General features: G+C 37.7%; 6 protein-coding genes across 6 annotated transcripts; 5 read left to right on the forward strand and 1 right to left on the reverse strand.

The window, feature by feature from the left end:
• Positions 1–3,279: 3,279 nt before the first annotated feature.
• LOC128363328 (uncharacterized) lies at positions 3,280–5,206 on the forward strand. The gene is made up of 6 exons (XM_053324292.1): positions 3,280–3,322; positions 3,483–3,806; positions 3,949–4,314; positions 4,426–4,548; positions 4,877–4,926; positions 5,025–5,206. The coding sequence occupies exons 1-6, from the start codon at positions 3,280–3,282 to the stop codon at positions 5,028–5,030; spliced, it is 912 nt and encodes a 303-aa protein (XP_053180267.1). The 3' UTR covers positions 5,031–5,206.
• A 3,758-nt stretch (positions 5,207–8,964) lies between these two features.
• Positions 8,965–11,871, reverse strand: LOC128362804 (uncharacterized). The gene is made up of 4 exons (XM_053323655.1): positions 11,844–11,871; positions 10,376–10,741; positions 9,918–10,265; positions 8,965–8,975 (listed from the first exon to the last, which is right to left on the reverse strand). Exons 1-4 carry the CDS (start codon positions 11,869–11,871, stop codon positions 8,965–8,967), a joined length of 753 nt encoding a protein of 250 aa, XP_053179630.1.
• A 4,252-nt stretch (positions 11,872–16,123) lies between these two features.
• Positions 16,124–35,854, forward strand: LOC128362805 (uncharacterized). Its single transcript, XM_053323656.1, has 11 exons — positions 16,124–16,166; positions 16,364–16,684; positions 16,770–17,113; positions 17,213–17,360; positions 17,631–17,680; positions 18,336–18,396; positions 20,529–20,579; positions 34,795–35,136; positions 35,312–35,452; positions 35,553–35,602; positions 35,720–35,854. Exons 1-11 carry the CDS (start codon positions 16,124–16,126, stop codon positions 35,852–35,854), a joined length of 1,686 nt encoding a protein of 561 aa, XP_053179631.1.
• Positions 35,855–41,301: 5,447 nt separating this feature from the next.
• Positions 41,302–45,100, forward strand: LOC128362806 (uncharacterized). Its single transcript, XM_053323657.1, has 5 exons — positions 41,302–41,344; positions 41,526–41,849; positions 42,004–42,369; positions 42,473–42,592; positions 45,024–45,100. The coding sequence occupies exons 1-5, from the start codon at positions 41,302–41,304 to the stop codon at positions 45,098–45,100; spliced, it is 930 nt and encodes a 309-aa protein (XP_053179632.1).
• Positions 45,101–47,810: 2,710 nt separating this feature from the next.
• LOC128363326 (uncharacterized) lies at positions 47,811–49,685 on the forward strand. The gene is made up of 6 exons (XM_053324289.1): positions 47,811–47,853; positions 47,987–48,310; positions 48,453–48,818; positions 48,930–49,046; positions 49,390–49,451; positions 49,566–49,685. The coding sequence occupies exons 1-6, from the start codon at positions 47,811–47,813 to the stop codon at positions 49,683–49,685; spliced, it is 1,032 nt and encodes a 343-aa protein (XP_053180264.1).
• A 3,795-nt stretch (positions 49,686–53,480) lies between these two features.
• Positions 53,481–55,359, forward strand: LOC128362807 (uncharacterized). Its single transcript, XM_053323659.1, has 6 exons — positions 53,481–53,523; positions 53,679–53,999; positions 54,085–54,450; positions 54,562–54,684; positions 55,064–55,125; positions 55,240–55,359. The coding sequence occupies exons 1-6, from the start codon at positions 53,481–53,483 to the stop codon at positions 55,357–55,359; spliced, it is 1,035 nt and encodes a 344-aa protein (XP_053179634.1).
• The last annotated feature ends 5,704 nt before the right edge of the window (positions 55,360–61,063 follow it).

Consider the following 61,063-nt stretch of genomic DNA (forward strand, 5'->3'; position numbering starts at 1 on the left):
TACTCTTTAAAAAGAGATGAAACAGTAGTGAAAGCCCAGCTTCTTGTGTCTATAACAGAGAGGAAGGAAAGCCTGTTTGACTTCACACCTTATATTGAAAGCTTAACCACAATGATACCTGTAACTTTCCACTCGTCATCTGATGGCCAACTGTGAATGTGGCTTTATTTGTGTGTGCCTGTGTGTCGGTTTCTAGCAGTACTGTGCACAAACAGATATAAAGCATGTCACAAAGTACATTAAAATAACTTCAGTAATACAAGAAACACAGTGTTTGTGTGTATTTTGTATATATACCAGAGCCTGTGATGTTGCACTTGACTGCATTATAGTGTCATGTGGTCCTGTCTTGCAATTGTGAATCTGACCACCATTGTTCATTGAGCATAAAGGTGGCATATTTAGTGTTTTACTGCAAGTGAAAAGCTTCCTGTTTTTATTTAAAAAACACTTTTGGGATAATCTCTCATTAACATGCTGCCTCAGAATAAGAAGGTCTTGGATTCATCTCTCGAATTGATTTTTTAAAATTATTTGTGAGGTTATTCTCTTTTCACACATGTCCCCTCCCTCAGATCAAAGCAGAAATTGTAAACTGCCTGCAGCTGAATTAGTTTCTCTGATCACACTGTGACACAGTTATGCTCTGTTCTCCTTTCACCAGCCCCTTGACTATTGTCGTCAGCTCTTCCTGCTGATGTGACTGACAGACACAGTGGGCAGATCATCATTGACTTCACTGGCTCTCACAATATTCAAGATGGCTGTCTTTGTCTGTCAGTGTGGCAAATGGCTATATGCATTTTTAAATTGTACACAAATCAAACAGATAAATAAATCATATTTAACATCAGACCAGAAGACACAGGCCTCTATATTTGCAGATATATTATGTGTAATGTTTATATTCAAACGCTATTTGCATCAGTGCCACCTTTAAAATGAACATTTATCTAGTTAAAGGTTTATTGTAAGTGTCATCTTCTGTTGAGTCATCTGAATTTCACTTGAAGGATTGCAGTGATGCACAGAAAGAAGACAATACACATATTTTGATCATATTCAATCTAACCCCATCTCTGAAGTGTTGCTGTCATGCTTCAGCACAAAACTATTTGACCACCAAAAGACATCACTGTTTTATGTTTTAGTGCTAATTAAAAGACAATATTGTCATTTTATATATGAATCCTATCATTCTAAAATGCACATCTTGAACATGACTGAAATCAACATTCAGTGATAATATTCAGTTTCAATGCAGGAAGTGTGTGCTGTTCAGGAAGTAAAATCTTCACCATTAAACATAATCTTGAGACTGCAGAATTTCTCAACACCGACTGTGGTGTCACCTGTAACTTCAGGCAATATGTTATAACTTTGTGATATTGAGTTGTACTGAGATTTCACAGCTGGTTAGGAATATGATGGTTTGTGACAGGAGTTACAGGTCAATAAGATGCAGAGGGAGAAAATATTGTCGGAAGCAAACAGAGGTGACTGTAGGTCTAGACAGAAGAACCGGCAGATTGAGAGAGGCCTTTAGCTAAATGAACCCCAATGAATTGGAGTTATCCTTGAAATACACAGTATGTTACTGATTTGAAAATTAACCCTAAATGTGTCAAAGGTAATTAATATGTTCATGAGCCGTTCATCTATTCTATCCACGCTAGTGTTGTTTCTCTACAGGATCCAACATTCAGTCAGTCAGTCCACCACTTTGGTCCTGATTGAAATGAAATGATGGTCAGTGGTCTCACCAACTTCTCTCAGCAACTGTCAATAAAAAGCAAACACATCTGTCTGTCACATCTTTATGAACAGCTGTGCAGCTTTCTGAGACTTCAGACTGAGACTGAGGCAGGAAGATCAACCCCTTTTGAATTCACACCTTATTTTAAAAGCCCAACCACTACAATGCTAAACTTTCCATACACCATTTGTCACAGTCAACGTATGCTTGTGTGTGTGTGTGTGTGCGCGCGCAAAGAGGAAGAATGAAGTACAAAGCAGGACACAAAGAACACAAAACTATTTATCACAGGGCGACTGTCCTTCTGTTCACTTTTTCTATGTTTTCACAGTGTATTTGTCTCATTCAGGAAATCCTTAATTTGACTGTACAGCAATTTTTTGAGGTCATTTCTTTGTGTTGTTGTACTGGAACATTGTGTGTCCTTGATTCTGTTCTAATGACGTGTTCACTGGTGGGGTAGCCACTGACTTTATGTTAGGTATTGGGTATTTTTACTGCAAGTGAAAAATGTCCTTTCTTATTAAGTAAAACTGTTTTGCTGTAGTCTCTCTGTGATAACCTTCTGCCTCACAGCAGCAAGGTCTTCAGTTTACATTTCGGGCCTGATTCTTTATTTGTGGCATTTAATTGGGTTTTCTCCCAGGTTCTCCCCCCTCCCATAGATCAAAACATGCAGTGGCGTAACCTTCACTATGTCTTAACCATGCCGTAAAGAACTAGTATTGAACATTTGATATCATCATCATTGAACATAATCTCTAGTTTTTGTTGAAAGACTCAAAATCAAGACAATAAGTTGAGACTATTTATATTTGGAAGCCAGTATAGTTAATAAACTGAATGCAGCACAACCAGAGGTAGTAACTGTCACCAGGAGAGTCAATCTACAGAATTGACATTAAGAGATTTCTCTTTTATTCAGAAGATGACGTTTCAGCCCTCAGGCCTTCAACAACATCAACAATCATAGTAGGAAAAAGACACTGAGTATATATATTTTGTTTCATCCTTACTTGAGGGACAAGTAACTAACTTTCTTTTTTCTGTACCAGTTTGTCTTTACTGTATGGTTTGTAATCAATATCATCAAAATCAAGTTTTTTCTGATACTGATTTTTCACAGTTTGTTCCAGTAAAATCAACTTTTGTCTCCAAACACGTCGGATGTGTGTTCAGCTCACTGCATGCAGAGTGAGGGCAAAATCTGTACATGCCTGCCAAAGATGAAAAGTACTAAAACATGAGAGCAGTAATTGAAGACTTCATTATAAATAATTCTAAACAAACAGTTTTTAGTTTATCGTGAAAGTGACCACATGAACAGTGAACAATAAGAGGTGAAATATGCTTCACAATGATCAGGATGAGACCAATGTGACAGGAAGTGCACTTTGAATATAGATTCTTTGATAACCAATCACATGCATTTCTCAGTGTGACATACAGATTGTGGCCACGTCACATCCCCTCCTTTATTCACTGAAAAACCAACAAGGTTTCTAACAAGAGACAAAGTCAAGATGATCGTGTTGTGGGTAACACTGCTTGTCCTTCATCAAGGATGTAAGTACCATCTAATTCTGTGTATTCTGTGTACAATTAAGAATTTGCATGTCAACAAAATGTTTGGAGTTTCATATGCCATCTCTAAGTACAAACCATTTTCTACATCATACAATAATAATTCACAATGTCATGTGCTTTATATTTTCATTTAATTCAGATGCGCTGATTCCAGTGATCACGGTTCAACTTGGTGAACCTGCAAACTTCACATGCGCTTTGTCTGATGAGCTCAGCAGGAAAAATGTCCACTGGTACAAGCAGAGCGCCGGTGATACTCTGAAATTAATTGTGAAACTGAGTCAGTATGAAGAACCTGAGTATGCACCAGAGTTTTCTCCGTCAAAATTGAAGGCACATAGAGATAAAAATATTAGTAACTTGACCATTTTGAGAACTACCCAAAAAGACGAGGGAATGTACCACTGTGGAGTCACTGACTGGATTAATACTGAATGGAGCGGGACATATTTGTTAGTAAAAGGTAATAATGTGATCTATTTTACTTTTACTTTAAAGTCTCACTGCAATTACCTATTTAATTATAAAATGTAAATTTATAATAGAGATAGTAGATAAATATGTGTGAAGGTATTACATTTCTAACATAGTTTTACATTACACAGAAAACAGTGAAAGGACATCAAACTATACTGTTGTTCAGGGGTCAACAGTATCTGATCCAGTCCATCCAGGAGACTCTGTGACTCTCCAGTGTTCAGTCCTCTCTGACTCTGGGAACAAGACGTGTTCAGGAGGACACAGTGTTTACTGGTTCAGAACCGGATCAGATGGATCTCACCCAGACATCATCTACACTGATGGAAGTAGCCCTGATGAATGCAGAAAGAAATCTGACATGAATTTGTCTCCAAAGAGCTGTGACTATCACTTCTCTAAGAAGGTCAGCTCCTCTGATGCTGGGACTTATTACTGTGCTGTGGCCACATGTGGAAAGATATTATTTGGAAATGGAAATAACCAGGAACTTGGTATGATTTGGTGTTCAATAATGAAAATAATACTCAAATTATGTTGATATTATCATGACTGATAAGTATATTTAAGAAACATTGAAAAGTCTTTCTTGTCTTGTTTTCTAGTACAAACAACACATTCACTATTTATTGGAATAGTGATATTAACAGTCTGCTTGGCCGTTTCTGTTGTTGCAAATGTCGTCCTCATCTGCAACCAGAGTCTTAAAGTATGTGAACAATGTAAAGGTAAGTGTTGTAACTAAAATAATTTTTACATTGAAAACATGTTCTGATGTATGACATATCCATTTAATATGTTTTTTTATGTACAAGTTTGGAAACATTTTTACAGAGTGGGTTATAAGGTAAAATCATATCATCATCATCATCATAGTCATATTTTTATTTAAGTATTTGGCAAAAAATTAAACATAATTAGAATTATATTAGAGTTGTGCTTCAGTCAGATTACTGGACCATTCATTACTGGTTTAGTAAAACCAGTGAAATCTGATCATTATTCATCATTGTTTATTGTCTGTTTTTAATTATAATTATTATTTCTATATTAAAGCTGCTGCTGCTCTGCAAACATATATTGAAACAACCAGTGATGGTCAACAGGTAAGAAATTTAAAGAGAAGATGTTATAGAAATGTTTTCGGCACATTTTGTCTGTTTTCTCCTTCTTATATTGACATTAATGATGTATTTCCTCAGAGATATGAGGACTTGTTGGTTTATTCTGCACCAACCAAGCAAACAACTGACAAAGCAGGGAAAAGGAACGCAAAGGCAGCGGAGGACAATTGTGTCTACACAAATGTCTTCTACTTACTTAAAAAACAGAAATAAATCATCACGATGGAAGAAATCACATTGAATGATAAAACATTTTGGGAGAGTTTATCACAGCTTGATTAATTTTTGTTTCTGTTTTGTGTCTCGATTAAATTCCTCAAAGAAGCTTGTGATGACATCCAAACTGTATTTTAGAAAGATTCATCTGTAAAAATGAGTCATGATTTCCTGATGATTTCCTATTCTTCTCCTTTATCTGATCTGCGTTTTTTAAGATTTGAATGATCCCCTTTACCCACATCTATTATCAATGACATTTCAAAGTATTATAGTAAAATACTTCAGTGTTTGTATATATTTTCTGCTTTTGTTGTATATAATGAATATGCATTATAACATTTATATTTTGTAAATCATTTGAGAAGACTGATGCAAAACTTCCTGCTATCGCTGTCTGTGCACATAATATACTATACACTGTAAAACAAGCAAAGCTACAGACCTCTGTGGAGAGTTGGGGAGCAGTGTGAAGGTCCTGTTCAGCCTATAGAGAGGGGTTTTACTGGCTGTGGTAATCTGACCTAACAACAAAGTACACACACTCAGTGTACTCTCTCATAGAACTTCCTCTTCTCACTTTTCTTGTGGAGAAATCCAGCGCTGCCTCTGTTTCACCATCCTGCAAAAAATGTGTGTTATTAAATAATTTAGAGATTAGGACTGTAATGTTAGTAACTAAACTATAATGTTTGTACTTGATTATTCATCTTCTTAGGTGGCTTTTTTAATCAGTGTCATTAGCCTAAATGTGAAATTTGTATCATGAAAGCAGCAGATGTATCATATTTTTGAACAGAAAATGCATTAAAAAGCAAACCTAACATTGTTTTGTGTCTTTTTTTATGTCATTGTAATTAGAATAGTCCTATGATATTTCTCAGTGATTTGTTTTGTATTCATACATCTTGTTTTTATCCAAATTGAATATATATATATATATATATATATATATATATATATATATATATATATATATATATAATTTAATATAAAGTGACACCATTAAGTTACTCAACAGTGAATTTATTTATTTTACTTTGTACCTTCTGGATCTGACAAAGGAAATGGGGAAAAGTTGGTAAAACATTCATCACACACCTACATCAAGATCACTACAGCTAGTCAACAGGGCAACACATCGCTGTGTATGAACTAGAAGCTTAATTACCAGGTTGTTTGATTGATCCACTGTTGACTTGTCACGTCCAACATTATGAGAAGCTCCTATTAAAAGAAAAAACCTTCAGTGTGTTTAATACTGTCATATCAGTGAGCTTTGTGTCTCATTAAAATACAGAAATAACTCAAGTAAGTCTCTATTCACAGTGATCAGGTCTTGGTCTTAGTTACACACTGCAGTTCACTTCAGTCCTTTATCTGCCACAGACCAAGTCTAGCAGAGAACTGAGCACTCAGAGTTGAAGTCCTTTGCTAATGAGAATATAGTTTGTAATTTCATATAACATCTGAAATGAAATATTCTATATAGAAAAAGGACACAATGAATCAATAAAACAATGAGTGGAAGTTACTGAAACTAATATAATTAAAAAGAAAAAAATACAGTTCAGTGAAATATTCCCAGCCTTATCAATATGATTTTAATGGTTTGTGAATGACACAAGAAGGATCAATTTATGGTTGGTTTCAAGAGTACCTTGCTGCAGTAAAGATGGCCGACAAGAGCACCGCCATATATCCAATCCTTGCCGGAAGTCCCAAGCGGTAGTTAGTCAATCGCCGCTCATATATTGCCAATCCTTGCCGGAAGTGTCAGGCAGAAGTTAATTGCAGCTGCGAGCAACAACAAAAATAAAAGCCTAAAAAACTCCACATACATCGTTTGCACATAATTCTATGAACTTTGTTGCAGTTACATGTTTATCGTATCGGTATAATTGACTCCACAAGTTTATAGGCTACTGTAAGACTCAGAAGTTAGTTAGAAGCCTACACTAATCAAGTTATAATGTTAACGTTTCATGGATTTTACTTTAATATCAACATTATGAATACAAATGTGAATATTATGTTTGTGTGGGGTTTACTCTCACACACACACGAACACACACAATAGGACTGAATAATAACTAAGATTGAATAGAGTTCTCAGATTAAATAAAACGAGGATTAATAAAATTTAAATAACCAAATTAACTGAGCACTTTCAGATTAGGCAGCAGTTGCAACATGCATACATAGTCACAACAAATGTCATACTTACTTACACATGAATATGAATGTAATTTAATACTGTGCGATGTCCATATACTGTGCAATATGATTACTCTCATTGTCCATATCCATTACTCACTGCATTATCACCATTATCACCATCACTGTGCAATATTTAAATAACGTGCTAACCGCTAATTGATATGGACCATGGATGTATTATGTACATGCCAAAAAAGCATTACATTACACGAAGAAGAAACTTCCGCTTGGGACTTCCAGCATGGATTAGATATATGGCGGCGCCCTGGTCAGCCATCTTAACTGCAGTTGGGTCCCTCTCGTTGGTTTGGCTCCGCGCTGACTGAAAAAAATAAATTATAGTGAACTTACCTTTGCAATTCTCACAAACTCTCCTCCCATTGATGTAGAACATGAGGACGGCAATCACAGTCACACAGCAGGCCAACAGTGCTCCAAGTACAACGACAACTGGATCCAACTTAACAGTGTTAACTAACTATACAGTAGCTAAAATCCCAACCAAGTTGCAAATTGGGTTGCATAACAGAATCCGTTCAAAAATGTTGAGTTTTAACTTTGCTGTCTCTTTCTGAAAATTTGCTGCTCACACAAAACATGACAGATGGACTCTTCATATCAATGTACATGTGACAGTTTAACAACAAAGGCAGCAGGATTAAAATCAGAGTTTTTATGACATCTAGAACTGTTGAGTGGATATGGTTAGTTAACGTTAGCATCTTTATTTTCAGCCTGTTTACGGTAATATATATGCTGAAGCTGGTTTAACACAGCTCTGTAAATACAGATTTAATTAGCTTGTGAGTTGTTTTATGTATTTTTCACAGCAACACTGGTGAAGGTGACCATATTTCAAAACCACAAAAACTAGGAGCCGTTTTCATCAGGATGGGAGATTATTTATTTTAACCTTCACACCTCCTGAGTGCACCTTTCAGTACCATGGACAGTGCCTCAGCAAATAAAAAAATATGTTTTCTCTCTCAAAATCCACCAAGGTAGTTGTCAATGTGCACAAGTGCAGGCTGCCAGCTTTTTTTCTTAAACAAAACAAGGTACAAATCTCTTTGTAGCCTTGAAAGAATTTTTTTGTCATAAAACATAACCTAAAAATAACTTCACAACACTATGCCAAGTTTATTATAGTTAAAAGATTGAGAAAGAGCCAGTAAGAAGACTGCTTGGCAGTTTGATTTCTTAGTTTCTTCACTGGAGCTCTTAATATGGTCTTTTATATCAGCATTTCCACCATGTGCAATGGAAAAATACTCTTGCAGTGTGAGCAGAAACACAGAGTTTTTGTTGCTGGGTACTCAACAAAGGAAGCCGTGAGCTTTCCAGACCTTTTTTTTTTTTTGACACTCTCTTTCCATTCACAGCTAACTGTTAGCATACTGATAGATTCAGTCAGAAAGAGTCAAAAATGTCACAGGCTAGCAACAGCTTTGAAAAAGATACAGTGTATATTGATTTATTGACACACATGCAGACAAATCAGTGTTGAATTCAGAAATGTGGTGCCTTGTTTTTGTTTTTATATTGTGTTAGATAATAATGAGTGGGAGAGAACATTACACATGTCTACAGAAGCACTGAAAACAGGGACAATTTGGTGTTTTAGCTAACAATATCAGTGGCACTGCATTAGCAGCAGTCCGGTTGAAGGAGTTGCTAACCATCCTGAGAAAACTTAAAGTGTGCCTGTTTAACTTTTAGCAGTTACATTTTACATATAAAAATGAAGTTCACATGATAATTTTATACATCTTTAATCTCCTAAATACTCTTGTTGGAGCAGTGTCTTCAGCTTACTGCTAACCAAGCTAGCCACTTTCCTAGCTACATGGTGCTAATGACTGCATCCAAAAATCACTGCCTGCTTATTATATAGTGCGCTATATTTAACTTGACCCATTTTATTTTAGTGTCGAAAAGCTGAATGTGTAAATGTATCCTCTGTGTAAGTGACCTTAAAAATTCCCCAATGGGATGGAAAAGGTAGCATCCAGAAACATGTACACTACTTTCAGCAAACAGTCCCACAAATCAATACTCCACATTTTATAGATGTGAAAATTACTGTTGCTGCAAGTTACATCTGATGACAAGTGACAATGATTAGTGAATGTCTCTTATCTTCATTTTCTGTTCACGGTTGAGCAGTGTCTATCATACAGAGAAAAGTGAATATAGGCAGCCCATATTGTTACTGTTAAATTACTGTTGGGATAGCCTAACTGTATTTTACTCTTTTACTTTCTCCATGTATGTTTTCTAGAGTATTCATAATGTTTACAAATGATATTTAGTCGAGTTTGGGTGAAATACTCAACACAGATGTAGTCAGACACATACTGTACATTCTTACATATCTCAATCAATAATAATGTTCGCACAAAGTATTATGAATGAATTGATTCATTTTTCAATCTTTCTGCATGTGAAATGTTGCAATGAAAATCTTACATATTTTAACTGGGTTTAATACCTATGCAAAATCTATTCAGGATTTAGATAAAACTGTAAATACCTACCTATGTCGACTTTAGTTCCTTCTCCAAACAGGATCTGTCCACATGTGACCACAGCACAGTAGTAAGTCCCAGTATCAGAGGAGTCCTGTATAGTTTTGGACAGACTGTAGACACAGCTCCTTTCCTTTCGTTCATCACTCCTGTTCCCGTGAGTGTAAATGACACCTGGATGAAATCCTCCTGATCCAGCTCTGAACCAGTACACACTGCATTCACCTGGACACTGATCTGTGTTTTCTGCTTTGTTCTTGGAGAGCAGTGAACACTGAAAAGTCAATGCGTCTCCCAGCTGGACTGATGCTGTCTCCGGACTTTGTTTCACATAGACTGATTTCTGCTGGTTGTTGTCTGTGTGATTCAGTAATAAGATGACGTAAAAAAAATAATTCACAATCTAAATTATCTGAATATTTTCAAGAAGTAATTGATCGTTGACATAGAGCAAAAATTATACTTACCGTTTACAGTCAATAATCTGCCATAGATGAATGTTTGTGAAAACACTGGTCCATTTAGACAAAAGTATGTTGCTTCATCCTCTTTGCTTACATTTCTGATGGTGACAGAAAAGTGAGCATCCTTTTTTGTGACTGTAAAACGTGATTCATTAAAGTGTCCACTGACTTTTATCTTGCCAAAGATTACAGCAGCGATTGTTTGACCCATTTGTCCAATAGGCTGTTGATACCAGTGGAATAATTTGTCATTCTCAGAGACTGGACAGTGAAAAGTAACATTGTCACCAACTTCAACCATAGTCAAAGAGATCAGATGAGGAACCTCTGCAGCTTGAATCAGAGCTGAAGAAGAACAAAAGAGACTTACTAGGCAACACCACGAAAAACAAGGAAAAATGTGAATTGTTACATGTCATGTCTTATATGTTCGAACAAGCAAAAGTTTTCTTGTACTGTACATGATAAGAATTGTACTTACACACTGCAGTAAGACGAATCAAAGCAGTCAGTTGTTCGATCATTGTGGTGCAGCTCTCTTGTCTTGCACAACTGATGTCTTCCCACCAGATGGAAGGTTTGGTCACAAGTTGTTCAAGGTTTATAAAGTGGAAATCATTGTGATTGGCTGAAATGCAGAACATGAACTTCCCCTTAGACAAACCAGTGATCTATTTTCTCGATAAGAGATGTATATGTATATCATTGTTGTGTTTGTGTCGCCTTCAAAGCATTTTCTTTATTCTGACCACTCTGACCAGTTTTTGTGTTTATCTTAGACTCGCACAAACACAGACGCTTTTATCTAACAAATGTACATGTTTTTGAAGATAGAACTATAAAGTAATCTTTTAGTCCTAGTTTCTATATCTCCACCTATAAATACACACGACAGGCACGAGGATAACCTTTGTAATTTTCTAAAAAATAAAGAATCTTATTTTCAAAGCTTATCAGAACACATTTCATGCTTCCTTGAGACGTACTGTTACTCTTTCCTAATTAAATATTTGACAAAACTTTCACTTAATACTTTCTACCATGCATTGCTTGCAGCCATGTTTGTTAGCTAGCAGTGATCTTCCTGTTGCAATGCTATCTTTGTAGCCACATTACCACAGAGCGTAGAATAGTGTGAAATAGGCAACACAAATATGATTAAGCTAGAAATAGCGAACATATGTGTTATACACACAGATATTTTGGCTGATTAGGCTTTTGCTGAGGTTCACCCAAGTAAAAACTATGGCGTAATGTACATGAGGACACTGGATTACTTGGTCTAATTACAAAGACAAAGGTATAAGAGATATAACAAAGCTAACTAGTCATGTAGACATCAATCAAACAGCCTGTAGATGCCCACACAGATCTGAGAATCAGCCAGAATAAGTGAAATCATCTGTGTGGGTGTACCATGTGCAGAGGTCTTAATGTGACGTTAGTTTAATAATTGGAACTATTTACTTACTAACAAGAACTGGGCCTGATGGATACATGCAACAAAATCCTTCTGTCCTCACATTAAAGATAAAACCCCATGTGGACTGGTAAATCTCTTGATAGCTAATGGGTAACAATACAGACACTGTTGGAGTTGAAGGTGCATTTTTCATCTTTCAGTGTAGACGAGCTCTTTGCTTTCACTCTTTGTATTAAATTAGGCTAATCTCATCCTGAACCTGGAGTTTATGTTGTCTTGTTTGTGTAATCTACACAAAGGTCGATGAATAGCATAATGATGACAGGTAAGTTGAGAATATGTTTACTAAAAATAACCATGTAAAACTGTGAGGAGACAGCTACTCAAATGAATAAACACCTCCATCTTTCTCATCTCTGCATGTCTGTCTTGAGAACAATCGAGCAAAGCCACATGCAACAGCTACACTGACAGAGAAAAGCTGTGGTGGGCCATTTCTCCGCCCCTTTGACCAACCACTGAGGCTGTTGACTCAGAACAGACCTGACTGAGGGCTTCAACAGGATGTGTACTGAGTTTAAAACATGAGAGAAAGATGCAAGAGGTTTCAGCAGGCTAATTTCTATTGAAGAAATTGAAATGGTTGTTTGAAATGTTCATTTTAATAACAAATAATGTCTATAAAGTGTGTATTTGAAGGTGCAACCATATGTGCTTACAGTCACAGCTGCAATCTGAAAATAGTCTTCAAACAAGTTAATGTTTTGTTATAATTTTGTGTAAATGGATTGATTCATTCACCATGAATCAATCCATTTGTAAGTCCATGACGGTGCCGAGTGAAGCTTGTTGGAACATCTTTTAGCAAAGTTGTCAAACCTATTTGCAGATAATCAGGCAAACTTAAGATCATGGTTCAAACCCAAAAGGGCGGGACCAGTGAATGAGCAGCACTCCCCTCTCTAACATCAGTTACCAATGAAAAGCACCAAATCACAGAGAAGTGCAATAAAAAAAAGTCATGACAAAGCGTGACTCTGTAGGTGTTTCTTCAGCCCCTTTTTCACCCTATTACAGTAAGATGGTGTGATGTTGATAATAATCATACAATAATTAAATGTATTCGACTATTCTTTAAAAAGAGATGAAACAGTAGTGAAAGCCCAGTTTCTTGTGGCTATAACAGAGAGGAAGGAAAGCCTGTTTGACTTCACACCTTATATTGAAAGCTTAACCACAATGATACCTGTAACTTTCCACTCGTCATCTGATGGCCAACTGTGAATGTGGTTTTATTTGTGTGTGCCTGTGTGTCGGTTTGCAGCAGTACTGTGCACAAACAGATATAAAGCATGTCACAAAGTACATTAAAATAACTTCAGTAATACAAGAAACACAGTGTTTGTGTGTACTTTTTATATATACCAGAGCCTGTGGTGTTGCACTTGACTGCACTATAGTGTCAGGAATCTGACCACCACTGTTCATTGAGCATAAAGGTGGCATATTTACTGTTTTACTGCAAGTGAAAAGCTTCCTGTTTTTATTAAAAAAACTCTTTTGGGATAATCTCTCATTAACATGCTGCCTCAAAATAACAAGGTCTTGGATTCATCTCTCGTATTGAATTTTTAAAATTATTTGTGAGGTTATTCTCTTTTCACACATGTCCCCTCCCTCAGATCAAAGCATGCAGGTTAGTTGAGTCCGAAATTGTAAACTGCCTGCAGCTGAATTAGTTTCCGTGATCACACTGTGAAACAGTTATGCTCTGCTCTCCTTTCACCAGCCCCTTGACTATTGTCGTCAGCTCTTCCTGCTGATGTGACTGACAGACACAGTGGGCGGATCATCATTGACTTCATTGGCTCTCACAATAGTCAAGATGGCTGTCCTTGTCTGTCAATGTGGCAAATGGCTATATGCATTTTTAAATTGTACACAAATGAAACAGATAAATGAATCATATTTAACATCAGACCAGAAGACACAGGCCTCTATATTTGCAGATGTGTAATGTTTATGTTCAAATGCTAGTTGCATCAGTGCCACCTTTAAAATTAACATGTATCTAGTTAAAGGTTTATTGTAAGTGTTATCTTCTGTTGAGTCATCTGAATTTCACATAAAAGATTGCAGTGATGCACAGAGAGAAGAAATTACACATATTTTGATCATATTCAATCGAACCCTTGCTGTCATGCTTCAGCACAAAACTATTTGACCACCAAAAGACATCACTGTTTTATGTTTTAGTGCTAATTAAAAGACAATATTGCCATTTTATATATGAATCCTATCATTCTAAAATGCACATCTTGAACATGACTGAAATCAGCATTCAGTGCTAATGTTCAGTTTCAATGCAGGAAGTAGTGTGCTGTTCAGGAAGTAAAATCTTCACCATTAAACATAATCTTGAGACTGCAGAATTTCTCAACACCGACTGTGGTGTCACCTGTAACTTCAGGCAATATGTTATAACTTTGTGATATTGAGTTGTACTGAGATTTGATAGCTGGTTAGGAATATGATGGCGTGTGACAGGAGTTACAGGTCAATAAGATGCAGAGGGAGAAAATAGTGTCGGAAGCAAACAGAGGTGACTGTAGGTCTACACAGAAGAACCGGCAGATTGAGAGAGGCCTTTAGCTAAATGAGCCCCAATGATCTGGAATTATCCTTGAAATACACAGTATGTTACTGATTTTAAAATTAACCCTAAATGTGTCAAAGGTAATTAATATCTTCATGAGCCGTTCATCTATTCTATCCACGCTAGTGTTGTTTCTCTACAGGATCCAACATTCAGTCAGTCAGTCCACCACTTTGGTCCTGATTGAAATGAAATAATGGTCAGCGGTCTCACCAACTTCTCTCAGCAACTGCCAATAAAAAGCAAACACATCTGTCTGTCACATCTTTATGAACAGCCATGCAGCTTTCTGAGACTTCAGACTGAGACTGAGGCAGGAAGATCAACCCCTTTTGAATTCACACCTTATTTTAAAAGCCCAACCACTACAATGCTAAACTTTCCATACCCCATTTCATCACAGTCAACGCACACATGTGTGTGTATGTGTGTATGTGTGTATGTGTGTGTGTGTGTGTGTGTGTGTGTGTGTGTGTGTGTGTGTGTGTGTGTGCACGGAAAGAGGAAGAATGAAGTACAAAGCAGGACACAAAGAACACAAAACTATTTATCACAGGGCGCCTGTCCTTAATTTGACTGTACAGCAATTTTTTGAGGTCATTTCTTTGTGTTGTTGGACTGGAGAACATTGCGTGTCCTTGATTCTGTTCTAACGAAGTGTTCACTGGTGGAGTAGCCACTGACTTCATGTTATTCATTGGGTATTTTTACTGCAAGTGAAAAGCTTCCTTTCTTAGCAAGGTCTTCAGTTCACATTTCGGGCCTGATTCCTTATTTGTGGTATTTAATTGGGTTTTCTCCCAGGTTCTCCCCCCTCCCATAGATCAAAACATGCAGTTGCGTAACCTTCACCATGTCTTAACCATGCCGTAAAGAACTAGCATTGAACATTTGATATCATCATCATTGAACATAATCTCTAGTTTTTGTTGAAAGACTCAAAATCAAGACAATAAGTTGAGACTATTTATATTTGGAAGCCAGTATAGTTAAAAAACTGAATGCAGCACAACCAGAGGTAGTTACTGTCACCAGGAGAGTCCATCTACAGAATTGACATTAAGACATTTCTCTTTTATTCAGAAGATAGTGTTTCAGCCCTCAGGCCTTCAACAAGATCAACAATCATAATAGGAAAAAGACACTGAGTATGTATATTTTGTTTCATCCTTACTTGAGGGACATGTAACTAACTTTCTGTTTTCTGTACCAGTTTGTCTTTACTGTATGGTTTGTAATCAATATCATCAAAATCAATTGTTTTTCTGATACTGATTTTTCACAGTTTGTTCCAGTAAAATCAACTTTTGTCTCCAAACACGTCGTGTGTGTTCAGCTCGCTGCATGCAGAGTGAGGGGCAGAGTCTGCACGTGCCTGCCAAAGATGAAAAGTACTAAAACATGAGAGCAGTAATGGAAGAGTTCATTAAAATTCATTAAAAACAAAGATTATTGTGAAAGTGACCACACGAATGGTGAACAATAAGAGGTGAAATATGCTTCACAAAGATCAGGATGAGACCAATGTGACAGGAAGTGCACTTTGAGTCTAGATTCTTTGATAACCAATCACATGCATTTCTCAGTGTGACATACAGATCGTGGCCACGTTACATCACCTCCTTTATTCACTTAAAAACCAACAAGGTTTCTAACAAGAGACAAAGTCAAGATGATCATGTTGTGGGTAACACTGCTTGTCCTTCATCAAGCATGTAAGTACCATCTAATTCTGTGTATTCTGTATACAGTTAAGAATTTTTATGCCAACAACATGTTTGGAGGTTGATATGTCATCTATCTGCATTATACATTTTCTACATCATCTAATTCTGTATATTCTCTATACAATTAATGTTACAATAATTGTTATTTACAATGTCATGTGTTTTATATTTTTCATATAATTCAGATACGCTGATCCCAGTGATCACGGTTCAACTTGGTGAAGGTGCAACCTTCACATGTGCTTTCTCTGATGATGACTTCAGCAGGAAGAATTTCTACTGGTACAAGCAGAGTGCCGGTGATACTCTGAAATTAATTGTGAAACTGACTACAACTCCTGAGTATGGACCAGGGTTTTCTCCCTCAAGATTGGAGGCACATAAAGATAAGAATTTTATTAACTTGACCATTTTGAGGACAGTCCAAGAAGATGAGGGAATGTACCACTGTGAGGTCATGGACTGGATTAAAACCAAATGGAACGGGACATATTTGTCAGTAAAAGGTAATAATGTGATCTATTTTAATTTAACTTTAAACTAATTTTCAAAATGTGTGTCAAATTTTTAACATAGTTTTACATTACACAGGAAACAGTGAAAGGACATCAAACTATACTGTTGTTCAGGGGTCAACAGTCCATCCAGGAGACTCTGTGACTCTCCAGTGTTCAGTCCTCTCTGACTCTGGGAACAAGACGTGTCCAGGAGGACACAGTGTTTACTGGTTCAGAACCGGATCAGATGCATCTCACCCAGACTTCATCTACACTGATGGAAGTAGCCCTGATGAATGTAGAAAGAAATCTGACATGAATTTGTCTCCAAAGAGCTGTGACTATCACTTCTCTAAGAAGGTCAGCTCCTCTGATGCTGGGACTTATTACTGTGCTGTGGCCACATGTGGAAAGATATTATTTGGAAATGGAATTAAAGTGGAACTTGGTATGATTTGGTGTTAAATAATGAAAATAATACTCAAATTATGTTGATAAAATCATGACTGATAAATCTATTTGAGAAACATTGACAAGTCTTTCTTTTTTCTTAATTTTCTAGTGCAAACAACACATTCACTATTTATTGGAATAGTGATATTAACAATCTGCTTGGCCGTTTCTGTTGTTGCAAATATCGTCTTCATCTGCAACCAGAGTCTTAAAGTATGTCAACAATGTAAAGGTAAGTGTTATAACTAACTTGATTTTTGTGATAAAAACATGCTCTGATGTATGACATATCCATTTAATATACTTTTCATAAAATCATATCATCATCATCATAGTCATCATCATATCATTATTTAAGCATTTGGCAAAAAATTTAAACATAATTAAAATTATATTAGAGTTGTGCTTCAGTCAGATTACCAGTAAAACCAGTAAAATCTGATCGTTATTCATCATTGCTTATTGTCTGTTTTTAATTATAATTATTATTTTTATATTAAAGCTGCTGCTGCTCTGCAAACATATATTGAAACAAGCAGTGATGGTCAACAGGTAAGACATTTAAAGAGAAGATGTTATAGAAATGTTTTTGGCACATTTTGTCTGTTTTCTCCTTCTTATATTGACATTAATGATGTATTTCCTCAGAGATATGAGGACTTGTTGGTTTATTCTGCACCAACCAAGCAAACAACTGACAAAGCAGGGAAAAGGAACGCAAAGGCAGCGGAGGACAATTGTGTCTACACAAATGTCTTCTACTTACTTAAAAAACAGAAATAAATCATCACGATGGAAGAAATCACACTGAATGATAAAACATTTTGGCACAGTTTATCACAGCTTGTTTCATTTTTGTTTATGTTTTGTGTCTTGATTAAATTCCTCAAAGAAGCTTGTGATGACATCCAAACCGTATTTTAGAAAGATTCATCTGTAAAAATGAGTCATGATTTCCTGATGATTTCCTATTCTTCTCCTTTATCTGATCTGCGTTTTTTAAGGTTTGAATGATCCCCCTTTACCCACATCTATTATCAATGACATTTCAAGGTATTATAGTAAAATACTTCAGTGTTTGTATATATTTTCTGCTTTTGTTGTATATAATTGTTGTATATAATGAATATGCAATAATTGTGAGAAGACTGATGCAAAACTTCCTCCTATCGCTGTCTGTGCACATCTGTGCACATCACCTCTGTAGAGAGTTGGGGAGCAGTGTGAAGGTCCTGCTCAGCCTATAGAGAGGGGTTTTACTGGCTGTGGTAATCTGACCTAACAACAAAGTACACACACTCAGTGTACTCTCTCATAGAACTTCCTCTTCTCACTTGCGGAGAAATCCAGCGCTGCGTAGTGAACTGCCTCTGTTTCACCATCCTGCAAAAAATGTGTGTTATTAAATAATTCAGAGATTAGGACTGTAATGTTAGTAACTAAACTATAATGTTTGTACTTGATTATTCATCTTCTTAGGTGGCTTCTTTAATCAGTGTCATTAGTCTAAATGTGAAATGTGTACTTGATTATTCATCTTTCTATCATGAAAGCAGCAGATGTATCATATTTTTGAACAGAACTGCATTAAAAAGCAAACCTAACATTGTTTTGTGTCTTTTTTTATGTCATTGTAATTAGAATAGTCCTATGATATTTCTCAGTGATTTGTTTTGTATTCATACATCTTGTTTTTATCCAAATTGAATATATATATATTATTTAACATAAAGTAACAACAATTATATAATTCAACAGTGAATTTATTTTGTTTTACTTTGTACCTTCTGGATCTGACAAAGGAAATGGGGAAAAGTTGGTAAAACATTCATCACACACCTACATCAAGATCACTACAGCTAGCTAACAGGGCAACACAGTGCTGTATATTAACTAGACTCATAATTACCAGGTTGTTTGATTGATCCACTGTTGACTTGTCACGTCCAACATTATGAGAAGCTCCTGTTGCTCCTATTAACAAAAGAACACAACACAACCTTCAGTGTGTTTAATACTGTCATATCAGTGAGCTTTGTGTCTCATTAACAGACAGAAATAAATCAAGTAAGTCTCTATTCACAGTGATCAGGTCTTGGTCTTAGTTGCACACTGCAGTTCACTTCAGTCCTATTTCTGCTTCAGACCAAGTCTAGCAGAGAACTGAGCAGTCAGGGGTGAAGTGCTTTGCTAATGAGAATATAGTTTGTAATTTCATATAACAGCTGAAATGAAATATTCTGTAGAGAAAAAGGACACAATCCTCATGTGATAAAAGAATGAGTGGAAGTTACTGAAATTAATATAATTAAAAAGAAAAAATACAGTTCAGTGAAAAAAAAGGTTAACTCATTAAACGTTTACAATATTTTATCACAAAAAAATGTGCCCAACCTCTGTGAGTGTGCTGTGTAAGACTTATCAATATGATTTTAATGGTTTGTAGATAACTTTGGAGGTCTACGCCACAGGAGGATAAGATGTATTACACTTTGATTACAAACAAGAAGGATCAATTTATGGTTAGTTTGGCTCCACACTGACTGAAAAAAAATAATGATGAACTTACCTTTGCAATTCTCACAAACTCTCCTCCCATTAATGTAGAACATGAGGCAATCACAGTCACACAGCAGGCCAACAGTGCTCCAAGTACAACGACAACTGGATCCAACTTTAATCCTGGAACCAGAAAAAAATAAATGCTAATTATTAAATGATATACTGTCAGGAGTCAATGTTAGCATCATTATTTTCAGCCTGTCTACAGTAATATATCTGCTGAAGCTGGTTTAACACAGCTCTATAAATACAGATTTAATTAGCTTGTGAGTTGTTTTATGTATTTTTCACAGCAACACTGGTGAAGGTGACCATATTTCAAAACCACAAAAACTAAGAGCCGTGTTCATCAGGATGGGGGATTATTTATTTTAACCTTCACATCTCCGGAGTGCACCTTTCAGCACCATGGACAGCGCCTCAGCAAATAAAAAATTATTCAAGTTACAGATTGACAAAGAGTCTTTAAGAAGACTGCTGGTGCTCTTAATATCCACTATGCGCAATGGAAAATGTAATCTTGCAGTGTGAGCAGAAACTGAGTTTATGTTGCTGAAATGTGCCTTGTTTTTGTTTTCATATTGTGTTAGTTAATAATGAGTGGGACAGAACATTATAAATGTCTACAGAAGCACTGAAAACTGAGACACTGGAACCATAACATTGGCAGTACTAGCAGGATAAGCTAACAATGTCAATGGCACTTCATTAGCGGCAGTCGGATGTAGGAGTTGCTAACCATCCTGAGAAAACTTAAAGTGTGCCTGTTTAGCTTTTAGCAGTTACATTTTACATATAAAAATGAAGTTTACATGATAATTTCTTCATTCTCATACAGGCTTTTTGACAGCTTCCCCCGCTGAGCACAATGTCATCGGGAAAGACACAGGTGAAACAAATAGGTAATCAACTAAGGCGGGAAAAAGAACAAAGAGGGGAAGTAAAAATGACAGCACAGGGGAAGACTAGACTTTCAAAATAAAACAGGAAGTGTACAACATAACATAAAATACAGATTCTGACACTTTCTGCAATCTTACATATTTTAAATGGGTTTAATACATATGCGAAATCTATTCATGATTTAGATAACAGTGTAAATACCTACCTCGGTATTTAGTTCCTTCACCAAACAGGATCTGTCCACACGTGATTACAGCACAGTAGTAAGTCCCAGTATCAGAGGAGTCCCGTATAGTTTTGGACAGACTGTAGACACAGCTCCTTTCCTCTTGTTGTTTTATGTCCCTGTGTTGTTTTATCTATTTATGTACAGCACTGTGTTTTCAACTAAAGAATCTTATTTTCATTCCTTATTAATCAGAACACATTTCATGCTTCCTTGAGACGTACTGTTACTCTTTCCTCATAAAATATTTGACAAAACTTTCACTTAATACTTTCTACTATGCATTGCTTGCAGCCATGTTTGTTAGCTAGCAGTGATCTTCCTGTAGCAATGCTGTCTTTGTAGCCACATTACCACAGAGCATAGAATAGCATGAAATAGGCAACACAAATATGATTAAGCTAGAAATAGCGAACATGTAACTGCAGCTTGGAAAGTTATTCACATGCACACAGGTGTTTTCAGATATTTTGGCTGATTAGGCTTCTGCTGAGGTTCACCCAAGTAAAAACTATGACGTAATGTACATGAGGACACTGGATTACTTGGTCTAATTACAAAGACAAAGGTGTAAGAGATATAACAAAGCTAACTATAGAGTCATGTAGACATCAATCAAACAGCCTGTAGACGCCCACACAGATCTGAGAATCAGCCAGAATAAGTGAAATCATCTGTGTGGGTGTACCATGGATGTGCAGAGCTCTTAATGTGACGTTAGTTTAATAATTTGAACTATTTACTGACCCACAACAACTGGGCGTGATGGATGCATGCAACAAAAAATTTCCATGCTCACATGAAGGCTAAAACCCCAGGTGGACCGGTAGATCGTTTGATGGCTCATGGGACACAACACACACACTGTTGGAGTTGAAGGTGTTTTTTTTGTCTTTCAGTCTCAGCTAGTGGGTTTCAATGTTTGTATTAAGTTAGTCTAATATCATCCTGGCTCTGAAGTTTGTGTTTTGTTTTGTAATCTAAATAACTACAGTGTAGTTGGTAGCCTGCGGGTTTGAGGTACAGTTGCAGAGGAAAACCAGAGGAAATGTGGCCAAAACCACACAAGTAAGGTAAGTTTAATAAGCAGTATAAAACTGTGAGGAGACAGCTACCCTCCATCTTTCTCATCTCACAGCACTTTGTAGATACATGCTGCATATCTGTCTTGAGAACAATCGAGCAAAGCCACATGCAACAGCTACACTGACAAAGCTGTGGTGGGCCATTTCTCCGCCCCTTTGACCAACCACTGAGGCTGTTTACTCAGAACAGACCTGACTGAGGACTTCAACAGGATGTGTACTGAGTTTAAAACAGAAAAGCTGCAAGAGGTTTCAGCAGGCTAATTTTTATTGAACAAATTAAAGTAATTGCTGGAAATGTTCATTTAAACTACAAATAATGTCTGTAAATTGTGATTTTAAAGGTGCAACCACACAAACAGACTTTAGCAAGGTGGTCAAATAATAAAGAGACAAACCTAAGATAATGATTGATGGGGGGGGGGGGTTGTGAATGAGTAACACTCCCCTCTCTCATAGCAGCTACCAATGAAAACAACACCTTAAACTGAAAACCCAACCACAATGGTACCGTACTTTCCACTCGTCACTTGTAAGTCAGTGTTGACTTTGAATGTGTGTTTATTTGTGTTTGTTGTCCAGCAGTACTGTGCACAAAATGAAAAAGCAGAAAATACAAATCATGACACAAAGTACATGACAAGTATTTACTGCAGGACTTTTTAAAACTACATTTTACAGTTGCTACTGTTCCTGTATCCACTTTCCTGGACACAGCATTATGTCAGGGAGCAGCTGGTTTAAATGTACAGTATGGTCATTTTCATACTTGCAGGAGGAAGAACAAGACTGTTAGAATCAACCACAAACAGGAATGCATCTTTAGAGAAGTGTTACATTATCAATCTGTGCTGTTTCATTCTCAATATGCCTACAAATAGGTTAAGGAAGTAAAGTGTATAAGTGTATGCACTTTGTGATGTTGCACTTGACTACGTTATAGTGTCAGTGTCTTGTCATTGTGAATGTGTCCACCACTGTTTTGCTGCAAGTGAAAAGCTTCCTGTTATTACAAAAAAACATTTTGGGATAGTCTGTCAGTGATTAATATGCTGCCTCATAACAAATTCAAATCTCAGCTTAGTTATTTTAATTGTGATTTTCTATTCTTTTCACACAAGTCTCCTCCCTCACATAAAAAAACATATAGGTTAGTTGAGTCAGAAATTGTAAACTGCCTGCAGCTGAATTAGTTTCTTTGACAGTGCTGCGATACTGTTGTACTCTGCTCTCCTTTCACCAGCCCCCTGACTACAGTTGTCAGCTCTTCCTGCTGATGTGATTGACAGACACAGTGGGCGGGTCATCATTGATGATGTGGAACATCTGGATTGGTTGGCTCCCACAATATTCAAGATTGTCGATCTATCTTTGGCTGTCAACACGGCAAATGGCTGAATGCATTATTTAAATTGTATTCAAATAAGAGATCAATACATTGTATTTCACTGTGTACTACAGATGTTACATAGTTTCACATCAGACCAGGAAACACAGGCCTCTATATTTACAGATATTTAGATAGTGAAAAGTTAATTGTGTTATTATTCAATCTAACCCCATCCCTGAAGTGTTGCTGTCATGCCTCAGCACAAAACTATTTGATCACCAAAAGACACTGTTAAGCAATAGTGGAATTTTAACATGAATCCTGCCATTCTAAATAGTATTATATAGACATTCCTGCAGAAGATATTGAAATTAACATCCAGTGCATGAAGTAGTGTGCTGTTCATTAAGCATGGTGTCTGTCATGTGGACATCTTTCAATTAAGTTCAATCCAATTCAGTTTTATTTATTTAGTGCTAAATCACAACAAAAGTTATCTCAAGGCACTTTTCACACAGAGCAGGTCTAGACCATACTCTTTGATTTAATTAAACGAGACCCAAAATTCCTTATAATTACTTATAAGCTTACAAGCTCCCTTTTTATGGTAAGAACACTGGGCTAGGTGAGCGGCGATCGGCCTTGACCGGTTCGGTATGGCTGTTATCATACCGTAGTTTATTTGCAGTTACAATGATCTTTCCCTTAACTTAACCAAGTCATTTTACCTAATTATCCCCTCCAGATATGTAAGATAATACTCAGCTTGGAACCAATATTTAGTTGTTTTTTCATCAAAAAACATCCAATAATTTCATTAACCACTTAACGCACGCTGTTCCGTTCACGGGACGGGACGGATGTTAGGAGGTAGCCACAAGTTCTTCTGGATGTTTTAAACACCAACCCTTAAACATATATATTCATGCCGTACATCGTTGGAAAGCTTAGATTGTCCTGATTCATTCAAGACCACTCACGACTTATATGGTTGCTCACAGCCGTAATAGTATTAGCGATTAGCTCGGCTAGCCCCTGAGCTAAGTAAGAAAAGCTATAATGCTACATACCTTCAACGTCTTCCCTTTATCCACAACGATCATCTTATGACTCAGCACTTTCTGTACAGCTCGCCAAGTATCCATTCTTGTGAAATATGAAATCCGTTTCCATAAAACCGAAATACTTTCCTCAATATGTCAACATGTATTTAGTCCAACACGTAACGTAATAACACAAATAACAAACCATAAACGGTCCGTTTACGTCATTTCCTGACCTGCACGTCCATCTCAGAGTACATGTGACTAGATGTTTACGACCGTGAGCCTCTTCTGCTTCTGACGACACCACACACAAGCCAATCGGTGTTTAGGATTAGGCGACATGGCTTTGATTGACTGCTGTTCTAGCCTATGAAAATATTCGGTGAAATGAAGTGGATAACCTTTTAGCCAATAGTCTGAGGTTTCCAACGGTGTATGACACTAAACTATTACGTTTGGCTGTCCATAAACAAACTCCAAGCGTAACCGGCGTGCGCCCGGTGCGTAAAAGAGTTGAACCATATATCATTACGCACTCGGCATTTTGGTACACGGTTGGTTCTTTTTCGACTTAACATATGACTTATACCAAAATAAACAGATAGATAGATAGATAGATAGATATATATGGCCAAACAAAAAAATATGGTTATATGTAATAATAATAATAATAATAATAATAATAATAATAATATGGCGTCAGCTTTCATTAGAGACCAAGATTTTGATTGTAGGCAAAGGGGATGTGAAGTTATAGGTGTTTGATTGTGGTTATACAGCTTTGGTAACCAAGTGTCCATTTGGAGTCTCCAAAAAGGACCTGAGGAAAACGCATGGACATACCTGTTGAAAAATAATTCTGAAAAATTCATCTTTTGGTCTTTTGACTCCAAATTTGGACTGCATGAAGCCAAGACATGTGGCTGTGGCCTCATTGTGTCTATATCCTGCTGAGAGGTCCCTGAATGTCTGTACACATGTCATTGTAAAGGCAAACCTATGGGCGAGTAAACAACCCCATCATTGTAACCTCTGCCACTGTTTGTCGGTAAGTCACAGAATCACACAGACCTTTCCAATGATACCAGACACATCTCTGAGTCTCAAACTATGTGGGATCTGTGCTGCTCACAACTTGGGCATGTCGTTTAGGCTAACAGCATAAAGAACAGGGGCGTGTATTAAGTGGTTAAAATCATTAAAATAACATTTCCTCTTTTCCCCTCCTTGAAAAATACAGAATCCATTAATATATAGCTATTGTTCATTCACTTCTTCACAGGCAAGTTGATTCTCAGTGTATGAGGACTGGAGGTTTCACATTTCCACATCACACATGCAAGTTGGACAACGTTAGCTTAAAAACTAGTTGGGATGTCACAGATCATGCTTTTAGGCCCGCCCCTTAAACTCAGATTTTCAACACGCTCAGAGAAACTTTCCCTTAGATGAATGTGAACACAGTCTTTTAGTGTCAAACAAGAATAAAATAAATACACTGAACATTTGAAATCTCTCTTATGGTTACTGTGATATGGACCAAACATATGGATTCTGGAAACCAAGCTACTGTCCAAGAAATATAGTAGTAATGATAACAACGCTCTAAAAAAGTCACTTCCTCTTCCCACAAAGACATCCTTACAGTTCTTGATGACCCCAACTATAAAATTAGATCTGATTCATGGTGATTTTTGTGTGTCATGAACAGCTTGACCATAACTATCAGCTGAATAGTCCAAATATTATAACAATCTAAACAAAATCTTAGGAACAAGTGTTTGAGATTATTGAAGTTCACATCAAGATTGAATGAAATCTTGTGTTTACTCTCAGTGTCAGTAATAGAAACTTACCATGAAACATGAAACAAAAGCTTGCTGTTGGTGTTGTTATATAGGTTGGAAAGATGGTTGATATTATTTCCACTGGGGTAGTACACTGAACCGCCAGCATAATGAGCAGCCAATCAGATTGATCTGAAATTGTTCCCTCCCATTTCATATGATTACATTAAGCCGGATCATCTCCTGATTCTGTTTAATTTAACTGCTGTCTTACATGAATTAACAAGAAAATGCTGTTTGGATTTTATATTCTGCTCATGTTCAGAGTTGCGCGTAAGTATATAAAGTCAGCTTTACTCAAGATAAATGTTTAAGTATATTTTCATCTTCTTTCAACAATTTAGCAGAAAGCATACATGAATCTATGTTGTTTATTATTGCTCTGTGTTTATTTTAATCTTTTTTTTCAGGATGTGCAGACGATCAGATCTTTGTGACAGACACTGTTGGTGTTGGACAGGATGTGACTCTGACTTGTATTCGCCCGACAAATGTGTACAAAGCAACCACCTTGTTCTGGATCAGGCTTGTTGCTGGAAACTTGCCTGAATTCTTGGGAGGAACACATAGTTTTGATTACAATGGTGTTAATAAGACTCCTCACATTATAACTAAACAACAGTCTGGGACATTTGTCCTGCATATTAAAAAAGCTGAGTTAAACGATACTGGACTTTACTACTGTATGAATGTAGACCAACTTCACATGACATTATTGAAAGGAATATTTCTGAGGATTAAAGGTAAATAAATCAATCAAAGGTTTCACATGCTCTAAATGTTATGATCAGTTTACATGGTAACATTTTATTTCATTTCCAGAGTTTATAGAAAATATATATATATTGTATATGAATGTGTGTAACTGTAAAATATGTTCATCATTTGTGCTTTCAATCCTTCAGGACCAAAACCTGACATCACAGCCATCATTCAAGACTTTCCATCTGATCCAGTCCGTCCACGACACTCTGTGACTCTCCAGTGTTCAGTCCTTTCTAGCTCAGAGAGTAAAAGATGTCCTGAAGAACACAAAGTGTACTGGTTCAGAGCTGGATCAAATGAATCTCATCCCAGTTTTATTTATGGTCACGAAAACAGGGCTGATGAATGTGAAAAGAGTCCTGAGGCTCATTCTCCACAGAAATGTGTCTACAGCTTCTCTAAAAACGTCAGCTCCTCTGATGCTGGGACTTATCACTGTGCTGTGGCCACATGTGGAGAGATTTTATTTGGAAATGGAACAAAACCGGACATTGAAGGTAAATTAATTTCTATATTTCTAAATTATCATTTCTATATTATACTATATGTGTTTCAAGTACAATCCATTTAGATCAACTGTCAGAGAAACTTTTATTCTAATTCATATCATCTTATCAAATACCATAAATTATTTATTGCTACTGTATTTCTTAACCTTAAATTATTTATTTTATTTCATATTCTTTCATAAAGCTTCAGTTGTCAGCGGGTGTGATTTACAGAAGGTCAACATCATTATCTACCTGCTGTGTGTTGCTTTGGCCATAAGTCTGATTGTAATAACCTTCCTCATATATTGCATCAAGAGAAAGTTTTGTGACTGTTATAACGGTAAGAGAAATTACTCAAACATGAATCTATCAAACAGTATTCAGTAACAGCTATATCTTTAGATTCACATTATTGCTGTGTATAAGTCATATTACTTAAATGTTATTATTTTTATTTTTATATATCAGCTGTTGCTCTGCAAACAAATGCTGAAACAGCCAGAGGTGGTCAGCAGAGTCAGCAGGTAAGGAAATTAAAGACAATATTTAACTTAAAAAGTATTTTAATTTTAGTTTTGTTTTATCTATCTGCATGTCCATATGTTAACTTCCCATCTCACAATATTTTGGGATTTATTTCCTCAGAGAAATGAAGACTCGTTGGTTTATTCTACACCAACCTTTACGAAGACAGCTGGTAAATCAGGGAGAAGGAATGTAAAAGCAGCGGAGGAAAATTGTGTCTACAGTAATGTCAGGACTTAGAATTCATTCACACACCAGATTTGTTCATTGTTTTTTCTGCCACATGATGTGTAACATAATGATTTTTTAAATCCTGGATAATCTAAAGGACATTTTGTGTATTATTCTGTTTGTATCACTGTGTAATATCTTTGAATATTATCACTTCACTTCACATCACAATTCATCATTATGATGTTGAAATTACCACATTTAATAGTGAGACATTTCTCCATATCTTTTAAATATTTTTAAATATTTCAGTATTCATCTTAAAAGAGTTGGTTTGAAATGAATTTTATTAGTTTATCTCAAGAACTGAATCTTTCTCAACTTCTGTCTGGAAATCTGCTGGATGCATGAATGCTGGATTTTATTTTTATTTTTCTTACAAAATACACATTTTGACTGATGGTTGACTTCTTCATTTTTTGCAGTCTATGCAAATCATATACTGTACACTGTACTCTCTCCTGTTTTTATTTCCTCTCTTCACTTTTCTTTTGGAGAAATCCAGTGCTGCATAGTTCACTGCCTCTGCTTCACCATCCTGTTTTTAGGTAATTTACAGATTAGGACTGCAACATAATTAACTAAACTATAATGTGACTTATTTAATCAGTGTCATAAGATGAAATGTGAAATGTCATGAAAGCAGCAGATGTATTATATTATTGAACAGAACTGCATTAAAAAAACAAACTTAACATTGTTTTATGTCATTTCTAATGTCACTGCAATTAAAATATTCCCATGATATTTCTTAGTGATTTGTATTCATACATCCATGCTCATTATACATTAACAACATTATATTACTTATCAGTGAATTTATTTTATTTTACTTTGTACCTTCTGGATCTGACAAAGGAAAAGGGGAAAAGTTAACCTATTCATCACTGACCTACATAAAGACCACTACACCTAGACAGTGACAATAGGGCATTGCTGTATATTAATGAGAAGCATAATGCCAGGTTGTTTGATTGATCCCCTGTTGACTTGTCACATCGAAAATTATGAGAAGCTCCTGTTGGTCCTGTTAATAAATGTGTTTAATGCTGTTGTATCAGTGAGCTTTGTGTCTCATTAAAAGACGATAGAAGATAAATAAATGAAATTAAATGTTCTATACAAAAAAAGGGCACAATCATTCATCATATTTTTCAACACTGAAAAACCATCTAAGCACTCACAAAAAAGTGTTTGCTATTATTAGTCCGTGGAGCCATTTCTGAACAAACTACCGATACTCTTCATAATGAATAAACATGACACCCAGTACAATGGTAAGGCTCAATGACATGTTTGTAATAATTTGTGGATAACTATGGGGGTCTACAACACAGAGGAGTAGGTTGTATGAGACTTTGGAAATAAAAAGTACAACCAATTAATGATTGGGTTGACTCTGCACATGAATATGAAAACAATATTTGAGGGTCAAATCTGCACATCCATTACATTATTCTGCACAGCAAAGGTCCAACATCCAGGTGAAGTAACATTACACTGAGTGGCGGGGGACTGACTGAAAAAAAAAGTACAATATGGTGAACTTACCTGCAATTCTCACAAACTCTCTTAATGCAAAACACGAGGACAGCAATCACAGTCAAACAGCAGGCCAACAATGCTCCAAGCACAAGAACAACTGGATCCAACTTTGATCCTGGAATCATAACATAATCCAAAAAGTCATTAAGTTTCAGTTCCAGGCAAAATTGGTACATTAAAGTTAAATATATTCAGTTGCTGAAAACTAAACTTGACTTCAAAATCACTTTCTTTGACCAAACTGATAACTGGATACAACTGGACAGAAGCTTACATCCGTGATGTTGAAGGTAAGACCTGTGACTGAAAACGCTGTTAGGTTATGGCTGCACATGTGACATTCACAATAAACTTTAACATCAACTGCTCACATAAAACATAATGAAACATTTTTTTTATGTGTTTATGAACTGTTGTGTGAAGGTTTATTTTCAGCCTGTCTGATGAAGCTGGTTTTGATGCATTTCTTAGAAAGTCTAAGTGTATCTTTCAGCACCATGGACAGCACCTCAGCAGAGAATAAAAAAATATTGTTTCCTTCATATGTCAGTGTGCATGAGCATTGGCTGCTGGCTAACTAGCTGACTGTGAAACACACTCTGCAAGCTTCTTTAAACAAAGGTATACTCCATTTATCTCTTTGTAGCCTATAAATAACTATAGTCTATAACATACAAATAACTTAAACTTACACCTTCACAATACTATGCCACGTGCTGGTCACGAGTTTACAACAATTAAAATGTCAAAACATCAAGTCACAATTACACCTTGTTATTAGCAAAAAGAGCCCTTATAGAAAGTTACCTTTAAGAAGTTTGCTGGATGCCTTATGCTTTGCATTTTTTCTTCTTAGTTAGAGTTTCTTTTCTGGAGCTCTCAGTGAAAAGAATGCTTATGTTTGGCTGTCTTCATATGATTATTTTATACTGTTTATATCATTGCACTGTGAGCCCTTGCATTGTTTGCTGCTAGCAAGACACTGTAAACCAGACACTGCTGGAGCAGAAAGCTGTATTTATCGTCTTTCTGTGTATACGGTTTTGCTTTCTGTATCTGTGCTAAGCTAGGTAAAATCATCCTGGACCTGTAGTTTGTGTTGTTTTGATTGTGTAAACTCCACAAATAACAATGATACCCTAATTATAACTTCACTAGGACAACAACCTAAGAGGAGGAAACACATTTGAAATAACAGTGTAGGTGGTAGCCTGTGGGTTTGAGGGACAGTTGCAGGGGAAAACCAGAGGAAATGTGGCCAAAACCACACAGAAAGTCAAGATATGTGAAGAACTTGCAGGTAAGCTGAGAACATGTTTACTAAATATAAGACAATGCAAGGCTTAGTTACATAGCACATTTCATACCCAGGGGCAACTAATGTGCTTACATTAAAAAAAAATTGCACTAGGAGCAGTAGGTGGGGCTAAATGAGCCTGTTTTTTTTTGTTTTTTTTTTACAGATTACTAGTTTCATATAATGCTGTCTTTACATAGTGACAGTCTTAGCAAATATAACAAAAAGTTACTTTTATAAGACTTACCAACTGCAGCTTTAAGTACTGTTCACTTGAATAGAACAGAGGTGTCATTAATGTTATTAGTAGCACCTGTGAGTTTCCTACTATGACAAGTCAACTGTCTGCTGTTTAAATGATCTATTATCTGACTTCACTGCAAAAGATGAAAGTTTCTTGCTTTCCTGCTTTTTGAAACTATAAGACCCCTTCCCCTTCTGCAAATTCAGTGTTTATTATGTCACCTCTACTTAGTATCACATCACACTGTGAAGTCTCACTTGAGAATACTCGATCAAAGCCACATACAACAGCTGCACTGACAGAGAAAACTGAGACAGCCCATTTCTCCTCCCTTTGACCAACCACAGAGGCTGTTTACTGAGAACAAACCTGACTGTGGGCTTCAACAGGATGTGTAGTGAGGTTTGAGTTACAAGGAAGGACTAGCTACAACAGGATGTTACGTTTAGTTTAGAACAAATTTAAATGACTGTTTGAGTTGCTTGTTGATGTGCTCATGTCTGATACATTATGTTTTTAATGATGAAACTACTTTTTAACTACTGAAACTCTCACGCTATCTAGATCCACAAACATTCATGTAATGCATTCAATAATCTAAACTTCTTCCCCGGAGTTGTCTGTGCTTTCTCGTCTCACAGATAATCTGGGCCTGTAGACGTCCAGATGACAGACTCCAGTCCCGGACCTTCTAGCTTCACTGTGCTTCTCTCTCCTATCCTTCCTCTCTCTCCTCTCAACCCCAACCGGTCGAGGCAGATTGCCACCCACTCTGAGTCTGGTTCTGCCTGAGGTTTCTTCCTGTTAAAAGGGAGTTTTTTCTTGCCACTGTCGCCAAGTGCTGCTCATGTAGGAATGAAAAAATTAAACCTGAAGAGTACGGTTTTGCTATATGTGTACAGTGCCTTGAGATAACTTTGTTGTGACATGGCGCTATACTACAGTGGCCCTGAAGTGCAAAACACAACAGCAAATTGCAAAACACAATGTGATGATACTTGCAATCCATGATAAAAACATGTATTTTTACTTTGTAAGCAATAACAATTTCTGTAACATGATACTATGAACATTTGACTCATGGTGACCAGTGACCACCATTCAAAATATTGATTGTCACTGGTCTCACCCAGATCCAACTTATTTCAGCAACTATTAATAAAAATTAAAAACCTCTGCCTACTCCTGTAAATGGTTGTGATGATAAAATCATGTATTGTTTTTGCACTTGCCTTGATGAACTGGTAAAACAGGAAGGAAGAGCAGCCCCTTTTGAGTTCACACCTTATTTTTTTTTTATTTTAAGAGCCCAGCCACAACAATGCTAAACTTTCCATACATCAATTGTTTCAGTAAACAGACTGTGACTATGAGAAAGTGAAAGAGAGAGAGAGAGGGAGACAGAGAGAGAGGGAGAGAGAGAGAGAGAGGGAGAGAGAGAGAGAGAGAGAGAGAGAGTGTGTGTGTGTGTGTGTGTGTGTGTGTGTGTGTGTGTGTGCGCGCACAGAAAAAGAGGAAGTATAAAGTCCAAAGCAGTACACAAAGAACATAAAAGTATTTATCACAGTGCCTCTGTTCTTCTGTTCACTCTGTGTATATTTCACTGTGTATTTGATTGTGTATTTTCATTCAATGAAACCTTAATTTGACTGTCAGGTAATTTTTTTGTCAGAGCACTTTGTGTTGTTGTACTAGAGAACAGTACAGAACAGTTCCTGCTCTAATGTGGTGTTCACCAGGGCTGTAGCCGAGGACTTCTTTGTGTTACTTAAGTTGTTATTTTTACTTCAAGTAAAACGCTTTCTTTTTAATGAAATAAAACCGTTTTGACAAGGCAGCAAGATCTTGAGTTCACATTTCAGGCCTGATTCTTTGTTTGTGGGATTTATTAGTTTTTTCTCCCAGGTTTCCCCCCTCCATAGATAATAGCGTGCATTTTCCTCTCCTTAACTGTTTTTTAACTGCGCTGTCAATAATGTCAGTGAACATCTGAAAACACTGACATTGGGTTAGGGTTAGGGTTATTTTGAAAACCAGGTCACTAAAAACTCCACAGTGAATGACAACAAAACACAACAAGATAATACGATATAATGTGTGTGTGTGTGTGTGTGTGTGTGTGTGTGTGTGTGTGTGTGTGTGTGTGTTAAAAAGAGTAATCCACTGATTTAGTATTGCACTTAGATTGACAATGAATGGATAGTTTAAAAAAAATGGATGAAAACTGATGCAATGTCATCTTTTCTATTCCATGCATTCATCTTAAAACCTCTATGAAAACCATATGCCTACATTACCCACAATACAACTTGACATTATTAACTTGACTCAACAGATTAGAGTGCATTATGTAGCCTTTAGCCTCTGGGCTCAAGCAAAGATGAAGAGCTGGCTATAGCTGGTCTTTCTAACTCCGCAACCTGACACTTTTGTCATTTTGCAAAGTTGTAGTCTTCAGCCGCAACTGACAATGACTCAAGTGACAATACTTTAGGTAATTGTGAGACTCTGTGCAGTTTTCCCCAACACCTATAAGCAGATTTTGATTGGTGGAGTTCCCCTTTAGGGAGATGGGGCATATGCACTTGATACATGACCCCACAAGATAAAATATGTCTTTAAATTGGAGATATTTGTTTGTGGCTTTAATAATTTGGATGATATTTTCACATAAGTATGAAGAATCCATCCAAATACTGACAGTGGGAGTGTTTTATTTACAGCAGACTGTAAATGAAAGATCTTTACTGAAAGTGTCAGTTATAGAAACCCACAACAAGAATCAAATATGAGATAAGAGGGGCTCACTGTTGCTTTTGTGTCATGTGTTTGGAAAGATAGTTGAGATTATTTCCACTGTGGTGCGGTGAAACGCCAACGTGGTTAGAGGCCAATCAGGTCGCTCTGACATTGTTGCCTCCCCCGTGATATGATTACATTAAGGCAAGTCATACTGTAATACAGTATAATTTAACTGCAGTGTCGAGTGGATTAACCAGAAAATGCTCATCATACTTTGTATACTGCTGATGCACAGAGTTGGGCGTAAGTATATGTAAAAAGGTTCACTCCAGATATACAGTATATTTAAATTATCATCATCCTCTTTCATTAATTTAGGGGACGACTTATATGATTCCTGTTTAATGTCTTCTCAGGATGCACAGACAGTCAAACCTACGAGACAAAGACTGTTCATGTTGGAGATAATGTGAATATGACGTGTAAACTCGAGTCATCTGGAACAGTGTATTGGATTAAACTTGTTCCTGGAAAGGTGCCTGAAATCTTAGCAAGAACATATCACATTGAGGATGGTACTCGTATTACTGCCGTCGAAAAACATGGAAAATTTATTCTGCGTATTACAAAAGCAAAGCTAACTGATACTGGAGTTTACTTCTGTATGAGAACACCACAACAAAGTTTAATTTTCTTGGAAGGAATGAACCTAAAAGTTGAAGGTAAATACAGCAAAGTGTCCATTGTAATTTTCATATGATTTCCAGACTCAAACATATAAATTAATGATTGAAGTGTTTTATCTTTTTATCTTTTCCAATGACCAGGACCATCTACAGATATCACTACAGGCCCTCCATCTGATCCAGTTCGACCAGGAGACCCTGTTACTCTCCAGTGTTCTGTCCTCTCGGCAAACAAAACATGTCTAGAAGAACACAATGTTTACTGGTTCAGTGCCACATTGGATAAATCTCACCCCAGTTTTATTTATACTCATGGAAACAGTAGTGATCCAAGTGAGAAGAGCCTTGATACTCAGTCTATACAGAAATGTGTCTACAACATCTCCAGCAACGTCAGCTCCTCTTATGCTGGGACTTATTACTGTGCTGTGACCACATGTGGGGAGATACTGAGGAGGAATCGAACAAAAACGGATAATGAGGGTAAGTGAATCTGCATCTCTAATTTTTTTATCTAATGGGGGAATTATTATTGTGGCTACTATTTATCCTTAATGTACTGTCACATCTTATCAAATAACATCAATTATACTTGCTCTTCATTACACTTTCAGTTATTCTTAACATTCATCATTCATACCTTTTCATATTGTTTCAGCTGTACGCATGTGTGATGTACAGAAGGCTGATACAGCTCTCTCTCTGCTGTCTGCTGCTTTGGCCTTAAGTCTGACTGTTATCATCGGTCTTGTTTATTCAATCAAGAAAATGAAGAAAAAAACTTGTGACTGTTGTAACGGTAAGAAAAGTCATTCATACACTTATCAGTAAAACATAGTTTGCAAAACTGGACTAACATGATTCACTCAGTGCTCTGTTTTTTTACAATACAATTACAGTTGATCTTTATATGAATGCTGCAGCCAGTGATGTTCAGCAAAATAGGCAGGTATGGTATACAAGCATAAAATGTATCTGGAAAACGTATCAATATGTTTCTCCATCCAAATATGTAAATGTTACTTTGTCACTTTTTTTGATATACTGTTATTTGTTTTATCCGTAGACAGATGATGACTCATTGGTTTATTCTGTAGCAACCTTCACAAGCAAGAAATCTTACAAAGCCGGAACAAGGGATAAAAACACAGCAGAAGAAGAGACCATTTACGCTGATGTCAGTACCCTTGTGTTGAATTAACAATCTAGACATGAATTTGATGCTGATATAATGTTTGAATGGCACACTGGGGGAGATAACCTGCATAAGGAACACTGGCACTTCAGCTCTTGAGTTGGTAAAATATTTTGTTTTTGATAACCTGCGAGATGTAATTTTTTTTTTTTTTGCCATTTTACCTATCTGTGCATGTATATATGTGTAAGGAAATGAGTCGTCATGAAATAAATAAAATAAATTATATAAGCTTCTAGTGATAGATCAATAAAATAAGTATCGTATATCTATAACTGTTTGTTAATTGTGTGAGTTTTTCTCAAAGAAAGGTTTCGTATATCATATATTGTCTATTAAGTCTATTAACTTCCTCCACGACCCACATCTGTGTTTCAGTGCCATGTCAATGTATGCCATTAAAAGGAATTGGTGGTTGTGTAGATGTGTTGTTTTCTTCTTAGTTAAGAAATATACATTACAACAGTCACCAAACTAATCATTACATCAAGAATACAACTTTTAACCTTTATTGCGTTATTCTCTCCAAATGCTCTACACTTTGCTACATTCTCATCAATCTTAATTTTAGATTGGCTTATTCAAAGTTTATTAATATCAAATGTATCACATGTCCAAATTCAGCATTGCACTTCCTTGGGTCCCCAGCCAAACACCCACCAACTGTGGAGTTGATCGGATGAATGTAAAGATCATCATATGATGGTGGTTCCTCTTTTGGCATTCTGAATCCATTTCTATGTAACCGGTGGTGTCTGGCATTGTGAGTGTTGTGTTAGATAAAGAGCTTCAGACCAGGACATAAATCCTCCGGTAAATTAACATGAAACACTTTAGCCCCTATCAAATGACATAAAAAATATGTCGGCATACTGCACAAATAGTTTAAAAGCTAACACAGAAACAGAAAAGACACTTACCTCTCCTGTGGAGTACAATGACATAAGTAGTAGTATCTCCTCTGACGCTGGGACTTATTACTGTGCTGTGGTCACATGTGGAAAGATATTATTTGGAAATGGAACAAAACTGGAACTTGGTATGATTTGATGTTCAATAATGAAAATAATACTCAAATTATGTTGATAAAACCATGACGGATAAGTCTCTATGAGAAACATTGACAAATCTTTCTTCTTTGTTTTATTTTCTAGTGCAAACAACACAATCACTATTTATTGGAATAGTGATATTAATAGTCTGCTTGGCTGTTTCTGTTGTTGCAAATATCATCATCATTTTTATCAATTTATGTATACTAAGTACATGCTTGAAGAAATCTTTATTCTAGGGTAAAATCATGTCATGTTATATTATTAATCAACTGTTGAACAAAATGCATTCTAAAGACTCTTGCATCTTTGTTGTAGTCTTTATCTTGACTACAGCTTGCTCAGTTGCTTTATTACTGGCGAAACTTCTGACTATCACAGCCTATAATGTCTTTTTGTTGCATTCTTTACATTACATATCCAATTTTTTGTTTTTGATTGATGTCTCAATCTGAAATTACTCATAAATTGTTGCAATAACTCTAGTGAGTGATTTGAGTGATTTTCAGGCAGAAAAACCCTTTCAGTCCCAATTGTCTTTATTAACATTATTGACTAATCATGTTAATATTATGCTTGATTACGCTATGAACAGCAAACACTCTCGTATTTGGCCACAAATTCTGTTAAAAGAAACGTTATTGTTTCACAAATACATACCATCGCTATTAGCTCGGACATACAGCTAGTGTATTTGTTCGTAATGGCTGTTTGATCCAAATGAAAGCAGCTATAGGGGCATAAACTGCACTTTTCAGCTTTAACATGCTGCACGTGCTCCTGCGGACAAACATCACTTTTTGGCAAGACACCTGTCTTCTTTCAGTAAATAGTCCCCGGTAACCCAGACCAATTCACTTCCGTTGTGGCTTTTTTTATTTGCATTGCGTCTTTTTTATTTATGTTATGGTGTTTGCAGTGCAGTGACCTTTCTTTGCCAGCATAGGTTAGGGGTCAGTGCTCCCAGTTCAACTTGGTGAACCTGCAATTATATGATATTGTACTCAAGAAGATAAATGGTAAATGGACTGTATTTATATAGCGCCTTTCTAATCTTTACGACAACTCAAAGTGCTTTACATTACCACTCATTCAACCATTCACACACATTCATATACTGATGGCAGGGGGTACAACGCGGGGTGCCAACCTGCTCATCAGGGGGAATTTAACCATTTATTCTCATTCACACACCGTTGGTGCAGCAATGGGGGCAATTTGGGGTTAAGTGTCTTGCCCAAGGACACATCGACATGTGGACTGGAGGAGCCAGGAATTGAACCTCCAATCTTCCAATTGGAGGACGACCACTCTACAGCCTGAGCCACAGCTGCCCAATACATTGGATTGTTAATGTTAGACAACAAATAAATTCCAATCTATAGCCTGGACATATATGTGGCTTCTTTCATACATAATGAAAAAATAATGAAAGATATAATTTAATTACCATTAAAAAGGCTACATTTTGGTCAGTTTTCAAGTTGAAACATCTATCATTTGGTCCGTTTGTGTCACCTGAGGCAACAACTGAGGAAACATTATTGTTCAGCCCATAAGAAATTACCAAATCCAAAGTGTAACCCTATGAGCTGGTTCATTAACATGCTGTTTAAATTCATACCCTTTAATAAACTTAAAACATTCTTCACTTTGTCATCTGTCTTATGTTCTGCCTTTGTCCTTTGTTATGTGATATCTTGGGGCATCCTTTGGTGTCCTGTTGGATTGGAAACAGATCCTGTGCTTAGGTTAAAGGTGAAACGTCAGGTCAGGGGCTGTTTTTCTCTGACTGACCAATGTTTAGAAGGTGGAGTTTTTTTAGAGATAAGAAACTATATATGGGATGCAAAAACTGCAGTAGAGAGAGAGACTCAGATCGGCACCAGGAGCTCTCTCAAGATTGGATGTTTGACACTGTTGTCTTTTGTAATAAAATATTTAAAATATACAAGTGAGATGTGCCAGCTGTGGTTTCCTTCTTCATCAAGACAAGAGACAACCAATTATATACTACACCTACTATCAACATGGTCATAAATACCAGGTTCTCCATGTTAGCAGATGGGATATGAACAAAAAAAAAAAATAGTAAACACTATGTGTTGATTCTGCTAGTTGTGTGTGTTAGTTTACTGCTAACCAAGCTCGACATTAAACTTGTTGTCTCGGACTGTATTGCTAATAAAACTTTCAAATGAACTGTTACTTTACTGATCACGTTACCTACTTTAGCTTCAGCTAAAACCCGGTGTATAAGATGCGCCTTAAACGCGTTTTTTGTTTCATTTAAAAGTGGGGTGCGTCTTATACACCAGTGTTTCCTGTACACCAGTAAAATGCAGGCAGAAGTTGGATCTGGATATGATTATAGTTATGTAAAAGGCCGTCCACACTAAGAATGATAACTATAACTATGAAGATAATGATGTGAGCATCCACAGGTATGACCTATAAACAGCAGTGTCGAGCACGCGCTGCACACTTTAGCTGTTTCAGCAGCTAATACAAATAGGTACCCTCCTGATGATTAATTCTATATGTTGTACGGAAAAGTAAAATTAGGCGGGTTCTCCAGCGGGTGCTGATTCAGTATGTTGATCAGAAGTATTTTGGGACACTAGTTCGGGACAGCAGCAGACATTGAAGCACAATATGCAAAGGCGCACAGATGTGCAGCTTTTATTAAGCTTTGGCGTCGACACACAGTATGAGCGCAGATCTGAAGAATAAACCATTCACTTACTTTGGTGTTTTTCCACTGGATGGAACAGAGGAACGCCTCGGGATCCCCTGGGAAGAGCTGGACGAAGTGGCTGGGGAGAGGCAAGTCTGGGCGTCCTTGCTTAGGCTGCTGCCCCCGTGACCCGACTCTGGATAAGTGGAAGAAGACGGTACGGTACGGAACAGAGGATGATACTTTGTTTGACTCTGGGACTGACATAGAGTCCAGGGACAGCGAGCCTTGCAATGACTCGGGCATAATATTAGCGCACAGCGACAGCACTGATGAAGTTTTTGGGACTTGAGTAAGAATACAGGTACACACTGTACCAAATATAGGTTACCATGTTCTTTTAAAAGGTTTAATTGAAACTCATGGCCTAATCTGAACCCGGTCTGATTTAATATACCGGTCCAGTTCAGTTAAGCAAATCATTACCGGACCATTAACCATTACAGACATCCCAACTCCCCCGGAAGTTCCGGGAGTCTCCCACATATGTGTGTGTGATTGATCATGTAGTGTGTGCATGAGAGTGTGAGTGTGTGTGTGTGGATCGCCCCCCTGGAACACCAGAGGCTCCCTGAAATGAGTTTGAGGTGTAATATGTTTGTTTTGATTGTGTTTCACATAATTGAAAAGGTTTTGGAGTATAAACATATGTGTTTATAAATCAACAGCTACTGGTGCATTCAAAGAAACCAGTCTTTAATAGAAAAGAGTTTTTCCCAGCAAGATACCCAAGATAGACTGCATATTATACATCGTCTAACTGATGGTCTCATCTTCATTTTGATTAACTCTTGGAGGAAATACCTGTCTTTGTTGCTGCTAAATGCTATACTATGTTCACCAGCTAGTCTCAAACTGTGTCTGCTTGTGCTGAGCAGGTAGTGCACAGTGAGGTTTTAGTGCTATTTTGCATAAAGTGGATGTCTGCTGCAGCTAAAAGTGCCGCTATGAATGATGAAACTAAACTGAAAGGTTGTGACCAAGTAAGCTAAACAATGACCTGAAAGTCATTATAAAGCTTGCCAGGCGAGGTTAACGGAAGGTTTGTATGGTTAGTATGAGTGACGTGTGGATTATAGCCTAATGACACTTTCCCTCATAACTAGTTTTACATTATACTTTTTTAATCCAGTTTTTTTGTTTCTGTACTAGTTTGTCTTTAAAGTATATTTGGTCTGTCTGAAACTTGTTTATAGTATCTTGTCTTTTTTCCTTTTTCATAATCGTCAAATTTCTTTTCTGATACTGTTTTACACAGTTTGTTCCAGTAAAATCCTCACAGTCTACTCTTGTATTCAAACACTTTTAGAAGAGTGTTTAGCTCACTGCAGAACTATGCACCTACATGCAGAGTGAGGGAAGAAGCTGGACATGCCTACCGAAGATGAAAAGCACTACGAGATGAGATCATAAAATTAATTTAAAACAAAAATCTTTGAGATTATCATTAAAATAGCAACATGAACAGTGAGCAATAAGAGGTGAAATATGCTTCACAAAGATCAGGATGAGACCAATGTGACAGGAAGTGCAATTTGAGTCTAGATTCTGTGTTAACCTATCAGACACTTTTCTCAGTGTGACAAACAGATCGTGGCCACGTCACATCCCCTCCTTTATTCACTTAAAAACCAACAAGGTTTCTAACAATAGACAAAGTCAAGATGATTGTGTTGTGGGTAACACTGCTTGTCCTTCATCAAGCATGTAAGTATCGTCTAATTCTGTGTATTCTGTATACAGTTAAGAACTTTTATGTCAACAACATGTTTGGAGGTTGATATGTCATCTATCTACATTATACATTTTCTACATCATACAATATTATAAATTTATTATTAGTTATTATTTACAATGTCTTGTGTTTTATATTTTTCATTGAATTCAGATACGCTGATTCCAGTGATCACGGTTCAACTTGGTGAACCTGCAAGCTTGACATGTGCTTTCTCTGATGAGTTCAGCAGTAAAGATCTCTACTGGTACAAGCAGAGCGCCGGTGATACTCTGAAATTAATTGTGAAACTGACTCAATATATAACAACTGAGTATGCACCAGAGTTTTCTTCCTCAAAATTGAAGGCACATAGAGATAAGAATATTAGTAACCTGACCATTTTGAGGACAACCCAAGAAGACGAGGGAATGTACCACTGTGGAGCCACTGACTGGATTAATATTGAATGGAGCGGGACATATTTGTTAGTAAAAGGTAAAAATGTGATCTATTTTAATTTAACTTTAGTGTCACTAAATTTCACAATTTTATTACAAAACTTTTTTTTTTATTTGAGATATACTTTAATACCAGTTTTCAAAATATGTGTCAAGGTCTTAAATTTTTAACATAGTTTTACATTACACAGGAAACAGTGAAAGGACATCAAACTATACTGTTGTTCAGGGGTCAACAGTATCTGATCCAGTCCATCCAGGAGACTCTGTGACTCTCCAGTGTTCAATCCTCTCTGACTCTGGGAACAAGATGTGTTCAGGAGGACACAGTGTTTACTGGTTCAGAACCGGATCAGATGGATCTCACTCAGACTTCATCTACACTGATGGAAGTAGCCCTGATGAATGTAGAAAGAAATCTGACATGAATTTGTCTCCAAAGAGCTGTGACTATCACTTCTCTAAAAACATCAGCTCCTATGATGCTGGGACTTATTACTGTGCTGTGGCCACATGTGGAAAGATATTATTTGGAAATATAACTAAACTGGAAGTTGGTATGATTTGGTGTTCAATAATGAAAATAATACTAAAATTATGTTGCTATAATCTTGACTTGAGAAACATTGACAAGTCTTTCTTTTTTGTCTTGTTTTCTAGTGCAAACAACACATTCACTATTTATTGGAATAGTGATATTAACAGTCTGCTTGGCCGTTTCTGTTGTTGCAAATATCGTCTTCATCTGCAACCGAAGTCTAAGAAGTGAACAATATAAAGGTAAGTGTTGTCACAATATATCATTAATGAACTGTTGCATTCAAAAGACGAACATTTAAGTCTTCATAGAGCTTGTTGATCATCAAAACTCTGCCAGTAACGATATTTTATCAGATTAATTAAATACAATTTCCACATTTTGGATTTTAATTTTACATTATACTAAAGAGCCAGATTAACTGCGAATCTACCAATATTTGTTTTTATGATTTCATTCATCTTCAGGAAAGGAAAGCACTATTTCAGAAGTTCAACATGACAACTTGCGCCAACCAGTACATGATATTGTGAGTAAATATACAAAATGATATTTACTGTTATTCCATTAAAGCGACTGTATATTTATATCACTGTATGTGTATGCACAGTATAAATACACATCTACGTCCTTTGCTGCACAGACTGAAGCTGATGACACAATGAACTACGCTGCACTGAATTTCTCTGAAAGAAAAGCAAAGAGAGGAAGAAAGAAGAGAGAGTTTTCAGAGGACAGTGTGTACTCTCAAGTTAAATGTTGATAATATTGAGCTCTTGAATCTGTGGGTGATTGTTTTGTTGTATTTTCTTAACTTATTATGAAATATTAGAGCTTGCTCAGTTACTGTATTATTGACAATATTACTGACTACCACAGCCTAAAATGTCTTTTTCTCGCATTCTTTACATATAATTACATATTTGATTTTTAATCTTATTAACACAAAATGTAATGTTTGAAAAGTGCTTGATGTCTTCCATGTGAAATACTAACTGTGGTTTGAGTCTGAAACACATTCACTTTGGCGATATGAAATAAAATACAAACACAAACTACTCTTTTCCCTTTAAATATGTACCAAGATGCATTTTGTTGTAGTTTCTAGGTGCACTTGTTTTATCTGTGTGAACACTGAATCTGTATGAGACACAGAGACGACTGTTACTGTTAACACAGACCAACAAACCATCACTCACTCCTGCTACACAGGTGTTAAAACAAACACCATGCTTAAGCTAGCAGGCAGACTGGAGCCACTTTCATGGGTCAGATGAATGAATAAAAATTCAGAGGCTGATATATGACATTAACTGGCAACTGTGTCATCAAATAATCTGACAGACAATTTCAGCGAAGTAAGTGGCTAAAAAAGCTCATCAGTGAAGCCCCATAGTCAAAATAGAAACTGTATTTAGGATTACTATAGGCTTTTTATTCTTTTTTTTTTTTAAACACGGCCTTAAGTGTAATACAACCATTGCCTTGGGCGTAGTGTGTGGTAGAATTCATTGTGCAAGACCATGAGTAAGCAAACTGCACCACTATATTTCATGTTGGTTCATCTATGAGTTTGACAAGTCACTTGGTGTAGGTGTAGATTTCTGAGTGGAGCAAAAAAAAAAACACTATCAGAAGAGGAAGGAAAATAAGGACATTTAATGCCAAATGGTGATCAGGTTGTGAGGGGCTTCTGGAAAAAAATGGATTGCAGAACCTGTTTGGAAATACAAGACAAACCATTTTGTGGTCGGGACAAATAATTTCAGGGTGGTAGCTGTAAAAGAGTTTTATTATGCTATATTTTTTATGTCTTATCTTACTAAAACTTACATTTACTACAACTTACACTGAGAATGGATCAAATTAAATCAAAAAGGGAAAAAAATAAATATTTGGGCCTTTGATCATTTCATTTAAAACCGTTTATTTCAGTGGCCTACATTTTACATTTTTGCCCGGTCCTTTTTTGGGCCAGCCTGCTGAAAATTTTGCCTATAGCAGCTCAAAAAAACCACAAAAAACCCCCGAATCAGGGCACCAAGCAAAAGGGTGGGTGTTATTGATGAAAATGGATAGGTAACCTGTGCAGAGGGTTCTGATACAACGGATGCGGAGGTCTGAAGTGAGAGATGAACATTTTGACAGAGGATGTGGTTTGGCTTTGCCTTTGATTAACATGCTGATATGTGAGTGAAACAAGCTCAGACATGGCGCTCCAGAGGACAGTTTAATGATAAAGTTGATTCCTCTGATACAGACTTGAATTGTGGTTGATTTGATCTTAAGGATAGAGTGGGCATAAGTGATGAAGGTCAGAACATTGAGTGATGGAAACGGGAGGCCGTAGGATGCGTGGAAGGTCTTAAAGCAGTTCCACCCAGTCAGGCAAGATAAAAGGGGTCGAGGAGCATGGCTGTTGAGGATGGTATGGACTAGGTGTTCCAGTTGTAGGTTTAGTTGAAGATGGTGGCTGAAAACTGTGGGATTGGATGTGGGAGCTGGTTGGCGACTGGTGCCAAGTGTCTGAATTCCTGAAATGAGAAATGAGAGTGTAAAATTGAAGAAGAATCAACAATTGGTTTAATCATTTTAATCTAAAATGTGCATGTGGGATTATTGCTTTTGCCTCATACACTATGTGTCTTATGGAATGTGTTTTGTTATCTTTAGGAGGCCCATTGCTCTTCTTCTATCTTGGCCTATGTCCAAATAAGGTAGAAGGCATGGAAGAGAAAAATCATTTATGACCTAAGGGCCCTTGTTTTGGGGCTGTATGACCAGTGTAAGACTTGCATATGCATATATGTTCTGCTCCGTGGTCATCTTCTATTGGGTAAAATCATATAGGCTGATAAGTTTGACAAATTACAGATGATTTCTTTGTTCTCTCAGAAACTACAGTACAGTAGTTTAGGCATACTTTTTGCTCGTTGAGATGAGCTGGTGTCATTCTGTATGTATGCTGTCTCCTTATTGTACAATAATAATTGTTTAATCTTCAACCTAGGAGTATTTGTGTATTATTGCAGTTTGTGGAAAGTGTTTTCAGACAATTTCCACGACAAGAGAGTGAGTCAGCCACAGTGTTTTTGAAGCCAGGTATATGATGTGCTTGAATGGTGAACTGTCGCTGTGCTAGCATGAGGGTGAGCTTTCGCATGAATGGCATCATTTCCAAGCTACGTGAGTGACCTGTTGATGATGTCTACTACTGTGCTACTTATCAGAGTAGATGGTGATGTTCATCTTTGAGCATTCGTGCTCCCGAAGAATGGCTGCAATGATTATTGGGTACATTTCGTATATATAATGGATGATGGAGTTAAAGATGAGAATTTGGGAGGCCATTATATCTTATCATATCTTCGGGCCTGGAGACATTTTTGTTGTAGAAGAAAGAAATGCTGTTCCATGATGACAGAAACTGGTGCCTCAGTTTTAATTCCATCCTGCATGTGTTGTCCAACACGATGTGGTCATTGAGGGATGGAACAGAAGCAGCTACGGTAAGGAGATATGTTAGGTAGCTTGGCTTTGATGGATGATACAATTGGCTTTGTTGAGGTGGCCTAGCAAAGAAAGCAGCTGGCCTTTAGTGTACTGGTGAGCCAAGAGGAAGTTGGAGATAAGGACTGACTGTAGGAGGCAAGCTGCAGAAAACAGCGGGGCTTTGTCTTAGCACGGCTGGAGCATGAGGCAAAGGAGTGGCAAGTGTGCATGCTATGGTAGCGTGGGATGGGGCACCATGCGATTCACAGTTAAGTGAAGAATGGGTTGTAAAGACTTGGCAGTACAGTTCAGGATTTAAAGTATCTCAGTATGTCTCCTGATTGTATTGTTGGACTCTTCCAGCAGTTTGGGACACAAAAAGAACGTGATAGGTATTGTTACACAGAAACCACACGGCATGTAACGGGTATAAAAACCATTGCCTCCGAATCACAAGGCCAGATCAAGGATCGTGGATAAGTAATCATCGAACTCCGACCTTCTGTCTGGAAAAGCTGAAAAGCAGGAAATGAAGGAGGTTGGCCAGTTGTGTCCCCTGGGGCCGCTGGTGATGGTGTGGTCAGAGACAATGAGGTCGATGCCATTGGAGGGGAGCCGCGGTGTCCACTGGAGATGGGACAGCAAAAGAAATAGCCAGAGAAGAAGAAGGGATACGGGGATGGAGGCGTGCATGCGTATGGGACAATAGTGAATATTGGGGATGACTAAAAGAATGGAGCAGCTTAGGATTTGTGTGAGCTGACACTGAGTGTGAAACACCCTGGCTCTCTGCGAGAGCAGCTGTGGACGGGTCTATCTGTTCAGCCCCGCACTGCGCAATGACATTGTGGCTGAGGGGCACGGAGGGAGAGTGTGGTTTTATCCATGTAAAGTTGCTTCAGACAGGTGACAGTCCAGTCCTATGTTTTTGGAGCTGTTGAATGGTGGGGAAATTGGTGGTGGAGTGATGGCTGGCCACGGTAACTTCACCGGTGCTCTGGGCTCTGGGGACGAGCAGCATCCCTTGAACGCTGTGTGCGGGAACTTCCCCTGGAGTCGCCACAAGGTGATTCCTTGATGACAGTGGCGTTATCAGAGGAAGAGGGTCGAGGGCTGAGGGAACTTCGATGGCTGAGAGTAACCGTGGTTGCCAAAAAGACTGGATCTCCAATGATGGCTCCGGGACTGTGGGAATCGGCTGATAGTTGAGGAATAGGTAAAATTCTCCTGATCCATGGTGATCTAAGGTCTGATTTTTAAGGTTGAACGCTATCAGTGTGAGTGATGCCTCTCACATTAGACATTGTTATTTGACACAGTATTGATTATAGCTTCATTAATATTGATCTGCACTGTTACTTTCTTTCATCATACATGTAGGACAACATAACTAGTTTAACATTATACTTTTATGAATCCAGTTTTTTTGTTTCTGTACTAGTTTGTCTTTAAAGTATGTTTGGTCTGACACTTATTTATGGTATCTTGTCTCTTCTCATTCATAATCAATATCATCAAAGTTCTTTTCTGATACTGTTTTGCCCAGTTTGTTCCAGTAAAATCCTCACAGCCCACTCTTGTCTTAAAACACTGTTAGAAGTGTGTTTGGCTCACTGCAGAGCTGTACACCTACATGCAGAGGGAGGACAGAATCTGCACATGCCTGCCAAAGATGAAAAACATCACAAGACTAGGGCAGAAATGGAAGAGATCACAAAATTCATTAAAAACACAAATCTTTGAGATTATCATTAAAATAACAGTGTGAACAGTGAACAATGAGAGGTGAAATATGTTTCACAAGAAACAAGATGAGACCATTATGACAGGAAGTGCACTTTGAGTCTAGATTCTGTGATAACCAATCACATGCATTTCTCAGTGTGACATACAGATCGTGGCCACGTCACATCCCCTCCTTTATTCACTGAAAAACCAACAAGGTTTCTAACAATAGACAAAGTCAAGATGATCGTGTTGTGGGTAACACTGCTTGTCCTTCATCAAGGATGTAAGTATCGTCTAATTCTGTGCTTTCTGTGTACACATAAGAATTTGCATGTCAACAAAATGTTTGGATGTTCATATGTACTTCTTCTGTAAAGTGCACATGTCATGTTTTTTATATTTTTCATATAATTCAGATACGCTGATTCCAGTGATCACGGTTCAACTTGGTGAACCTGCAAACTTCACGTGTGCTTTGTCTGATGAGCTCAGCAGGAAAAATGTCCACTGGTACAAGCAGAGCGCCGGTGATACTCTGAAATTAATTGTGAAACTGAGTCAGTATGAAGAACCTGAGTATGCACCAGAGTTTTCTCCTTCAAAATTGAAGGCACATAGAGATAAAAATATTAGTAACTTGACCATTTTGAGAACTACCCAAGAAGACGAGGGAATGTACCACTGTGGAGTCACTGACTGGATTAATACTGAATGGAGCGGGACATATTTGTTAGTAAAAGGTAATAATGTGATCTATTTTACTTTTACTTTAAAGTCTCACTGCAATTACCTATTTAATTATAAAATGTAAATTTATAATAGAGATGGTAGATAAATATGTGTCAAGGTATTACATTTCTAACATAGTTTTACATTACACAGGAAACAGTGAAAGGACATCAAACTATACTGTTGTTCAGGGGTCAACAGTATCTGATCCAGTCCATCCAGGAGACTCTGTGACTCTCCAGTGTTCAGTCCTCTCTGACTCTGGGAACAAGACGTGTTCAGGAGGACACAGTGTTTACTGGTTCAGAACCGGATCAAATGCATCTCACCCAGACTTCATCTACACTGATGGAAGTAGCCCTGATGAATGTAGAAAGAAATCTGACATGAATTTGTCTCCAAAGAGCTGTGACTATCACTTCTCTAAAAACATCAGCTCCTCTGATGCTGGGACTTATTACTGTGCTGTGGCCACATGTGGAAAGATATTATTTGGAAATGGAATTAACCAGGAACTTGGTATGATTTGGTGTTCAATAATGAAAATAATACTCAAATTATGTTGATAAAATGATGACTGATAAGAATCTTTAAGGAACCTTGACAAGTCTTTCTTTTTCAATTTTCTAGTGCAAACAACACATTCACTATTTATTGGAATAGTGATATTAACAGTCTGCTTGGCTGTTTCTGTTGTTGCAAATATCGTCTTCATCTGCAACCGAAGTGTGCGTGAGCAATATAAAGGTAAGTGTTGTAACTAACTAAATGCTTCTGTTACATAAAAATATGTTAATTTGAGGTATAACATTTTTATTAATTTATGAATATTATGTACAAGTTTGATCATGTCAAATCATGTCATATTGTATATCACTAATGAACTGTTGAAAAAAAGCATCAACATGCATTTAAAAGACAAATATTTAAGTCTCCATGGAGCTTGTTAATCATTAAACTCAGATTATTTTATCAGATTAATTAAATAAAATTTCCACATTTTGGATTTTAATTTTACATTATACTAAAAAACCAGATTAACTGTGAATCTACCAATATTTTTTTTTCTTATGATTTCATTCATCTTTAGGAAAGGAAAGCACTATTTCAGAAGCTCAACATGACAACTTGCGCCAACCAGTACATGATATTGTGAGTACATATACAAAATGATATTTACTGTTATTCCATTAAAGCGACTGTATATTTATGTCACTGTATGTGTATGCACAGTATAAATATACAACTACGTCCTTTACTGCACAGACTGAAGCTGATGACACAATGAACTACGCTGCACTGAATTTCTCTGAAAGAAAAGCAAAGAGAGGAAGAAAGAAGAGAGAGTTTTCAGAGGACAGTGTGTACTCTCAAGTTAAATGTTGATAATATTGAGCTTTTGAATCTGTGTGTGATTGTTTTGTTGTATTTTCTTAACTTATTATGAAATATTAGAGCTTGCTCAGTTACTGTATTATTGACAATATTACTGACTACCACAACTTATAATGTCCTTCTGTTACATTCTTTACATATAATTACATATTTGATTTTCTAGTTTATTAACACAATATTTGGTCTTTGGAAAATGCTTGATGTCTTAATCTGAAATGATAAATTGTTGCAATAAATAGTTTTTAACTAAATGGCTCAAATGCTTTCCATGTGAAATACTAACTATAATACGAGTCTGAAACATTCACTTTGCCAATATGAAATAAATAAAATTTGAAATGGAAACATACAGAATATAATAATATAAATACTGAAGAAAGAAACAGAGTACCACCTGGATCCTGACGTCTGTTCAGAAGAAGAAAGTTTTACAAAACAGAACACAAACTACTTTTTTCCCTTTAAATCAGTACCAATTTGCATTTTGTTGTAGGAGCACTTGTTTTATCTGTGCGAACACTGTATCTGTATGAGACACAGAGACGACTGTTACTGTTAACACAGACCAACCAATCATCGTTCCTTTCTGCTACACGGGTGATAAAACAAACAAAGTTGCTCTCATGGATGCTCATATACATCTACTTATGTCTTTGCATTGACTCTGTATGTAATCACTGTTCTGTCTGAAAAACCATTACATTTGATCATTTTGTCATTTTGCCAAATATGAACAAACAGATTGTATATGTATTCCTTTCACACTGGGTTGATTTTGTGATTATGCATTTATTTAGTTTTTTTTACGATCATTTACTGTTAACCAAACTAGCCATTAAACTAGTTGCGTGAGGCTGTGTTGCTAATACAACATTCAAATCAACTGTTACTTTATTGACCAACTGTAACCTACTTTACTTTTTCAACACGCATTGATTACAATTCCTATTTTTGGCCATTTGATGTCAGTGGAAACAAGTTGTGAACACAACACTTTTAAAAGTTATTAGCAGGGACTTTCATTTTGTGTTGATTTTAGCACCCCCTGTGGACAAAAGGAGAAGTGTTTTACCAAAATGAAGACTGCGTTTTCCATCAGCACCACCACTTCATGTCATATAATATTTGCTTGCATGCGCATTTGTCTTGGGAGCAAACGAAAGAAAGACAATACTTATTTTAAGTCATATTTTTCTTTTTAAACACTCTATATGAGATTCCAGCATTTACCACACCTTCCCACAGGTTTGTGCAGAGGTGTGGATGTGTTTGTTTCTGCTTTGGTTTCTTCATTGGCTCCCTATCAAATCGACTTTAAGATTCTACTCTTCACTTTCCAGATCCTTCACAACCTGTCACCATCATATCTCTCTGAACTTATTCACATCTACACACCTTCCCGAACTCTCCAATCCTCCTCTGCCAACTTAACCACTATGGGGTCAAGAGCCTTCAGATGATTATTCTTAACAAAGGAACTGGTGTGAAACAATGAGAAAATAATGTTTTATTTCTCAGATCTCTCTTTTGTTCTTAATACACCAGCACTCTCTTTTCATTCACTGTCTAGTTCGTTCGACCACCACTACCCTCCCTCTGCTGGTCATACAGAGGCATCATGAGATTGTTTCATAACCAGTTAAAACTACCTCATAATAACTTGTTAGATACTTGCTTAATTACATTAGGCAGCAAAATTATCATTCAGTTGGAGTCATGTTTCTGGTCATCTGGTAAATGTAGGTCCAATAGTCACTCTCTTTTAGCTCTGTTTTTTTATCTCGGCCAACTCAAGAGGGAAATACCTGAATCATTTGCAGCTAAATGCTTCACTATGTCCACCAGCTAGTTGCAAACTGTGTCTGTTTGTGCTGAACATGTAGTACACATTGTGTTTTTAGTGTATTTTTACAGGAAACAAACGCCTGCTGCAGCTGAAAACGGCGCTATAAGAATGGTGAAACAACACTGAAAAGTAGCGGGTCAAACAACTAAACAATGACTTGAAACCTATATGAACCCCTTTAAAGTCAAGGTTAAAAGAAGGTTCATCAGTATGTAGGGTTGCAAAGGGGTGGAAAGTTTCCGGTAAATTTCCAGAAAGTTTCCGGTAAATTTCCATGGGAAGTTAAGCTGGGGAATTTTGGAAATATTCCAAATTGGAAACTTTCCATGGGAATTATGGGAATTATGGGAATTAATGGGAATTAAATGGGAATTTATGGGAATTTATGGCAACTGAGGGTAATTTAGTGGAAAAGTATCATCATTTGATTGATTAATTGGATAAAAAAAGTCCACCCCTTCATTAAAAAACATTATTTTAAGTTGACGATAAAAAAAGGTGCACAATGTCGCTTGATGTCCCTGAGCTGTTGAAGTTATATTAAATTATACAATAATTTATAATTTAATATTAAAAAAGCAACTAAATGTTATTATTCTTAATGGTTTCACACACAACTCTGAAAAAATACAACAATGTGTCTGTGAAGCTACACATCCCTGAGGGGGATGTGTCCAATGTATCCTGGTGGAGATACAACTCATAAAATCCAAAATATACAAGATGTTTTTAAAACTATTAGTTATTGTTATTTACTTAGGTGCAAATGATATAACTAGTAACATCAAAGTTCCACTCCTGTCTGTTAAAGTGATATTTGCTGTATAAATTGTGGTTTTGACCAGTTTTATTTTTTCCACCATAAGGCTAAATATAGCACTTACACATAAAAATATCCCTAAATATATTACCATATAGTGTCATCAAAACCACAGGCTCAAAAGTGTGGCTTCAAGCTGTGTGCTCTGGGCTCAAAAGTGTGGTCTAGGATTGTAGAAATCATCTGTGCATGTGATGGAGGAATGCACAGTGCATGTAGGGGACGTGGTCTCAGTAGCCCGGCAGTAAACAGTATGCTATGTGAGCATATGATAGCATAGATATTCAACTGTACTGCATGATATCTGGTTGTTTTAGTCAGGATTATGCTAAAATATTATTTTACACAACTATATTTAAGTTCCCTAATAAGAACATACCTTCAGTTTAGTAAATTCCCAGTTTATTCCCGTTAATTCCCGTTAATTCCCGTTAATTCCCATTAATTCCCGTTAATTCCCATGGAAAGTTTCCAAGTTTGAAAATTCCCGGAATTTTGCAACCCTATCAGTATGAGTGATGCCTCTCACATTATTTGACACTATTGATTTTAGCCTTGTTACTGTTGATCTGCACTAATGTTACTTTCTGTCATCCTACATGTGGGACAACATAGCTAGTTTAACATTATACTTTTATGGTATCTTGTCTTTTTCTCATAATCAATATCATGAAATTTATATTTTTTACAGTTTTTTCACAGTTTGTTCCAGTAAAATCCTCATAGCCCACTCTTGTCTTCAAACTCTGTTAGAAGTGTATTTAGCTCGCTGCAGAGCTGTACACCTACATGCAGACTGAGGAAAGAAGTTGGACATGCATACCAAAGATAAAAAGCGCTACAAGATGAGAGAAGTAATGAAAAAGATCATACAATTAATTAATAACAAAAATATTTGAGATTATCATTAAAATAACAGTGTGAACAGTGAGCAATAAGAGGCTTTGCTTCACAAAGATCAGGATGAGACCAATGTGACAGGAAGTGCACTTTGAGTCTTGATTCTGTGATAACCAATCACATGCATTTCTCAGTGTGACATACAGATCGTGGCCACGTCACATCACCTCCTTTATTCACTGAAAAACCAACAAGGTTTCTAACAATAGACAAAGTCAAGATGATCGTGTTGTGGGTAACACTGCTTGTCCTTCATCAAGCATGTAAGTACTATCTAATTCTTTGCTTTCTGTATACAGTTAAGAAATTTCATGCCAATAAAATGTTGAGAGGTTCATACGTCATCTTTCTGTATAATACATTTTCTACATCATACAATAATTATTTACAATGTCTTCTATATTTTCATTGAATTCAGATGCGCTGATTCCAGTGATCACAGTTCAACTTGGTGAACCTGCAACCTTCACATGTGCTTTCTCTGATGATGACTTCAGCAGGATGAATTTCTACTGGTACAAGCAGAGTGCCGGTGATACTCTGAAATTAATTGTGAAACTGAGTACAAATCCTGAGTATGGACCAGGATTTTCTCCCTCAAGATTGGAGGCACATAAAGATAAGAATTTTATTAACTTGACCATTTTGAGGACAGTCCAAGAAGATGAGGGAATGTACCACTGTGAGGTCATGGACTGGATTAAAACCAAATGGAACGGGACATATTTGTCAGTAAAAGGTAATAATGTGATCTATTTTAATTTAACTTTAAACTAATTTTCAAAATGTGTGTCAAATTTTTAACATAGTTTTACATTACACAGGAAACAGTGAAAGGACATCAAACTATACTGTTGTTCAGCGGTCAACAGTATCTGATCCAATCCATCCAGGAGACTCTGTGACTCTCCAGTGTTCAGTCCTCTCTGACTCTGGGAACAAGACGTGTTCAGGAGGACACAGTGTTTACTGGTTCAGAACCGGATCAAATGGATCTCACCCAGACTTCATCTACACTGATGGAAGTAGCCCTGATGAATGTAGAAAGAAATCTGACATGAATTTGTCTCCAAAGAGCTGTGACTATCACTTCTCTAAAAACATCAGCTCCTCTGATGCTGGGACTTATTACTGTGCTGTGGCCACATGTGGAAAGATATTATTTGGAAATGGAACTAAACTGGAACTTGGTATGATTTGGTGTTCAATAATGAAAATAATACTCAAATTATGTTGATAAAATCATGATTGATAAATCTCTTTAAGGAACCTTGACAAGTCTCTTTTGTCTTGTTTTCTAGTGCAAACAACACATTCACTATTTATTGGAATAGTGATATTAACAGTCTGCTTGACTGTTTCTGTTGTTGCAAATATCGTCTTCATCTGCAACCAAAGTCTAAGAGTACGTGAACAATATAAAGGTAAGTGTTGTAACTAACTAAATGCTTCTGTTACATAAAAATATGTTAATTTGATGTACACCAGTTTTATTAATTTAAGCATATGAAGTACAAGTTTGAACAAATCTTTACAGTATTAAAGGGTTAAATGTGTCATATCATGTCATAATGTATATCATTAATGAACTGTTGAACAAAAGCAGCAACATGTGTTCAAAAGACAAACATTTAAGTCTCCATAGAGCTTGTTGATCATCAAAACTCTGCCGGTAACGATATTTTATCAGATTAATTAAATAAAATTTCCACATTTTGGATTTTAATTTTACATTATACTAAAAGGCCAGATTAACTGTGAATCTACCAAAATATTAGTTTTTATGATTCCATTCATCTTCAGGAAAGGAAAGCACTATTTCAGAAGCTCAACATGACAACTTGCGCCAACCAGTACATGAAATTGTGAGTAAATATACAAAATGATATTTACTGTTATTCCATTAAAGCGACTGTATATTTATATCACTGTATGTGTATGCACAGTATAAATATACAACTACGTCCTTTGCTACACAGACTGAAGCTGATGACACAATGAACTACGCTGCACTGAATTTCTCTGAAAGAAAAGCAAAGAGAGGAAGAAAGAAGAGAGAGTTTTCAGAGGACAGTGTGTACTCTCAAGTTAAATGTTGATAATATTCAGCTTTTGAATATGTGTATGATTGCTTTGTTGTATTTCTTTGACTAATTATGAAATATTAGAGCTTGCTCAGTTACTGTATTCTTGACAATATTACTGACTACCACAACTTATAATGTCCTTCTGTTACATTCTTTACATATAATTACATATTTGATTTTCTAGTTTATTAACACAATATTTGGTCTTTGGAAAATGCTTGATGTCTTAATCTGAAATTACTTGTAAAATGCTGCAATAAAAAAACTTTAAATAATTAGCTCAAATGCTCTCCATATGTAATACCAACTGTGTTTTGAGAATATGAAAACGAATATGAAAAAAACAAGTACACTTAGAAATGGAAACATACAGAATATAATCATATAAATACTGTAGAATGAAACAGCAGAGTATCATCTGGATCCTGATGTCTGTTCAGAAGAGGAAAGCTTTACAAAACAGAACACAAACTACTCTTTTCCCTTTAAATCAGTACTAACTTGAATTCAGTTGTAGTTTCTAGGAGCACTTGTTTTATCTGTGTGAACACTGTATCTGTACTGTATGAGACACAGAGACGACTGCTACTGTGAAACCAGACAAATTAATCACAGTTCAGAGGATAATATATGACATTAACTGACAAGTGTGTCATCAAATAATAATCTTATAGATAAATTACAGCCCAATTAGTAGTGAGGAAAGCTTTTTAGTGAAGCTAAAGTTGTTATAATTGATATGTTAAAAATAAAAGAGGTTAATCAATCTGACATTAATTGTGTCAAACAAGGAATAAACTCCACCTTATAGTCTGGACATGTATGTAGGTTATTTCACACATAATGACAGAATAATAAAGGATATATGTACTTCTTTATTTACCAGTAACCTGCTATATTTTTGGTCATTTGTTAAGTTCAAAGATCCAGCATTCGGTCCATCTGTGCCACCTGGTGCTCATATACTTCTACTCACTTCTTTGCACTGACTTTGTATCACTGTTCTGACTGAACACACCATTACATCTCTCATTTTGTCAAATATTGCCAAGTACACGGTCACCCATAAAGTTGTAATAATTTTGTTTTCAGACACATTCCTCTTTTTATTTTCTATTTGTACACATCAGCAATCACCTTTGACCAGGTGCAATGGGATTGATCAATACAATTTTGAGAATATATACACTTTATCTATCAAGAATAAATCACATTTTCACAATCATTTCATGGAAAGAGGTAAAAAATATTTTATTCCAACTTTATGGGCAACCGTGTATATATTATCTACTCACTAAATTACCTTGTGGGAGCATTTATCAATAGGTACTCTTTTCACTTTTTCTTTTTATGTTTATTTAGTTTTTCTACAGTCACTTTTCTGCTAACCAGGCCAGTCATAAACTAGTTGTCTGAGGCAGTGCTTCTAATAAAACTTCCAAAGCAACAATAACTTTACTGATCTCATGTTGCCTGCTTTAGCTTCTTTTTCTACTCAAACTGACTACTTGATTTTTGGTCACTTGAGGACAGTGGAAACAACTTGTGAACACATCATTTACGTACCATCATCTTTTAAAGTTACTTCTATGGGCTTTTTGTGTTGATTTTAGCAGCTCCTGTGGACAAAAGCGAAAGTGTTTTTTAACAATAATTTTGTTTTTATTTACATAACACATAACAATGAGGTAATGTATCTATTTGTGTCTATGTAAGATTAATAATTGTAATATAATGATGGTGAATCAAAATAAAGTTTGTTTTAGTACCATTCGTACACCTAAGTTACATGTAAGACTGCATTTACATCAAATTTGGTAATGTGGCACCTTTCAGGTTTTTTTTTAAGGTTACCGTTACCGTCCTCTTCTGCTTATCTGGGGTCGGGTTGCGGGTGCAGCAGCCTAAGCAGGGAAGCTCATTTTGGCCGCTTGTACCCGCGATCTTGTTCTTTCGGTCACTACCCAAAGCTCATGACCATAGGTGAGGGTAGGAACAAAGATCGACTGGTAAATCGAGAGCACCACGACGGATCTGTGTGTCGATCTCACGCTCCATCCTTCCCTCACTCGTGAACAAGACCCCGAGGTACTTGAACTCCTCCACTTGGGGCAGGATCTCAACCCCCGACCCAGAGAGTGCACGCCACCCTTTTCTGGTTGAGGACCATGGACTCGGATTTGGAGGTGCTGATTCTCATCCCGGCCGCTTCACACTCGGCTGCGAACCGATCCAGTGAGAGTTGGAGGTCACGGTCTGATGAAGCCAACAGGACCACATCATCCGCAAAAAGCAGTGACCCAACCAAAAAACGCCCTGGTTGCGCCTAGAAATCCTGTCCATAAAAATTATGAACAGGATCGGCGACAAAGGGCAGCCCTGGCGGAGTCCAACCCTCACTGAAAACAAGTCTGACTTATTACCGGCAATGCGGGCCAAGCTCTGACACCGGTAATACAGGGAACGGACGGCCCTTATCAGGGGGTCCGGTACCCCGTATTCCCGGAGAACCCTCCACAGGACTCCCCGAGGGACACGGTCAAATGCCTTCTCCAAGTCCACAAAACACATGTGGACTGGTTGGGCAAACTCCCATGCACCCTCAAGGATCCTGTGTGTGGGGTGGGTGTAGAGCTGGTCCACAGTTCCACGGCCTGGACAAAAACCAGACTGCTCCTCCTGAATCCGAGGCTTGACTATCCGACGGACCCTCCTCTCCAGCACCCCCGAATAGACCTTAACAGGGAGGCTGAGGAGTGTGATTCCCCTGTAGTCGGAACACACCCTCCGGTCCCCTTCTTAAAAAGAGGGACCACCACCCCAGTCTGCCAATCCAGAGGCACTGCCCCCAATGTCCACGCAATGCTGCAGAGTCATGTCAACCAACCCACAACATCCAGGGCCTTGAGGAACTTGGGGCGTATCTCATCCACCCCGGGGGGCCCTCCCACCGAGGAGCTTTTTGACCACCTCGGCGACCTCCACCCCAGAGATAGGAGAGCCCACACCTGAGCCCCCAGACCTTGCTTCCTTACCGGAAAGCGTGTTGGTGGGATTGAGGAGGTCTTCGAAGTATTCCTTCCACCGATCCACAACGTCCCGAGTCGAGGTCAGCAGCGCACCGTCCCCACCATACATAGTGTTGACGGCGCACTGCTTCCCCCTCCTGACTGGGGATTTCCACTGGGTCCGTCAGCGGCGTGGAACGGCTGTGCTACGGTTTAGCTCCGTCCTCTGCCCGGCGTCAACTCACACCGGGAGCGTTACAGCAGCGGACCGGAGCATGCTCTGGTAGAGAAAGCTGCCTTTTAAAATGACGTTGCACTGTTAATACAGTAATTACGGCAGCCCAATCAAACCCGAACGAGTGCCTTTAGTCTACAGTAATTACTGTAGTAGCAGCACAACTAAATGGCCCGGTTTTGTTAACTTGCTCATTTTTGGTTGATTTGGTAATTTTCTTTGATTTATGTGCTTATCCCATCTGTCAGTAGGCTACGTAGCTAGATGGAGTCTTTATCTGACTGTTTTATTCATGTTTGTTGCTGAAATACGATCGGGAGGCTGCACGGGTTGTTTTATTTTGAAAAACGGAAGTTTTATTATGCCGATTCAGTGTCGGACTTCCTGTCTGGTGCAATCTGCTCTGTTGAGCTTGTCGCGAGTTGGCAACGGCTCCGTCAAAAATGTAAATGCTACCTATTGATAGCGCTGCGGCGCGGGAGCTGCTGCTGAGACGTTGCTGACATGCTGCTGAAACGTTCCCGGTGGAGATACTCTCATTGATTATAGTGTTACCTATCAGCTCCGGTGACCGCGGCGCAGCTGTAACGCGCCGCTGCCGGACTCAGTGGAAATTGGGCTTGAGACGCCAGATAGTGGTCCAGAATCTCTTCGAAGCCGTCCGGAAGTCTTTTTCCATGGCCTCACCGAACTCCTCCCATGTCCAGGTTTTTGCCTCAGTGACCGCCGCAGCCGGTACCTGCCTGCTGCCTCCGGAGTCCCACAGGCCAAAAAGGCCCTATAGGACTCCTTCTTCAGCTTGACGGCATCCCTCACCGCCGGTGTCCACCAACGGGTTCGGGGATTGCCGCCACGACAGGCACTGACCACCTTGCAGTCACAACTCCGGTCGGTCGCCTTAACAATGGAGGCACGGAACATGGCCCACTCGGACTCAATGTCCCCCGCCTCCCTCGGTACGTGGTCGAAGCTCTCCCGGAGGTGGGAGTTGAAACTCTCTGACAGGAGACTCTGCCAGACGTTCCCAGCAGACCCTCACAATACATTTGGGTCTGCCAGGTCTGACCGGCATCCTCCCCCACCATCGGAGCCAACTCACCACCAAGTGGTGATCAGTTGACAGCTCCGCCCCTCTTCAGCCGAGTGTCCAAGACATGTGGCCGCAAGTCCGACGACACGACTACAAAGTCAATCATCGAACTGCGGCCTAGAGTGTCCTGGTGCTAAGTGCACATATGGACACCCTTATGCTTGAACATGGAGTTCGTTATGGACAATCTGTGACGAGCACAGAAGTCCAATAACAGAACACCACTCGGGTTCAGATCGGGGGGGGGGGCGTTTCTCCCAATCACACCCTTCCAAGTCTCACTGTCGCTGCCAACATGGGCGTTGAAGTCCCCCAGCAGAATGAGGGAATCCCCAGGGGGAGTGCTTTCCAGTACCCCCTCCAAGGAGTCCAAAAAGGGTGGATACTCTGAGCTGCTGTTTGGACCATAGGCACAAACAACAGTCAGGATCCGTCCCCTGACCCGTAGGCGGGGGGAGGCTACCCTCTCGTCTACCGGGGTAAACTCCAACATACAGGCACCAAGCCAGGGGGCAATAAGTATTGCCTCCCCTGCCCAGCGCCTCTCACCAGTGGCAACTCCAGAGTGGACAAGAGCCCAACCCCTCTCGAGAAGACTGGTTCCTCACCCCTTGCTATGCATCGGGGTGAGGCCGACTATATCTAGCCGGAACTTCTCAACTTGCGCACCAGCTCAGGCTCCTTCCTCACCAGAGAGGTGACTTTCCACGTCCCTAGAGCTAGCTTCTGCAGCCGAGGGTCAGACCGCCAAGGTCCCTGCCTTCGGCTGCCACCCAGCTCACATTGCACCCAACCCCTTTGGCCCCTCCTACTGGTGGTGAGTCTGTGGGATCGGGGTCCCATGTCCCTTCCTCGGGCTGTGCCCGGCCGGGCCCCATGGGCGAAGGCCCGGCCACCAGGCGCTCGCCCCCGAGCCCCACCCGCGTCCAGGAAAGGGACACGAAAAACCATATATCTTCTTCATCATTAGGGTCTTCTGAGCTACCCTTTGTCTGGCCCCTCCCCCTAGACCTGTTTGCCATTGGCGACCCTTCAAGGGTCCTTCAAAGTTCCTTGTCTTAAGATGATATGCACGAATAGATGCTAATATTTTTAAGCATGGGCCATGAAGCCCCTAAATCTGGTTCCCCAAGTAAATTTTTGGTGGCCCAAACTGTAAACTAAAACAACACTGAAAGGGCAATTTAACTCAACTTAACACAGACTTACTTAACTGTGACTGTTCAATAAATGAAAAGAATTAAATATGCCATAAAAATAAAAGAAGAAGTTAACAAAGAAAACGTTTAGAAGAAACCGTATTTATACATTTCATAATATAATATGGATTTTGAATGTTCCTGCTGCTGACAATATTTTACTTTTTAGACCGACACTTGCAGC

Source organism: Scomber japonicus, chromosome 8, assembly GCF_027409825.1.
Source record: "Scomber japonicus isolate fScoJap1 chromosome 8, fScoJap1.pri, whole genome shotgun sequence".
NCBI classification, from domain to species: Eukaryota; Metazoa; Chordata; class Actinopteri; order Scombriformes; family Scombridae; genus Scomber; species Scomber japonicus.

Bases quoted from the DNA above. Each gene is read 5' to 3' on its own strand.
- LOC128363328 (XM_053324292.1), top strand. From the start codon at position 3,280: ATGATCGTGTTGTGGGTAACACTGCTTGTCCTTCATCAAGGAT. The intron at 4,315-4,425 runs GTATGATTTGGT...CTTGTTTTCTAG, and splicing joins TGGAAATAACCAGGAACTTG to TACAAACAACACATTCACTA. The intron at 4,549-4,876 runs GTAAGTGTTGTA...TCTATATTAAAG, and splicing joins AGTATGTGAACAATGTAAAG to CTGCTGCTGCTCTGCAAACA.
- LOC128362804 (XM_053323655.1), bottom strand. From the start codon at position 11,871: ATGTATCCATCAGGCCCAGTTCTTGTTA. The intron at 10,742-11,843 runs GTAAGTAAATAG...GGTGTTGCCTAG, and splicing joins ATCAGGCCCAGTTCTTGTTA to TAAGTCTCTTTTGTTCTTCT. The intron at 10,266-10,375 runs GTAAGTATAATT...TGAATCACACAG, and splicing joins CAGATTATTGACTGTAAACG to ACAACAACCAGCAGAAATCA.
- LOC128362805 (XM_053323656.1), top strand. From the start codon at position 16,124: ATGATCATGTTGTGGGTAACACTGCTTGTCCTTCATCAAGCAT. The intron at 17,114-17,212 runs GTGGAACTTGGT...AACATTGACAAG, and splicing joins TATTTGGAAATGGAATTAAA to TCTTTCTTTTTTCTTAATTT. The intron at 18,397-20,528 runs GTAATCTGACCT...ATTCTCATACAG, and splicing joins GAGGGGTTTTACTGGCTGTG to GCTTTTTGACAGCTTCCCCC.
- LOC128362806 (XM_053323657.1), top strand. From the start codon at position 41,302: ATGATTGTGTTGTGGGTAACACTGCTTGTCCTTCATCAAGCAT. The intron at 41,345-41,525 runs GTAAGTATCGTC...CATTGAATTCAG, and splicing joins GCTTGTCCTTCATCAAGCAT to ATACGCTGATTCCAGTGATC. The intron at 41,850-42,003 runs GTAAAAATGTGA...TACATTACACAG, and splicing joins GACATATTTGTTAGTAAAAG to GAAACAGTGAAAGGACATCA.
- LOC128363326 (XM_053324289.1), top strand. From the start codon at position 47,811: ATGATCGTGTTGTGGGTAACACTGCTTGTCCTTCATCAAGGAT. The intron at 47,854-47,986 runs GTAAGTATCGTC...CATATAATTCAG, and splicing joins GCTTGTCCTTCATCAAGGAT to ATACGCTGATTCCAGTGATC. The intron at 48,819-48,929 runs GTATGATTTGGT...TCAATTTTCTAG, and splicing joins TGGAATTAACCAGGAACTTG to TGCAAACAACACATTCACTA.
- LOC128362807 (XM_053323659.1), top strand. From the start codon at position 53,481: ATGATCGTGTTGTGGGTAACACTGCTTGTCCTTCATCAAGCAT. The intron at 53,524-53,678 runs GTAAGTACTATC...CATTGAATTCAG, and splicing joins GCTTGTCCTTCATCAAGCAT to ATGCGCTGATTCCAGTGATC. The intron at 54,451-54,561 runs GTATGATTTGGT...CTTGTTTTCTAG, and splicing joins TGGAACTAAACTGGAACTTG to TGCAAACAACACATTCACTA.